The sequence below is a fragment of the Stylophora pistillata genome, chromosome 2 (assembly GCF_964205215.1).
Source record: "Stylophora pistillata chromosome 2, jaStyPist1.2, whole genome shotgun sequence".
Taxonomy (NCBI): Eukaryota; Metazoa; Cnidaria; class Anthozoa; order Scleractinia; family Pocilloporidae; genus Stylophora; species Stylophora pistillata.
The window spans coordinates 16,506,839-16,559,700 of NC_142520.1; the positions used below are offsets into that span (position 1 = coordinate 16,506,839).

Consider the following 52,862-nt stretch of genomic DNA (forward strand, 5'->3'; position numbering starts at 1 on the left):
TTGCGTAACCAATAGTGACTTAAGGCAACCAAAGCGCTTAAGGCGACTTTAGGCGACTTAGGGCGACTTAGGGCGACTTTAGGCGACTTAAGGCGACTTAAGGCGACTTAAGGCGACTTAAGGCGACTTAAGGCGACTTAAGGCAACCTAAGGTCCCAGAGTAGGCCTAATATATACAGTCGGTCAAATTTGCAGCAAAATGCATGCATGCTCCTCAAGCTGTAATTTTCTCCAAGTCAACTTAAAAGATATCTAACCCGTACCTAGCTATTACAGACCTTGATTTCCATCCAAGCAGTGTAATAACACAGTTACTAGCTAGCAGAATCTCTTTTATACCTTTTTCCAGAGATTCAAGGCACAGGAATGTAACTTTTTGTACTATGTTTTGCCGATTTTATTTCTTATCTTGTGGTGAACTACAATGGAAGACACAAAATGCACTTTGATTATTTAGGTTCAGTTTCTCGTTTTTCTGTACACAAGTGTTTCATTAGTTTTGACTTTGCATTTGAGAATAATCTTTCTCTCTCTCTTAATTTTTTTAATTTCAAATATAAAGTGGTGAACAGTTAGAAATACGTAAATGTTAAGAGATGGAATAGTTCATCAGCAGATACACAGATCGATGACGGTTGGATTTGTTTCAACGACAATATATCATACTCTGTTGATAATAAGTTGTGGGAAAATAGATCTGTGAGGCTCCTTCCTCCACATACTTGATGATCAGAATCCCAATGTCTTTATCAATTAATGAACCACAGTTTTCAGGTCAAGTCCAATTATCTAGAATATGTTATAACCCTCAGAAGATCAGTAATAATATGTAGAGTATATCGTGTAGGTAGTGGAAGTAATCGATAGTAAGTCATCTGCTGTAATCAAGTTTATTGTAAACTATACTTTGTTTGTGGTGTGTTCTCAGTAAACTATTGTAAGCAACGTACTGTAACTGAGTCCTGTAGTGTATTGTAAGTAGAGTAATGTTTTGTAAAATGCCAAAAAAATAAAGAAATTACAAAAAAAAGAAATAACATGAAGACGTGAATAATAACCTTAACAGTTCAGTGTTGTTCACCCAGATAATGGTGCTGCTTAATTATTCAAGAAAGTACCTAATTCTAGCATGTTTGAAGTGACTTTAATAGAATTATTGGCATGAAAAACCCATGTCAAACTTTCGACAGCAAAATACTAGGACAATAGAGCCAGCGGTGTAATTTGGATGAGGTCTGTAATGTTCTATTTTCATTTTAGAAGAATTCATAGATTTGAAATGGATATGGACGAATTTCAAGCTCCCCTCTAACCCCCAACAGATACCGCTTTGATTTAAAAAAATAATAATACTAATAAAAATTACAGAGGCTTCAAGTTTCCCACTGCAACTTAATTTACCGAAAACAAAAATAAAAACAATAACCTTTCAAGAGCTTGGGAATAAGGTAAGAGCTCTTGCTATCTCTTTCATCATTCTCAATCATCAGAATACGTATTCTGCTGTTCTATTTTTTCCTTTACTAAAATACCATTTAATTCAATATAATTTAGAATTTGATCGAAAAAAGGCTAGGAACGAGAGTGGGATAGAAATAAAAATGTGCAATTAAAACTAAAAAAAAACTGTTGGTACACAAAGAATGTGTGTAAAAAAACCAAAGGTAATGGTCATGGCTTTGAAATCAGCTCATCAATTCCAGAATTTGGACAACGCCATCATCATTCGAGTTGCCACCAGTCAAACTGGAGCATTCTTCGCCATTAAAGTAGGAGCCTCTCCCCTCCTCCGGCTTGTTTTTCATGGGTACCACTCCTTCCCCCCCCGAACATCCTCCACCTCCACTTGATGCGCCGTGATCTTCTGATACCTCTCCATCATCACCAAACCCTGCAGCTGCTCCTGGTGCGGAGTCGCCGTTATTACCGCTATTCATACTTCCGGTTTTGCCTCCGATCAAGCCTTCAGCAAGTGATCGTCCTCTTTCCCCGTGGGAGGAACCACGTCGGGGACTACCTTAACCAAACCAGCCCGCTCCTACTCCTCCGTGGTAGCTAGCGCCCTCAATGTTGCATTCACCTGGCTGCCCAACACTACCTCCATTTCGAGCTCGAGATGATACTTTCTCCGCACTACTGGTGCCGCCTAAACCTGCCTGACCATCCCATCCACTATATTCACCCGACGCACCCCCTCCTTCTCCAGCAGCCAGCAACAGCACATTATCTGTAGTATAAACAAAACTTCCTCCCCCTCCTTCAGAGCCAGCATGGTCCTCCACAGATTTTCCAAGCTGAGCTGCAGTCTGGCTAGTGCTTTGCCCGCCCTTAACCTCCACCGAATCTCCTCCTCTTTTTCCCATTACAATTCCCGCACTGTCCCTTTATTCGGTCTGAACTTGCCTTCTATAAACGCTCCCTTTCCACCATAATATGTTCCCGGCTTTCTCCATAGTTGTACGCATGTGTTCTTCCCCGAGCGCTGCGGGCTTTCATGAGATAGCGTGAGATCCGAGGAACAGTCAACGTCTGTATAGTGCCTAAGTGTTCACTTCCTCCACCGAGTGTAAAATTAACCTCTGCATAAAAACAGGTAAAAAGATTTAAAGTGTGTGGTCATTGCAATACCTGTCCATCAGAAGGGAATGCAAATCCATGAAAAATACAAATTGACATCAACTTGTGAAAAACAACAACTTAGTCAACAAAGTTATTCATCACCAAGAAATCTTGGTCTCACAAATTGGGAGGAAATCCATTGCATTTCCATGCCCGAATAATTCATTGAAAGTGGAGGCACTGCATAAAAACAAAGTGGTTATTTCTGCTTTCAGAATTTAGCAATAACTGATCAACACCTTTCACTCCATTTTGAATATATGTTAAGCTGTGTTAACACCCTGACCACCAATAGAAACAGAGAATACCCGCAAAGTAGTAGTCAGTTGCCTGAAACAGATCTTTTTTAACTCCGCTTATCGCAGATTTCAAGTTTCATACAGCTTAATAAGAGTGGTAGAACTTTGCGATGGAGTGCGAGTAAACCACGAGCCCTTGCACAAGGCGAAAAAGCTTATTTAAGGCGTCTTAAACGTGGATTAATTCCGTCTTAAATCTTAGTTTACTAAGTTTAAAGATAAAATAATTGAAAGAAAAATCTACCCTCAAAGCGTAAAAGAAGAGCTACGAAGATATACGATTGCCTAGGATGAAGAAAATATGGACTTCTCAGAAGTAGAATCCAAGTATATGCGTTTGGTTAAAACTGGAGATGCAGAACAATTCTACTCGAAGTACTATTCAAGAATAGGCCTCAATTCAACAAAGATTTTTGTGGGGTTGTAAAGTAATGCGGCAATGTTGATTAGTACCAAAGTGGCTGATTGTTTGATAGCTCACAATAAACAGAAAGATGAATCACCAAATCCCAATATCCCTACTAAACTGTGTGATAGAGAAATGGCAGGGTTACAATATATTGGAGGATATGTACTGCACAAGCTTTATAGCAAGGTGTACAATGTAAACAATACCCCAGCACATACTAAACAAACAACTTCAACACTGAAAGCTGGCAAAGCAAAAGATTTGCATGTTGCGGGGACTCAAAAACTAATTTCATCTTTAACCCAAGGTGGACTTTGGGTTATTTCTAAACAAGCTCAAACAATATTTAAGAGAATAGAACATAATTTTAGGATTCTGACCTCAGGAAGTCTCCAGCAGAAGATTGACAATGCTAAGATAGAATCCAAATCAGCTTGTGATGTTCAATTGGTCTCAGCATATAACACCAAGTTGTTGGGCTCAGACATAGTGGTAGATAACAGCATTGCAAAAGATGTATTGGACAGAATTATTCATTTATATCTTACTGTACCGTGTTTTTCACTGGCCAAATATGTTATACAGAAATACAAAATTCAATGTAAAGAAATGAAAAGAAAAGCACTGCGAAAGGAAATTTGTTGAGCCAGCAAAGAACAAGAAAGGCAGATATAGTTTCATTGATAACGCTTCTCAATTAGTAATTTATTACAAAAGATTAATTTGGTAGGTACAACCTGCAACATATTAAACATTGCTTATTAATGACTATTTTATAGACAAAAATGAGTATAAAGGCTATATGGTTAAAGTATCTAACATAGAGTAACTTATTTATTTTCATCCACTCTTCTCGCCACCTCTTGTATTCTGCGTTTCGCGGCGCCAATAGCTTCCAGATTCCAATTCCTTTAGTTCTCCGACACGTTCCACAACCAAATACTGACCAATTTTCACCTGGCATTATGTCCACTGACTTGATTACTGTTTTTAACTATATTTTAAAGGTAAGATGTCGCTCGATCACGGAGAAAATCCAAAAAATTAACCGCTACGTGACTGTCTAAACATGCCTACGGCGCCATTTTGGATTTATGTTTGAAGGGTCATTGTCACGTGACCTCGATAAAATCGAATAATAACCTATCCGACTGAGGTTTGCCGCGTTTCCTAACCAGTCCCCTCTACTAACTATGCTTCAAGTAAAGCGACGATGAAGAAAGCTCGATTTCATTAAATCAGACATGTACAAGTAGTGTACCTTACTGAAAACCATCCGCACATAGAAGTCAAAGAGAAGGTAAATGCAATCAAGCCGTTCCTGGATACTCCGTTTCAACGCAAAAAAAAAAAAAAAGAGTTAAAAGACAGACAGCATGGTAACTATCTATATGCGAGTACATTTTACACAAAACCTGGACTCGCTAAAGGCAGACCGCAAATCTTTCAGTAGGTTTAATGATGTATCGAAGGTTACTTAAAGTGGTCCTATTTCTTGTAGTGGATTTAAGGCGGCTTAAACTAGACTAAAATCTTTGAGCATATTTAATAATATATTCAAGGTCACTTAAACTTGACCAGAATCTTTGGGCATATTTAATAATATATTTAAGGTCACTTAAACTTGACCAAAATCTTTGAGCATGTTTAATCATATATTTAACGTCACTTAAACTTGACCAAAATCTTTGATTGGCTTTAATGCACATTTAATTGGAACTTAAACCTGGTTAAATAAACGTATCTTTTTTCAGTCAAGTTTAAGTTCCTTAAACCCGACTTAAATTTTCATTTGGATTTTATGCTCGTTTAATATTGCTGAAATATCGATTAAATTTGGCATTTCACCCAGTGTTGTCTGTTTCGACGAATTATTTCGCCGCTCTTTTTCGAAATTCTTCTGTTCTTACAGCCAGGCTTTCTTTCTTGGACTTTTGATTTCATCTTCACCCATTCACAGTATAGTCGGCCAAGGAGAGACGTAAATTAAATTTACCGCCATACCTAGTGGCTGTGTTAAGGATTTCATTGAAAGGCAATAAAAAATGTTATCATCATTTGCTTTAGATGTACATCACCAGACTTATAAATGTTTAAATCAATCTCATCGCATTCATATCTACCAAAACAGCAACGAAGCCCTAAGTTCTCTTACCTTTTTCAATATCGCAAGAAACAAGAATTGTTTTTTCCGTTCTATCAGAATAAGGCCAGTATTCGCCAATGGTCGCTTTTCTCATTTCACTCGCAAGTATCTCTTCACATGTTTCCACTCGGAGTTCAGGAATGGAACCAATAGGGACTGGCGACGGAAACTATTTTCATCAAAGAACAATTCTAGTTGTGCATTTTCCCTCTGACAGTAAAACTAAACCTATGTACCTACTCAAGTAAATGTAAGTTTTAAAGTTATGGCGTCATCGGGGAAACTGTCCGTTCGTCTGTCAAAACTAATCTGCTTCACCTGTTTTAGTGTGCAGGTAGAAAAGAATAGAAATCTCAATACGCGAGCATGGAAACTACAACGTTGCCTTCCGACCTTCGACGTCGGGTCGGAGAATGCTTTCTGGCTCCAATGTGAAAAGTACTTTGGCCTCGCAAGTATAAATTTAGAGCAAATTCCTATCATTCATTCTTGGTCTTACTTTCAACAATCTAAGAGCCATTATCGTTCAGATATGTTTCACTTTAATGCTGGCGCTTTTCCATGCTTAAAACTCACCTCTTTTCGTATTACTCTTGACATAATAGCTTTCAGAATTTGGCACAAATTAAAGTTCTTTGGTCGGGCCTCCTTAATCCGATTGTTTAGTTCACATAGATCCTCTGAAATGACGTAGTTGAAGCTGTGACATCGAAAATCATCATTATATGCCCGATTACATTCAGCTGCATTCGAAGATTTCATCGTTTTAAAAGTGTCTTCGAAGCATCATACCCAGAATGGCATGCTCATCCCTTTTGCATTCTTGAGCGAAAATTTCGCAAAAGTGGCACAGTGTAATTACAATACAAAAACGCATCGTCCTCACCACTGCCTCTTTCTTTCCTGTTAAATAAATTTCGACTTAAAATAAAAGACCAATATTATACAATAATGCTTAGAACTAAGAAATTTTTTCGATCTCGTCAAAAATGCGCGTGCAATAAGGAACAAAATAGGAAAAACAAAACCATTTAAAACAAGCTTTATTTGTTCGACTTAAATGCAGCTAAGATATATTTATGCCCGTATTTTGAATGCGGGAAACTCCAAAGCTCCTAAAAATGGCGCTGGCAATATAATATTGGTGAGAAGATTCAACTTTTGAACAGAGCAAGAACAAATATCACCAGTAAAAATTGTAGCGATTGTACTGGACTGTTTTTGAAGTAGCTTTTTTTCAAAATATCTGAGCGGGTGCTTTATTTAAATTTTGCATACCTTGTTTGCTGTCAAAGATGGATGAAAATGTCTCCTCTAGTGGAAACTGTTTGTAGTATTTTTACCATGAAATAAAGCGGAAAGCAATTGTTTATATAACATTTTGCCAGTCTGTTATTACCTTGGGGAAGATTTACTGTCTACTATAATAGCGTATTGCGGCAAGTAACAACATTAACCAAACGTTGATTGCGATTGAAAGTTTTGATTTTTCTCAAGGTATACATCTAACAGCATACGCAGTCAATAATAAAAGTGATCGGAGCCGAGTTGAGTTTCTTGTTATTGACTTTTATTTTTTTACGTTATATATTTATACTGACTGTAGTCAGAATTCCTTTTAATTGCGGAGGTAAAGGTAAAGGCGTAACATACGACGGGATACAGAAGGTCGGGCATATCTAAATCAAAATTAAACTTTCATTCTTTCTAAGAGTCTTTCGATGAGACCAATGTACTTACTCCTGCTTTAGTCAATGCATGTGTTGAGTTTGATTGATAGTTTTCCAAGATTCTCCCTTCTAGAGAAGACCATCTCACGTTGGGGTTTTTAGTAGGACGGTTAAGGGATGTACAAAACGCAAGAGCAGAGCGCTTGCTCTGCTCATTGAATCTTTCCATCTGTTGTTGTTTTTTTTCTGCTTCTTTCTCATTGCCTTTTAAATCGCGGATTCCTAAGAGAACTAGGGAACCTTAAGCCATCAGGGTGCCAATGTTGATGGAAATTAGTTTATACTCCTTATAAGAAATTTCGCGAGTAGGTTAATGCAAAAACCGTTCTCAGCGGCGTCAGACTACATCTCTAGGAAAATTATATGAGCAGTGTTGAATTTCAAACAGAACCGTAGATAACTCGTCGTTAAGCCCGGTTTCCATATAACTCGTCCCTGTCGCAACAGTCGTCTCTGTCGCTTGAAATACTTGGAAGCAACAGGGACGATCACATGGAAACGCTCTTGCGATCAGCCGGGACGATCCTTGCGACAGAAACGATCGGTCGTCCGAGATAGACTCGAGTTCCATCCTTGCGACTGAGACGACTGGAAATGACTCAGAAGCGATCGCATATTTTTAATGGAAACCGGTGAACACGACCCTTGCGACAGAAGCGACGCGACATATCCCATGATGCCCCTGATTAATTACAGCACGTAATTGAAAGTGGTTAAAAGCTCAAGCTTACTTGTAGTAATACTCGCGATCTTTGTCTTTCATCTCTTGAAGGAGAGTATGAAAAATTCCCAGACGTTCTGTCCTGGAATATGGTCCGAACCTAAAACCGATGCTTTCTTCGATGTTCTCTCTCGCTTCTTCTTCGCAAAACATTTCGGAGAAGCAAAAAACACGCCAAAAATCTTCTTCTTCGATCGACTGCCGCCATTTTTATTTTGGTTTTGGCGGTAAAAGTGACTAGTCCCAGTCTTTCTACTATTTGATCCGATACATACGATTTAATGGAAACCAGTTTTCGCAAGGATCGCTTCAGTCGCGTCTGTCGCTTCTGCCGCCCCGGTAAGCGGCCGAGACGACTGTTGCGACAGGGACGATTATATGGAGACCGGGATTTGGGGTTCCCTTTCTCGAAGCATTCACATTTTTGTTATTTCATGTTGTTGTTTTGAAGAGGGAAATTACATAGAATGTATTCAGAGCACTGAAAAACAAACGTAGCGAAGTAGCGCAACATAAAACGAAACAAAATCTGCATCATTTTACCAGATTTCTCAATTCATTTTATCCGACAGCCCATCTGTAACAATTCCATTGTCTAGGTTTGGCGAGAGGGGCGAAACACTCTGTTGCGCTCGCTCCGCTCCCCTGAAAAACGCCATAAAAGAACAGAATTTTTTAAACGGCCTTCAACTTTTACAAAAAATCACAAGTCCAGCTCTACTTGAGTCTCAGGGCCGTCCCTGTACCCCTTCCCAGACAGAGTCAATAACACTGCAGATAAAGCTTAAGCAAGACTCAATACTTTCCTGACAAAAGACTCAAGCGTAAGGTCTAAAAGGTGTTTTATTGAAGGCTATGGTTTATAGTAAAGATGACTCATTTATTGACAATTTTATAGCTTGGTACAATGTTCTAAACTCGGTGCCATATCCCTCTAAAAGCCACAATCATGTTCAGGTTTTTCTTACTGTAAAAGCCTTGTTTGACGATCGCATTTGGACCATGCTATCAAGCAGTTTGAATATCACGTGTTACAATGAGCTAGATTTCTCAAAATGAGTTAAAAAATCTACAAATGAACTACAAAACTAAACACAAATCACTACCAAATATCTAACTTAGTGATATTCTTAGACCTTTTTTTATTAATTTATTAATTTTTTTCATTTTATTTTCAAGAGAAATATGAATAATATAAGAGTAATATGCTTGGACGTCACTTAAAGTCCTAATGCCTATCATGCTTGCAAACAAGTTAAAAAATCTAAGAAATGAGCTAGGTTATTGATAAACTACGAAATCTCTCATACGCGATGTCAACCTGTGTAATTCTTTTTTTTTTCATGCGATCACTTGTTCTATTCATTTGTCTATTTATCGACAAGAGATACCCATGAAACTCAATGATTACATTCGCAGCTTGAGTGCAAGATACTCGCTAGTGAGTTTTGCAGAAAACTATTTATGTTGTTGTCCTACCAATTAACTCATAACTGACTTAAGTACCCAAACGTTTGTCCAAGTTGTATAATGGATCCTCTCGCTCAGTCGTGGAAAACGTCCTAACATTGCGAAAGTAGACTTCACTTTACTTTTAAATTACCATAATGCTTGAAAACGAGTCAAAAAGATTATAGAAATGAGCTACTTATATCACTTAATGCCTGAACACTAGTTGGTAATGTGCTATTCCGTAAATTGTTCTCCTTTTTTTGTGCCATTTTTATTCTTATTTACTTTCATTTAGAGATACTGATAAAGCAAACAAAACAAAACAAAACAAAAACAAACAAAAAAACAGAACAAAACAAACCAAACGAAACAGAACAAAACAAAGCAAAGCAAAGCAAAACAAGGCAAAACACAACAAAACAAAACAAAACAAATGAAAACGAAACAAGAACATAAAAGGAAACAAAAAATGCAACATTTTACTCTGATTACTACTAAGTATCTGCCATGTGAACGGTTCGGCTGTCTAAGTTGTAGAGCCACAATCTAAAAACTCTTTTTTAGTCTCAAAACGCGCATTAGGTGCAAAAATGCTCCTAAATTTGTTTTGAGTTAACAATGAGCCACAGAGCTTTGTTATACTAATAAATCTCTTGACATATTTGCCTCAGGATCATACTAATTTTTTTCTCTAAAATTAGCTGATTTTTTTCTTAAACTAGAGATACCTATGACACTTAACCGTCGATACGCAATCTAAGTGCTAAACATTTGCTTTTGTTAATATGATATATGTCATTTTATCAAAGTACGGTTTAAAAAAAAAATCTGAGGTAGAACCTACTCTAGAAAAAAGTTATTCAGGAAATTGAAATATTGAATCCCCCCTAGACTAGAGAAAAGCCCCGAAGAAGGCTAAAAAGTTATAATTAAAATCAGCTAATATTCATATTTAAGACCACTGAGGCATTTTCCTACTCACTTTAAGTTAATCTTGTGTACTATTAATGATAGGGAAATAACTTCATTAAAAAAAGAATCAGCATGCGGGCGTGATCTTCGGTGTTTAGCCGCTTTCCAGGTGAAGCCGTCAGGCAGCTTAAACTTCTTTCTCAAATCTATGATATCTTAGTATATGCTGGAAATAATAGACCTAAAATATCAGCTAGCTAGACATATATCGCAATTGAGCACAAAAAGAAAATGGAATCAGACCAAATGAACTCTGAAACACAAACAGAACTGTCACTACACGCCTATTCAGAGATAGCGCCCAATATCTTTGATACTAACTATACCATGCTACGAGTTATATAGCTAAGGAATCATTTAGGGAAATTAAAAAAAAACTGTCAGATTATGTTGACTAAGATATTGTCACAGACACTGTACTTGATCGTTGCTAGAATTACTTGTTTCTATTTCTTGAACTATTTGTTTCTTTTCTCCAGCCCTGACGGTCTCTTTGCTGATGAAAAGAGGAAAAGTACACAGATAAATGATTTCAAAACGTATCTAATTAGTTGATTACTTGACCTGCCTATCAAATAGTCGCTTTGGGCTGTCTGTTCCAGCCAGGCAGCTAAAAAATGGGATAAGCGATTGCCATGCCAACCATTTAAGCGTACAGTCAGGCTGACATTCCGGCAAAAAGTCAAGCAGAAAGTCGAGCTGATAGACACAGCAGCAGTTAGGCAGACAGCCTGCCTGACAATCAAGCAGTTAAATAGTTAGATCATCTGTCAGCCTTGGTCAGCCCAGCAGTCATTAGCTCAATGTAATCTGAATGCTTACTCGTCAGCTGGCCAATTGATCTGTCAGCCATACTGTTATATAAAAACTCGTTACGTTGGCTAACTTAGATTATCAAATTTAAATTGTTTTACTAGTCAATAAGCAGGGTAATAATTCGAGGAGGGCAGGTAGATGCGAGTTAACAAAGGATATGCAGCACAGGGCACTCATAGAGACCGCTAGCCACACAGGACTCGTTTTGATTTCACTTTTTTGAAGTCATACATCGCCAAAATCAGAACGCAGATCGACGCGTATGTAAAACCGTAACCAGGACATTACAATCATTAGTAGTTACAGTGCTATGTTCTTCGCCAGAGCCCGCTTCAGTTATATCAATTGCAGTCAGAATCTCGATTTTGAGCCTTGTTAGATGGACCATAAGCTTTGAATAACACATGGAAGTTTACTCTGTTTAACTGGGAAAGAAAGTCAGTGGGACTCATACATGTATTAAGAGGTTTAAGTAATCAGGAGGCAACCGTCCATGCATGTACACGGTAATACATCAAGACAAAAATAAGATATTTTTACCCTTCATTTTAAATGATATATGTAAGACTAATGTCGTACAGTGTAACTTTGATAAGATATCGATCAAAACGCGAGTTCTTTTCTGGGCTTTGTTTTCCACACCCCTTCAGTTAGTGGTATTCAGTATTAAAGCAAACATAATAAAGATTTACCTTGGCTCAAAAACAGAGAACTAAAGCCTGGTATCAAACACCTCTTCCTCCCCTGGATGAACTACGAAAAGACACGGAAATACAAAATATCGTAATATGAATATATTATTTATATGAGCACGATCCTTCGCAGTAAAGCACTATTTGAGCAATAGTGAAAATCAGACCTGAAAAAAATTTCAGGCCTGTACGGGATTCGAACCACTGACCTGAATCCCGTACAGGCCTGAAATTTTTTTCAGGTCTGATTTTCACTATTGCTCAAATAGTGCTTTACTGCGAAGGATCGTGCTCATATACGTCTCATAACCGCAGTTCACACATATGTTTCATATGTTTGTTGTTGTTTAATATATTATTTCTAACACAATGCTCGCTTGTCTGTGTTGAAGTGTTTATCAAAATCATTATTTATATTTTCTCTATTTAGTGTACATTTGAGCAAGTACCTGTCAAGTTATAGATGTTATAAAAAGGGAGTCACTCAACAAATTCAAATGTGACATACATCAAATTTCAGTACTTCAAGACAGATTTTGGCTCCTCACTAAGACGAAGTATAATAATACCCAGTGTTTTCATTTTTCTCTCGAATCAGTCACTTCTGATGTGAATCACCACGTTCCGACTTTCTTTAAGCGATAAGTTGGAGTGATTATGTGTCACTTTATGAACACTTTGACTCTATGTTGGCGGATTTAGAGGGTATTTTACCTTCCTTTCCGATCTCTAAGTCAGGCTCAAGCTCCTTCTCTTCCTCTTCCACTCTTTGAACATCTGAAGGAGATGATGTATTTGACAAACACTATATTAGTATTGAGTTGTTCAATCTTCTTTCTATTTAAGCATGTTAAAAAATCATTAATTTTTCCAGTGAATGTAAAGATGAAAGATATGCTTCAATAATTCAACCTCTTGCCCTAACCTCATGAGTGACCGATCAAATACCACCCTCTTCTTTACCTTTGTCACTGAGTAATAGAACCAATGTCGTCAAATGTATAAAGTGGTCTTCATAGTAAAGCTAACCCATGGCCCTTCCATTAAGCCAATTAATTGCTCCAAATAGCTCTTAAGTCCAAACAAAATATAGAAATGATAATGAAGAAGACTTGCACTGTATGTAGAAAAAACTGAACCTACAAAATGATGTCTATTTGAATACTTGTAGTCGACGAGGTGATCGAGATGTTGGGAGAATCACTAAGTAATCGAGAGAGTTGAAACGCTCAGAGTTAGAAATTGCGACCTCTAAAAGCCTTGGTGAGGGACCACCAGTTTAACCGATCTCCATTGTCTCTGTTCCCTCAAGTAGTGAATTAGTGCATATACAAGGCCTACCCGTCTATGCCCCTCAACCCAATCGAAGCAGAGAGTCTAAAATGACCGAGGCCAAGTTAGATGTAAGATGTGTGTACTCAAAGATGCAGTAGTCCTCATTCATTTAATCTTGTTCGTTTTAAAGGAATTCAAAAGATATTGTTTTAAAGTTTCTATTAAGTCGAATATATTTTTTTTATTAACTCATCTAGAGCCTTGTTATCTTGATCGACCAGTCAAAACCCCTCCTTTACCTTTGCAACTTGGCTCTGGAATCCCTTCGCTCTCCGCTTGCTCCTCAGATTTACCTGTTGTGTGATAACAAACGGTTATTGATTAGAACTAAGTAAAGTCGCTCAAAGCGACGAACAGAGTGCAATTAAGTAACCCTCATGGCCACTGAGTAGGTCAACACAATTATAGTCAAATTAATAAGGTGCGTCATATAAAAGAACCCGGCAAATGGCCCGCAAGTAAGCCAGGTACATGGCCTCGTTGGCTTTTAACTTCATACAACGAAAAACGAAAACAAACAAAAAACAAGAACTTGCACTGTATGCGGTATTAAAGAAACGTGCTATATGATGCACCGTTCCGAAAGAACTCATCGCTCTTACCTTCCTCAGTTGGCTCTTCGGTATCAGGATTTTTTTCTTCTTCTTGAGCTACAGAAATACGTCATAAAGAAAAGGTACTCATAGAATGATATTCCTATTTTTTTTCTTTTTTCATTTTGGGAAGATCATCATTATTCAAAACAACGACAACTTCAAAATTTAAAGGGTTAAGGAGAAAAATGACCCATTAGATTCACCCCAAGTAGCGGTATGTATAAACCTCCATGAATAAGAAATAAATATATCTTATTAGACATTTTGTTGTGTTACTGTTGTATCGCTGAGTATTTTTACGAGTTGTACTGTATTTTGACGAGCCCGTAGTGCGAGTCAAAAGAGAGATAACGAATAAAAATACTCAACGATACTGCACAACAAAACATCTAATAAGCTACTTATTATCCAACAGACCAAATTCTTATTTCAATGCAGGCGAATTTCGCGGATATTCATTTACGGGGAGTGCGTGACAGAAGTATACGAGGTGGAACGGAATTGGCGTGTTGTCGTGTTGCTGTTTCTACTTTCTTCAATAACTGAAGAAATTTTCTAGGCGTCTAGCTTTTTTTCTTTATTCGATTAATCTAATAGACTTGGATTTATATTTGCCAGCCATTCTGACTCTTCGTCGTCAGAAATATGACTCAAATTGTCCGCCATTTTTTTTCCAAACTTCAATCCAAATCTCTGCTTGCGCGATGCAAGAAAACCTGTCTAGCCGCTTCTCTAGAGTACAAATATCGCGTGATACTTGTACTCGTGGACGGCGTTACTTACACTCTACGGAGTGTAGTTGGATAATCAATAATCAACTAGGAGCCTGTAATGGCATTTTGTTTTTGCCAGCTCCTTTTACTGTCCTCAATCTCGACTAAGCAAACTCAGGGAAGCGCTTCCAATGTTGCTATGTGACGTCATATTGGCATTGATCATCTGACGGCGGCGTATACAAGAGAACAGTAGAGTGATAGAGATAATTGCACAAAATATAACCATAAACCCACACTTCATTTAGTAGGTCGAAGGTAAAGAACTGTACCTTGTGTACAATGAAGGCTGACAAAATGTACTTCATGGATGTGTCCCAAAGCAAGTGTCCTGCTTTTTTCAACAGGACATTGTGGCCGTAAGATAACATCGTGGGCAGCGGAAAGACTGCTGACCACATGAATGCTAGTTTTGTAGCAGTTTGCTGCGGCAAATAGAATAACATGGTCACCCCAAGCGCCATCTTGCTCCATGTACGTTAAGTAATCAGCCCATGATGGATGTCCATGGACGAAGTAAAGCAGATCTGTTCCATCCGGCTGAGAGAAGAGTAAAATAGAGAACGAAACTTAAAGTGTAATGGGAATGGTACACTGGACGAAGTTGAGGACGTTGGAAGGAATCATCGGTTTAGAAAATATCAAAAGGATACTAAACAGTAGTAAGAATGGACAATAACCGATCAAAGTTATGAACTCAATGTTCTAAACTGGATGTAGCAGTCTATTTGCCCTTTTGAAACATCAAATGTCTAGTGTCCACTTTATCCAGAGTCAAGGCTCCCCAGTCGGGACTGTCCCATCTGGTGGGAGATTCAAACGTAAAGTACTTTTAAGAAACCTCGGGTTGGCTGCCTTCTCCACAGGACAAAGCCCTTTTGACACGGAGGTCTGTATTCGGCATTCATCCGTGACCCGGACATGGTTTCTATTAAAACTCGAGAACTACAAAGCGAGTTCTACGGGTCATCCGACATATTAAACAATAATTCCCCAGAATAAAGGTGACTAGAGCTGGGTATTTATCGAGGCGAGGAGGCAAGGTAATTATCCATCACTTTCACAGACGCTGAGGTAGAAAATTATTTATGTATATAGCAGAAGGCGGTGAATGGTACTTATTAATCACTTACCATAGCCAATGAGCACGCGGTGTGGTTTATACTAAAAGCTGATGTCAGAGTATTTATGATCTTTATTAACCCCTACAGGAGGAGTAGTGATGTGTTGGCCAGTTGGCCCACATGGAGATCTAACGTTCATGGTGCTCCTAAAGTAATAGTAGTTACATAGAGTGTAAGACATCAACTTACTAGTTTAGGGGTTTTTTTGAGGTACTGGACCAATATTTGTCTTAATTCGTCGTGTTTGATTTTGATTCCCATAGTAATTTCCAGTTGATCTGACAAAGCAAAGAACATGCAGTTTCCTGATCCTTCATTGTCGACAATTCTGAAGCCTTTGTCTGAAGCAATTTTCTTCAACTCAAGTTTTAGGTCTGTCTTGTCAATGACTTTGCTTGCATCGAGTTGCATCTGTTGAAGCTGAGCAATTAACTGGACAGAACCTAAGTGGACAAACGGATGAATAGACAGAGGATAAGTACCACCATGCCCGTGATTAAAGGAGGACCAAAGAAAAAAAAAATATCTACAAAGTAAATATTTTTTTTAGGTTTCTGCAAGTTCTTAATATTAAGTTTTCTTGATATATGGAGGAGCGTTATAGAAAAGGAAGTAAAAAAAGAAATCTTAACGCCTCGGTTTTCAAATTTCATTAAATCGCACTAAGTCATTTCTCCAAAAACTTCCTAGGAGATTAAAAAGATCTACACTTCGCCCTCCAAAAGCCAGATATTTTAGTCCAATACTTTTTTTTAGTTCATAGTTAAATTAACGGGTTACTTTTGACCTAGTTAGATGAAGCTTGGATAAATACAATGAGATTATGTATACAAAACAATCAAAAAAAGCTCAAATTACTGTCAAAACTTATGTCGTTTTTCAAGATTTAGTACTTTTTATTGGTTCAAGTGTTTTCAATTCGTGGCGCTGCGCTCCGAGATTGGTCTGTAGTTTTTAGCTTCTGACGCGGCATTTTGATTTCAGTTACTATCGATTTTCTCGAAAAGAAATCAATATTCAGCCAAACGAAACATGTAGCGGTTGGTTTCATTGTAAAGCCCACATAGCTTGAGAATATGGGCCGAGTCAATTTTATGGCTGCTGCCACAATATTTCGAAAATTTTTCAACTTTGGCCACATTTGTTCTTGAGCGTTAGTTTATTGTTTTGTAGAGTGATTTATTTCCCCATTAAACAGACAAACCAAAAACCTGGATGTCAAAATCATCGTCATAATCTGTTTCAAAGAACAAGTAGGTTAAACCATGTCATGATGCTGATGGTTGGTGTTTTCTTTTGAAAGAAATTCCCCTCAAATGCAGTTTTTACATAAGTTAATATTCGTGTACATTCAATTATTCATTGATTCATGAAATAAGATTGTAAAGCCTAGTTTATACGTCGCGCTACAGCCGACTTTTCTTCAGACGAATTCAATTCAAGATCCCACAGGCAATTAAATTCGACGATAGCACGATGTCTAAAGCGAATTCAATTTGTCTGGTAAATTAAATTCCTTTTAGACGTTTTATCCGTCTTGGCAAGACGGATAAAATATCGATAAGGCGTCTTCAGTTTTAACGTCGCACTAGCGTGGCGTCGAATGAAATGCATACATTTTCTTAGTTTATTCTGGCGAGCCCGCAGTGATCCGTGGCGAGCCCGCAGTGACCCGTGGCGAGCTTTTCGAGTGACACCTCTGACCAGAGACACTGCATTTAGGAAGAGTATTAAATTCGACCGTATTGATCCCGACGCATGCAACCACACCACGATTTATGTCGATGGAACGACGAATTTAATGGAATTGAATTCGTCTGAATTAAATTCGACTGTAACGCGACGAATAGACTAGGCCTAAGTTATCCAGTAAAGGCATTTTAAAAAATATAAGTATAAAAAAAGAAAAAAACAGATTTCATTTTCGGTCAAGCTTACTGTTCGTTTTATTGTCAGCAAAGGACTCGCGTAACTTGTACCAAAGTTTAATAAAACACGATCGATCACTTAGTTGAGTTATCAAGTAAAAATATATACATATAGAGAGAAAATTTAAAAAGATAATAATAATAAGGCTAATACTGTTGCCAAGGAAATTTGATAGCACTCGTGTCTCTCTTTTATTCATTCCCATTACATCATTCCTTCCAAAGCATTGGCGATTATTAGAAATAGTTGTATAAAGCAGTTCAAGTGGGATGAATGGAATACTAATCTTGTGCGAATGAAGCGGTTATCTATGACTTGCTTTCATATTTCATTGATAAACTAAAATTTAAAATTAAAAAAAAAGCAAATAATAGGCAAGGAATTTTATTTCAATTAATAGGACTTTGTACCTGAAGGAGATATGGCGTCTTCCCCTCCACATGCTTGTTCCACTGCTATCGATGGAGTAAATGATTTTTTTTTTAAGTAGAGTTATTTATCAAGTAATAAATTAGAAAACTTGATACCCTGAATGGTTACTGTCAATACACATTACCAGATCTGTGTCATACGGACGACGCAGGTATAATTTTTAGACAATACGACGTATATGTTACTTATATAAACGGATGATCATGAGATTCTCACAAGCGAGGTTCAGAAAGTGCGTTAAGAAAATTGTCATCAGGATTTTTCGAGTTGATTTAGTTTCTATATGGATTCCTCTGGCAGTTATCAAACAAAATTGATAACACCAAATTTCTTCCCCCCATGTCATATGGAGAAACCATTGCTTAATCTTTACTTATTCTACATATGATGCACAATCCTCACAGTAGATAGCGCTACTTAAGCAATAGCGAAAATCAGACCTGAAAACAATCAGGCCTGTACAGGACTCGAACCACTGACCTCTGCGATACTAGTGCAGCGCTCTACCAATTGAGCTAACAAGCCAACTAGGAGCAGGCCGCTAAGCTGATTCGTAATAAACCCGTGAAAGTGATAAATGAGATACAATGAAATGTATGAAGTTCATATATTTTGCACTGCGGTATTAGATACATATGATGCACAATCCTCGAAGTAGATAGCGCTATTTAAGCAATAGCGAAAATCAAACCTGAAAAAAATCAAGCCTGTACGGGACTCGAACCACTGACCTCTGCGATACTAGTGCAGCGCTCTAGCAGCGCTATCTACTGCGAGGATTCTGCATCATACGTATCTAATACCGTAGTACAAAATATATGAACTTCATATATTTCATTGTATCTCCTTTACTTATTCTATAGTGCACAAACTTATGTGTCAGAGCATGGTAAGGAATGCTATGATTTCATTCTAGATATCTCAGTATTTTCAAGAGCTACCGTTTGGTAGACTAATCAGTTCTGATTAAAATGATTGAGTTCAGAGGTTTCCCATTTCATTGTCCACTTTACTAATTTTGAAATGACGTATCAATAAAAATAAGTGAACGGATAAAGCACAGACCTGGTTGCGGAGCAGGCAACTCAGGGGATTCCGCTTCTGGGATTTCTTTCTGTTTTATTTCTTGCATTTCAATTTGTTCTCCTATGGGAAAGAAATTGCAAAACAAATGGGATTACGAATGGGGCAGAATGAAACGAGAGACAGGTACTACACGCAGAGCCCCTACCGAAGAGGGGAGAAGACTTTTTATATATAATTACACTGAGAATACCCATATTTTACCGTTGTTAGCATCTCACCTTGAAATCTGATCTGTCCCTGCTGATCATTTTCTGCTTCTTCTGTTCAATAGAACAACAGCAATAAATCTGTACTGCTCTTCTCCAACCGGCGAATAAACTTATGTCAAACTTTTCGAAATATTGATTTTGAAAAATAGTTCTAAATGGCCGCTTTGTATCTTCACCTTGGAACTAGAAACGTCTCTTTATATCTTAAGAATAGTTTAGAAAATTCCGTTATTCTTCATAATTCAAGAAAATTTGCAAACTGAATTCAATTAGATCCTAAAAAATACCTTTAAAGACACCACCCAACATAAATTGGGATCAAATCATGATTTCAAATGGCGTCGTTGCCCCTTTTGAATTCGTTAATTTATTGCTTTGTCACCAATTCTACCTTTAAACTTAGAGTCACTCACATGACTGATTTCATCTTACCTACTTCTTCTCTAGCAATTCATGTTCTTGATAACAATCCTGTTTTCACATTTTGCTTCTTACACCTTTGTGGTTTCAATAATTAATTTATTCTATTGGAAATAATGTCTGTTTTTGCCATTTCAAAGTAATTTCACCCTTATCCTCTTTGAAAAACTGATAGTATAGGTAAATAGAACATCAAACTGAACCTTCTTGATTTTTTCCCCTGCTGAAAATAGATCGAACATTGGCCCACAGCTTCCTCAGTTTTACTTTCAACACGGCTTGCACCTAAACGTCAGAAATTCATGGGCTTGTTAGTGATCTGAATGGGTATTATCAACCGTGAAAAAGCAAGCAAGAAAAGAACTGTACAATCATTTATTGCATTTTGATCTATGCGACTTTTGTGTCTCTATTTCGGGTTATTTCGCAAAAAAAAAACTCCTCTCGAATGAAATGTGATGGTTTCAAAATATTTCTTGTCCGTCAGGGAAAAAAGAGACCGTCGTCGAAGTAAACTTATCGCCAACATCTCTGAGGAACATCTACCGGTGTTTGTTTCAAACAATTATCTTGCAGTGTGTCTGTTAACCTAAAAATGACAGTTTGTCCTATTCCGAAGAAAGATAAAAATGTTACCTGTGGAGTAGAAAGGGTATACAGCAGTGGGTTGATAGCTGAATTGATCGGCAGGGCGAACACTGCAATCCACACCGCCAGATCACCAGGTGGATCAAACGTTTTCTCGACGTGCGACTTGATGCCAATGGCAATGATTGGTATCCAACACAAGAAATCGGTCAGAATAATAAAGAAGACTCTCTTAGCAAGTGCCCTTTCTCTTTTGGCCTGTGCACTTTGTGCTCTTGCTCGTATTTCACGAACAGTTCCATGCGCACCGAGCCGTCTGCTTGAAGACCACGATTTCAACAAGATGGCAACATAAGCCACCATAATGAAGATGAAAAGAGAAAAATTTAGCACGATAAAGATAGAAGTGGAGTATTCCCAGCCTTCTTGTAATTGCGGGGAAAGTTGCACGGGCAGGCACACAACGTTCTTGCCATAATACCAGTCACCAAAGTAGTGCATTCCAGACAAGGGAAGGAATGCCATAATGCCTCCCACCAGCCAGATCACTGCGCACATTATACGAGTCTGCCTCGGTGTAATTTTTGCAAACGTGTAAGGAAACACAATGTTCTTGAGCCTGTCCCATGCAATCAGAGAGATCATCATAACTGACACCTCACTTGAAAGGACAGACATGGCGCCATTGAAATGGCAAAACCAACCGGTGCGCCACTTATAGTCGTGCATGTAGTATTCCCCTGACCATTGGAGGTCTTTTATACCAATAATGATAAGGTAAATACCCATGATGCCATCTGATATACCCAGATTCACCAACATGATAGACTGGACCATATTGCTATCAGGGAAAAAATACTGCCACCCAACTACAAACAGAGACCCAAACAACGACAGGAGGCCGACAACCCAAAGACTTCTCCGTGGAGCAAGGTTGCGGAACATGGATTGACAGCTTGCAAAGTTGTCATTGAAGGAATATTCGCAATCTGCATTCTCTTTGAAAAGATCAAGGTGACAGCACATCAGATTGGTGTCCAGAGTTCTGGAGTTCGAAAAAAGAAAAGGAAATTTTAAAAGGTGCATAGAACATTGAGAACGAAATTATATAGATATAAAAAAAAATCGGCAAAACAGTGATTTTTGGAAGCTAAGACAAAGATGATTGATAAGAAAGTAATTTCTTTCTTTTTCATTGATTGAATAATAATAAGAAAGCCTCACAAAGTATGTTTGAAGCACTTGCGTTTGAAATCTAACTATAGCATATCATTTCCAATATTGAAATTCGAAGTGTTGGGGAACGTTTTCATGAATCCAAAGTCACTGGTGATCTGAACTATAAAAGGCTGAGCTGAGACAAAATAATTGAAATGATTACAACATGCTGCATGTCAAAGTAAGAGACGTTAAAATTTAAAGTTGTTATTAGTCTACTGTAGTAAAGTTCTATGCAAGTTGCAGCGCCTCATGTCAAAATTTGACAATCCTTTTATTATTATTTTTTTAATCAACAATGCTTTCGATAAACATATACAGCCAAAAACTAACGATAAAAGCCCGACGTTTCGGCGACATCTTGGCGCCATTGTCAAGAAAAACTAAATTAGATATGCGATTTCAAGAGTAACTAAGAATCCAGAGTCACTTATTTGCATAGGTCAGCCAAAGACCTTGGCGCCAATTGAGTCTGATTGTGCGTTCAAACACAGTCGTAGTTGTTTAATGAGTAATATCTCATTAACGAGAGAATCAAACTTGTCAGGGCATTTTTTCAACACCTTAAAACAATTGTGAAAGTCAACCGGAATCCTGCCCGCCGAGTGGTGTTTGCAGTCGTAGATTCTAACGCAATGAAGACTGGTCAGCGATCCTTAAGTTTAGGAAGGTTTTAAAAGTGGAGTCCACAAGTTGCAAGGGAAACCTCAGTTTAGAGAACAAAGACTACAGTCGTTCGCACTCCTCAGTGAAGTAAGACCATGACGAGGACAGGCGATATGCGCGATCGAGGATAGTTGTCAAAAGGCCGCGCGTGGACCTATTATCAACATGACTATGGTAATGGAGGATCAGACCGCTGTTTGTTGGTTTCATGAACACTTTAGTTTCAATATGAGGCATTCGGTTTAGGAGTCGAATACCGAGAAAGGGGAGCATTCCATCATTTTCGACCTCCATAGTGAATTTGATGGCGGGGTGAGTGTGGTTGAGGGTGTTGAGAGAGTACCTTGCGGTAGAAAAATCAGGCATCACAGTCTTCATTGCGGTTAAAATCTACGACTGCAAACACCACTCGGCTTGCCAGACCCTCTATTAAAGACCAGGATTCAACTTATATAGTTAAGACACAGTTAAAAGATCTCAGTGTGAAACTCCAGACCATTGTCCAACCAGTGTTTACGAGCCGCAAGATTGCCCAGGAGTTCCCGACAAGCGAACCAAAGCCTCAGCTTATTGATCAATGATGCGTTGTGTATAACTGCAAATGTAACCAGTGCGACGCTGGTTATGTCGGATGCACCCGTAGCCATCTCTCCGTACGCGTTGATGGACATAGAGGCAAGACCTCGTCAGTGCGCAAACGCTATGATTATAGACACGTGGGCAGGATTCCGGATGACTTTCACAATTGTTTGAAGGTGTTGAAAAAATTTCCATAACAAGTTTGATTGTCTCTGTAATGAGATGTTACCCATTAAAAAACTATGACCGTGTTTGAACGTACAATCAGACTCAGTTCGCGCCAAGGTCTTTAGCTGACCTATGCAAATTAGTGACTCTGGATTCTTATTAGTTACTCTTGAAATCGCATATTTAATTTAGTTTTCCTTGACAATGACGCCAAGATGTCGCCGAAACGTCGGAATTTTATCGTTAGTTTTTGGCTGTATAGATATATATTTTTTTATTATTTTTTTCCAAGGCAATTCATACAACATTCGCCTCAAATATCCTTTTGAAACCATTGAGTAAAATGATTAGAATGGAATCTTACACTCTGATAATGTGCGGAAAATAATTGAAAAATCCTTTGGGCAGCTCAGCCATTAGGTTGTAATGCATGAACCTGCAATTTCGAGTAGAAAGTGAAAAGTACCTTAGATTATGATGTATAAACTGTTCAATTATCTTATGTTCCCAAGTAACTATTTACAACCCTTCCTTCTGACTGCAAAAAAACCGAAAGTGAATCCACTTCAATACTCTAATTAAAATTCACGCCGACATCTCATCCGATTGCAAAACATGCGACTTTATTTACCATGACAAAGATCAGTCATTTACAATGAACTTACAAAAATCGCAGTTCGTTGGCATGGTTAAAAGTCGTACTGCTCACGTCTTGTATCTTATTACCGAAGATGTTGCTGTTAAAATGAATAACAAAACTATTTAAAATCAGAACGTAAACAGGGTCTTGCATTGTTTGAATCCTTAAAAACTCACATGGAGTTGCCTTTAAAGGTAAAAGTACTATACTTTGTTAGCGTTTATGAAAATATTCACTTTTGCTCATTAAAAGCATGTTTCACCAAATAGGTGACTATATTTAGCTCAAAAAGTATAGTGGCAAATAGTTACATTGTCGAGCATTGCAATTTTTTTACCAAGCCTATTTTACTTCAGGTTAAAATTTTGAAATCAAAATTCCATATTCTAAATGTTTCTGTTACATACATTCCCTCTCCTTAAACAATTCTAGACATTTTTTGTATTTGATCGGCTGTACTCACAGGGACTTGAATTTCCTAAGGCCCTTGAAAATGTTTTCCGGTAACCCCTCAATTCTGTTCTCCGAGAGATATCTAAAACAGGTGAAAAGGAATTTTCTAAATGAATTTTCTAACTGAATATACAACTAACACATTGTAATGAGGGATGGAACATTTAAATTGAGCGTAACAATTGATGTCAAGTATTACCACACTCTACAAATTTCTATCCGATGACAAAGATTGTAATAGATTTATTGTACTAGCCGTCACTGATAGAAGATACCAACTATATTTACTTATAAGGTGTTTTCTGTTGTGGGTCCGGATATATGTTCTAAGTAATATCTGTGGACAGTTTCATTTCAATTTTTATTCGCTGATTTTTTTTTCTTTTTTTTTTTTTTTTAACGCAGTACCATGGGCTGGTTCTGAATTATTTTATGAATACAACAGATCACAATGGAAAATGAGCGTTTCAGCTCTGAATGTACTTACAAATCGAACAACTTCACCAAACCCTGGAACTGATCTTCATGAAGCCTCTCAATTTTGTTGTAGTCCAATTTCCTGAGAAAATAACCGTGCAAAGTTGAGACTGAAAGATGCACGTGTAACTGTGGATTGATATCCTCAACTCTCCTTTATGCTTGGAGCTGTCTTCTAAGTTTACCTCAGGGAAATATTTTCTTGCAAATTAGCTCCCAGTTTTAATATTTTAAAATTAAACCAAAAACATCTCCGAGTAAACAAACTCTAAGCTTCTCTAAAAAACGGTGATTATAAGCGGATAAAACACTCATAGCTGCGGAAAAAAAATTAGAAATGTAAGTTTTCATAAACTAGGAAGCTGACATATATTCATCAATGGTTCTTATTTGCAAGACAATCGTTAAAAATAGTCCTCAATTTCTTGAAGACAACGGGGAATCTCACTCACAATATCTCTATTGCTTTAAGTTTTTTGAAGATGTGGGGTGGCAGATGACCAAGATTATTATTTGACAAATCCCTGAATAAACAAACAAACAAACAAAAAAACAAAGTTAAAAACCTATAATTGTGAAATTATCATCATTGATTCGCAGAATGAAAATTTTTCACGGCTGTTGAAGAAAAACTGCATCCCAACTTCAATAGTCCTTTTTACAGTTGTGTGCCTGGTGACCAAGCCTTTGAACAGGAGTGAGGCTAAGGGTGACCCTGTTGTGATAGAGACCTGTATCTAGTTAGCATGATAACAAAGAAATTTGCATTTGAAAAGCAACAACATCTCTATCATAAGAAGGTCACCCTTAGACTCACTCCTGTTTAAAGGCTTCGCCACCAAGCCTACAACCGTAGAAAGGACTATTACCAAAGTTCACCTGTATGATATGGCGTTCTGAAATCAATCTAAAGAGTTTCACAATTATTTTCTTAAAAAATTCTCAAGACATCGGGGCAGTTATAAGTACATTCATTTCTTTTTTCTCAATTTTTGCTAGTCATTGTAAAGAAGAAAGATCCTCGGGTGAGGGATCTTTCCTTCTTTTATGTTCTCGTTATAGTTTTCTAGCTCTTCAATTGGCGAGTTTGGTTTTAATTTTTTTTTATTCATTTTCAGAAACAAAACCGTGGTGTTTTCATAAAAAGGACTGAATTAAAGTGTGGAAATCTCGATTTATACACACTTATCGGACCTATCAATTTTACCATGTCTCAGTTAACTGAATGTTGGGTACAGCGTTGAGGGACGTGGTCTTAGAAAGTTCCGATTACCTCTTTTCGAAACTTTTTCTCCTGTTCATTTTACTCACAGAAGTTTCAGCTCCGAAAGGCTGTCAAAAATTCCCTCTGTAAGACTTTTCAATTTGTTATTTGACAGATAGCTGATTGGAAAGACAAGAAAACAAATTGCGTCTTGCTTTACCCTGTTATTTGTAAATCATAGTTAAAAATACATGCAGACGCTGGTCACCAAATTAAATGTGATCAAATGCAAAGAGTTGAATGTAATCATGCATGTGCAAATAATAGGTGTATTCTAATTAAGAGGATGGAGCAGTTATTGCGATACATTCGTCTTAGTTAGGTTATGATTTTTAATAAAAAGAAACAAGCAACTAACAACTCAAAACAGTTCACAATACTCATAAGCTGCCTTGTGTTAGAAAAGAGGGGACGATAAAAGCTGAAAATCTTTCCCTTAGCTCAGCTACAAAGCTAATTTCCCGTAGAAAGCGTTTGTCAGTAACTTACAGTTCTTCCAAGCTTTTTAAGTCTTGAAATAATTTGGGAGGCAACTCAGTGAAATTGTTGTCTTGCAACCATCTGTGTTGAAGAAGAGAAATTGATGCAGTTTTATAGAGGAGCTTACAAATTGACCAGTCCTCTGGATGTCTGTATGTGATAAGATATTAATGGGAAGTTTCACTAGCAGCCTATATGGCTTATTTGTTGCTGGTAAAAGGAATTCCAGGTGGATGGGATTCCTCTCCTCTGATCGATGATCAGTGGATGAACTGGGAAAGTAAACTGTACGTGAGGATGGGCTGGTGTAAGTTGAAATAAAATCTTAAAATAGAATTTGTTGAGGTTAGTGATTATATTGAGGGAGCAACACAACACTCTCTAACTCAGTACAATTAAAAAAGAACTAAAACATAAACAAAAACAATCACAAAGAAATTAAGAGCGCCTTTTTTTCAAGACCGCGTGAGAAGTGGCACATCGACCGAAAAAATTGCTATCCTCATATCTCAATAAGAGATGCTTTATGGTGAACTTAGAAACGCGGTAAGGCTTTTTCCCCAGACTAGCTTCTTTATCCTAGAAACTTCCCGAAAACTGAAACGAGCGTCGGTAGCCGTAAAATAGTGGAAATCAGTGCCCTGAGTAGAGGCAAATGAACTTTGCTCATGAAAAGCGCAAAAGAAAGGAAGCGAGTATCAATTTTACAAATTTGTATAGGAGGGATTGAGGTATGGCCTAAGTCTAAAACGGGACCATTTCATTTAGTTTTGACATCACGGAACGCTTTTAAAAATCACTAGTATTTCAAAATCCTACTATCGTATTTTGTAGCAAATTTTCAATCATTATCATTTTACACCATGCGGTATAACTCAGAATCGCTTCAGATTAAGCTCATGATAAGTGAAAATAATGTTGTTTTCGAGGATATAAAAGTTAATTTGGAGGTTTTCATTCCCGCACGGAAAAACCAGGCTGAACTTTGTGAAAATTGCAACATCGTCATTTTCGTTACGACATAGTCATTGCTTTAAAACTTGTTAACTTCGCAGCGAGGGATCTCATGTAGAGTTGAATGTAATAGTGACATTACCTAGAGGAGCCAATAAGGGGAACACAAGACAAAAAATAGCTATATAAAAAAGATTAGGGAAAGGATCAAAGTCAGAGTAAAGGCGAAACACAGGCAAAGTACGAAATGATTGGAATAGGAGAAAAATACCAAGTATGGAGCTGGAAACAGAAGGAAATAGATAGGGCGAACTAGACCTGAGGATAAATGTGTGATAAACAATGTGCCCTTTGAAATCACTACTACAAACAAAGAATCTTAGTTGAGTTAAGAACGTTCTTCCTAAATTGAGAATTCTGGTTACAAAACTCACTTGAATTAATTGGGCTGGAAACTGTTCTCAAATCAAAACAACTAAGTGGAGAAAAAGGTAATTCTTTTGATTCCTGAAAATTCAGCTGATACTGTTTCAGCTAATATCGTGCCGTAAAGTCATTTCTGAACACTTAAAGACTGTCGGGAATACCGATATTGAGGAGGAAATAGATTTCATTTTAGATCAAGCACCAATTCTTAACACACCTTCCAGCAATCAGATTGGATGGAGCGAGCGCAGATAGTATAAGTAGTATAAAGCGAGCGCAGCGAGGCACGAACAAAAATACTGAGGGCCAATATTTCTCAATTCAACTCAAGCAAGCGATGTTATTTAAGAATTGTTTCATGCTTAGCATGCGTCTATCGAGTTATGGATGCACGCGGGAGTTTGGAGAGCACGAGAGAAGCGTAAGAGTTGCTCGACGCGCAGCCGAGAGCAACTATAGCTTCTTGAGTGCTCTCCAAACTTCCCAAGTGCATCCATAATTCAATATAGGCACAGCTAAAAGTATGAGACAATTCTTTTATAACATACGAAAACAATTTGGGCGCTGAATGACGTTTTTGTAATGTTTTTTTTTAAATGAAAGTTGCCCGAAAATGTTGGCGTCTCCGATTGTTTTGTTGATTTTGTAATTAAATGGTTTTCGGTAGAATTAACAAATGTAATTTAAAAAAAACGTCATCAGCAGAGACGTTTACCTTTAAAAGTCACCACAGACCAATTTGTAGTCTTCTTAGCTCTTGCTGAATGTTTTTCAGCTAAAAATTTTCTCCAGCTCCTGTTCCAATAAATTCGGGAAACGTGCCTGTTGTGTTTCGTTTTCGTAGTGCTTATTGGCTTGACTACTTGGGGGGAGGTCGAAAGCCAAAGAAAAGTTTGGTTGGTCTTCGAATTTCTTACATCGCTTTCCGGAACTCACACGACGGAAATTTTGCAGCTATTTTGAAACTGCACATGTCATTTTATTGAGCACGGCCATGCGTACATAAAGATTTTGCTCATGTTGACGCAATAGGAATTAGATAGCACTAACGCGCGCGCTATGTTATAATAAATATTTTATCATGGCGTTCGGGAGAACCTCTTTAATTTAAATTTCTCGGCTTTCGCGAACAAAAATGTACGGCTTATGACCGCTTCTGTGGAAATGGTTTGTATGGAAAAATCCAGACTAAGTAAGAAATGATCAGAATGCTCGGATTTACCTAAAGACTGTCCTGCCATATAGTAAGTTCTTAAAACCCTCAGGCTCGAGGTATTTCCATTAATAGTTTATTTTCTCCCTGAGCATTTTTGTTTTAAAATACATGTCCTTAGCTTGCAACTTTTTACCTCGTGCTTGCGTTTCTCTGCTAGTCGTTCATTGTAGAGAAAGTTCGTTTTATTTTTACAGGTGAGGTCGTTAACTCGATCGAATTAGTTTTGTTTAGCGTGCTAACTGACATTCCGTTTTTAGATTTTGACGTTCACAAAAATGTTGAATCAGTATCAGTGACGTTATAAACCGATGAATCGCAGCTTCAACATTCGGGGTAACCTACAGACTTTTGACTGCCGTCCTGTGAACCTTACCTGGGTGGGGTGGGGAATTTGAGTCGAAAGCGTCAATTCTTTCCAGTGGAATGCTGGTGGTTTACTTTTTACTATGGAGGTACTTCAAGCGGATGGTTCAGAATATGGGATCTGTAAGCAGTGGCGGATCCAGGGGGAGGGCCCGGGGGATCCGGACCCCCCCACCAGACCTGACGCTTATAACTTTGAGACTGAAATTGTAACATCCACAGGATCGTAGATCACTTTTTAACTGGCTGATTTTTTTTTTAATGAAACGCGCGTGGCATTTTTCCACTAAACTAAATTTCAGGGATATTAAAAATTGGAATTGTTTTTGGGTACCCTCTTATGATCTGTTCGCCTCTGCTCGCAGAGCAGTATTTCCCGCGCCAACGGCGACCGGCGATTACAGATTGAGAAACACGTGGTCGTCTCTGTTTCCTTAGCTGGTCGACAATTATGGCGACGACTCGGCCGATAACCACGTTCTTTCAACCAGTCAAATCCATTGAAATTGAAAATGAAACAGTTAACGGTGAAGAAGCTGAAGCTGAACCCATGGAATTTGAAAACGGTAAGTTGTTTTAAGCTTCTATTCCATTTCCTGAGGAATGTTAGTGACTATGGTTTATAAGTAAGCATTTATACGTTTGTCGTTTTAGTTGAGATTTCTGATAATGATGCCGAAGTCTTAGTGGAAGGTCCAGTTTCAAGTGGTGTTATGCAAGGTAAAAGCTGCATTGAGATTTTTTTTCGGCCAGGGTGCTTAGAATTAAATATTTAAACAAGCCTGAGGGAAACAAAACTGACGCAGCCAGTTATTTACAGACCCGGCGTCTGAGAAGAACTCAGTATTAAAATACATTTTAACTTATTACTGCATTTAGAAACAAATGACGCTGTTACTTAGGTACTTTTCGCTGCTTTATAGGTGACTCCCAGCATCATGTTTACCTTATTATTATTGTATCATTCTTTTGCGCTTTATCGAAAATGTTTTACATTTTCACTTCGGACTTAAAATCCAAACGCCGCATTTTGCAAGGCCGCTCAGGCTTGCGCTTGCTTTTCGAAATTTTGTCAAACGTGCATTTCATCGGTCTCTATACATGTAAAAACCGCGTCCAAAACGAAACAAAATAGAAAATAAATAGAAAAATGTACGGACAGCCTGCGTCTGCGGAAAAAGTTGAATGTAATTCAACTCCTATTTTCGCAAGCCATCACACGAAAAGCCAGTTAAATTCACGCCCATTGACGTGCGTAAAATTATGCGACAGTGGAAGTTCACTTTTAGTTTCTCAGGATTTCTGTTATTTTTGCTTTGGTCAAAGAACACGACGATATCAGTTAAATTTTGTTATCGATGCCAATCAATCTCGTAATTTTTTCAAAGCATTTCTTTTACTCTTCATACAGACAGCGTATCATGTAAAAGATTAGTTCTCAGTTTTCGACAAAGCGTTAGCTCCATAATTTGACAATTTTAATTTTCTCATCACAGCGTTACCAGATGAGCTTCTACGTGTCGTATTCAAGTATTTTAGTCTTAAAGAGATAATAAACAAGCTAAGGCTCGTATGCAGAAGATGGAGACGTATCTCTGAAAGTGACATGTTGTGGACCAATGTTTGCCTTGATGAATGGGGTATCACTCATTTAAAGTGCTACTGAAACGTAATTTTCATATCTGAGATGTTTGCAATATAATAGAGTTTGAACGTTATTTGCAAACGCTGTGTACCTTTTTTGGGCCAACGCATACCGGAAAGTACATTCTTAAGCATTCGAAGTTGACCGGCTGAGATCAAAATTGGCGGCCATCTTGGCGCGGCCAAAACAGCCCTGTGACGTCACTGGTTGTGTACTTCTGTGAAAGAAGGGTAAAAGCATGGAGTGTGGCTTGCATGTTGGGAGGCCGAAAAAGAGGATTTCGGGCAAAATGCCATCCTCGTCTTATTCATCGGCGGCCACATCGGCATCTTGGCTATCTGCGAGAGGTTCGCCTGGATAGGAAGCAAAATTCCCGACTGATACCGAGAACGAATCTCTACCAGTCTATTTAGTTAATCGGCAACTGACGAGATCCACAAGATTAGGATCGAAACCGCGGTCTTGCCTGACCATCTACAGAAAATTTCGAAAGACATTATAACGGCAGATGGGCTACCAAACGCCCTGGGCCAAAGCAATGCCATTCAGAGAATGAAGAAAACATGGAAGCCTCATACGACACCGCCACTGAAGATGATCTACTCGGCAAGTCTGAGGATAACGAACAAATCCCTCTGTACCAAATGCCTAGCAGAACATGCCCAGAATCCCTACAATATAGGGCGAGGGCCAAAATAAGAGCAGACGAGGATTTAAAAAATGAGATAACGCAAATCCTTAACAACGCGGAGCAAGAAACAGTAAAGGCGATCATGTGCTTCTATGAACATGAAATCGGTCGTTTTAATACCGAAATAAAGAAAAGAAAACGAGCCAAAACGGCTGGAACACTGAACACTAACAACTGTAGTACGATCGAATAAGCGCGCGTGGCGCAAGCTGAAAGCAATCCAGACAACTTAACGATCGAGACAGTAAAAAAAAAATAGCCGTACATCTACAAAGACGAACGATTCGAAAAAGACGCAATCCCTAATGTGCGTACTCAGTGCCACACATAAAGCAAATTCTCATGAAAAACTGGCATTTAATAGTAACACAACCACTACTGAGCGAACTATACAAAAATCCGCCGCTCATATCTTACAAAAGAGGGCGGTCGCTCAAAGACATACTCGTGAGGGCTAAACTTTGAATAGGCTACTCTAAACACACGCTTGGGAGTCGTGTAGGCCTGTCAACCCCATTTTACGCCACCATCTTCCTCTTCGCTACTGGAGACAACTTCGTTTCATTCAGAAGAAGATTCACTTGACAAAACTTCAATGTCTGCTATCTCCTTCGCCCCCGAATACAAACAAACAGTGAGTGAAATAAACCACGCTATCGGACTGAACACAACCAGTGACGTCATCAATCCATTTCTCTCGGTACCAGGGCCCGGACATGGTTTTGTGTGAAATTTTTGATTTGAACGGTTAAAAAAGATATCTTTCGCTTCTTTTTGGCCAAAGCAAATTATCTCATGATGATCAGCGTATTCAAAACTACAGGCTAGAGCAAATATTTCAGATACGAAAATTTCGTTTCAGTAGCATTTTAAGCGAGGATCAGTTAAAGACAACCATAAAGCACGCACAGGGTTTTCAAAATTTCTCATTACCCTATGTTGATGTCAAGAAACATCGATTCAAGGAGACCCAATCTACAGCTCATGCTATTTGTAACAGTCTATGTTTATCTCATGGACCTAACTATTTAAATTTGAGTGGCAAGTTGGTGTCTAATCTGACCTTCTTGCAAGGCACGCGCCAGTTGGAGTATTTGATCCTAAATGATTGCATTGCGTTGAAGGACATATCCCCGATTTCTTTTTGTATAAAATTAACTTTCCTTTCGCTAAACGGGGTAGTTATTCACAGGGGTAAGCTCTTGCAGTCTGTACTGCCGCTGTCAAATCTGTTTTTCTTCAGTGTAAAGGGAAGCGAGGTATCTTTAGAGTCACTTAAAGAAATGTGCAAAACACTTTGCAAGCTTTCCGTTCTCAACTTAGACCTCAATATAGTAAGACGATCAGAATTTTTATCCTTAGCGAGCGAATTTGATATCGCTGTCAACATTGCTTAATTAAAGGGAGCAGTAATTTGAGTCAGCGAAGAAACATTTATCAGATAAAGTAAACATTTGGCTTTTCAGTGTTCAGTTTTCATATCACAGTCTGTTAAAAATCAATTTGACGATTTATCAATAAACAACCTCCTTGATTTATTGGTGGTTCCCAATTTTCTTCCACTAATCAGCATATTGTATCCTACTTTGATGTCGGGGATATCCTAAGTGGCAAAGTTGTTCCAAGAACTCTTCAGTCCCACGAAAAAATTAAATACCTTAAGAACCATTTCACTCCGCCTCCTTCATACGCAGGCTCTTTCTCTAAGACCGTGGTTAAGGGTAAAGACAAACATATCAAGAAGCTTGTGTTCCAGCCCTCATGGTTGGAAAAGTACACGTGGGTTGTAGATAGTCCTTCACAAACGGGAGGTTTTTGCAAATATGGTGTGATGCATAATAATCCATCAGATCCTCGAGCACAGAGAGGCCTCTAGTAACAGCTCCATTCCAAAAGCTAGAAAAAGCCACTGTGAAATATGGAGTACTTGAGCTTCATCAGAAAATGCAATGTCACCAGTTGGCACTTGAAGCAGGCATTGCCATAATCCGAAGTGTTCAAAAACCAAAGGAAACCTTGCCACTCAGGATTTCCACTCAAAACCAAGAGATGTTTGAAAAAAAAACATGAACGCACTCAGAGCAATCGTAAGCACCATTATATTGTGTGGCATAACATCCCTCTTAGAGGCCATCGAGATGACAGCACAAGCACGGCATCCAACAAAGGCAACTTTCATGCCATTCTTATGCTACTGGGCAACTCTAATAAAAATCTTCAAGAACACTTACTTACTGGTGGGAGAAATGCTACAAGCACCTCAAAAACTCTACAAGTTACACAGCCGATTCAGAAGGAAGACGCCTTTTTTCTCAATCATTGGTGATGAGGTAACAGATAAATACGGAAACCAAGAAATATAAAGTGTTTGCCTTAGGTTTTTAGATCTAAACAATGACGTTTTACCTAAAATCAAAGAAGTGTTTTTTTATACTTTGTCAACCTTGACAAAATAACTGGTGAAAGCATAGCAAACGCTATCTTGTCAAGTTTGGCCGAGGACAACATCGAGGTGACGTTTGCAAGAGGACAGGGCTATGATGGTCCCAGTCCCATGTCCTCAGAAGGATGTGGTGTGCAAGGAAGAATAAGGAGAATACCACCGATGGCACTGTACACCCATTGCAACAGTCACGTTTTGAATCTCAGTGTTGCAGTCGTATGCAGGTTAACTTCAGTAAGAAACATGATTGGAACCTTAAATGAAACTTTCCTTTTCTTTCATTTTTTCACCTAGAAGACAGCGATTTCTAGAACAAGTTTTAGAGAAGTGTGGTTCTACTTCCAGAAAAGAGAAGTTAAAAGGCTTACGCAGAACGCGATGGGTGGAAAGGCATGAATGTTACGAGACTTTCTACAAAATTTACGAGTACGTCTGCATAAGCTTGGAAGCGATAGTTGATCATGAGTTGCATCCTCATGTTTATTCATCGTTATCGTTCACGTGGGATAGGGAGACTAAAACTAAGGCACAAGGTCTTCTGGCAAATTTGAGGACATTGGGATTCATTCTCACCTTTTTTATCACAACGAATAGCCTTGGAACACTCAAACCTATTGCTGCTAAGCTTCAGAAGAAAGACCAAGATGTCTTCCAAGCGTATTCTATGATTGACGACAGTATTAAAGCAGTTTTCAGGGTGAGCTCAAACATAGAAAAGGAATGTCATGAGTGGTTTGAAGACGCATCTAGACAGGCTGACAAGATTGGTGCTACATTCTCAGTGCCAAGAATCATTGGGAGGCAGGAACATAGGAACAATGCACCTAGCCTAAACCCGGAATCACATTATCGTGTTAACGTTGCCATACCTTTTATAGATCATTTATTGGAAGAAATGAGCTCAAGATTCCGCGAAGACAACAGGGCTGGGGCCGAAATTTTTTCCTTGGTTTCATCTGCCGAGGTGAGCATGACAGTCTTCTTAATTTAGCAGAAAAGCTGCAATTTTGGCAACAGGGCTTACCCACACCGTCCTCTCTTCTTTCTGAGGTAAAGGAATGGCAATACTTTTGGAAACAGTGCACACCCACTTTGCAGCTACCGGTAAATCTTATCGAGTGTGTAAAATATGCTGATGAAGATATGTACCCCAACATACGAGTTTTGCTTATTATTGGTTGTACCTTTCCCGTTAGCTCTGCCTAAGCTCAGCGTTCATTCTCTGGCTTGCGACGAGTGAAGTCCTATCTCAGAAACAGGATGTCTGATGAGCGGTTATCAGGAGTTGCATTCATGTACCTACATCGTGACCTTGGCATTGATGTTGAGGAAATCTGTACAATCTTTGTAACCAAACACAGGAGGAGGATTTTCCGAGAGTACATCCCTTACGAGTAGAATCCAAGTAAACGGTAAGCGACTATGGAATTATAACGTGCAACCGCGACTGGTGGGAGGGGGTGTGGTGGGTGTGGGGGAGAAGTAATTTGCCTCAAGAGTCCAATAGTCCTTTCTGAACTAAAGTTTTGACCCCCCCAATCAAAAATTCCTGGATTTGCCCCTCATAAGGCCTCGGTTTTGGAGCTTGAATAGTCAAATCAATTACTGATCGTGCCTTTTATAACAGATGTGACACTGTAATGAGGATCTCAATGGAAATGCTATTATTTTTTTCGAATACATTATTTTTAGGACTCATGATTAACATTTGTCAATTTTTACGCCTAACAGTTATTTTTTTCCGTTTTACGGCTAATAGTTAACCCCATTGAGAACCACAAAGACCTAACACCTGGGCATGGCATTTGAATAGGAGGGCTGAAAAAAATCTTCAAAAGTCAGAATTTCTGAGGGGAGGCGATGTCGAAGCTTTGAATTGATCGACGCATCATTTTTTTCTCCCAGCATAATACTTTCGGTATCTCTAAACCTAACGATGTCATCTGTTTGATGATAATCACCGAGAAAAAACGTGCCACAGTGTATTATTTCGCTCACGACTGAGTCTAGTGATTTTACGTTAAAAATAGGTAACCTGATAAGTTCTCAACGAGGTGGGGTCGAGTCTCGTACAGTTGTATCTCATTGAAACACTCTTCCTAGGTAACATATTCAATATTTATCTGATGAAAAAGTCTTTTAAAGGTGTTATTCTCGTGGCCAAAAAAACCGCAAGAAAGGAAACAATCCCATGTGTAGGAGGCGAAGGAGACGAGGGCGAAGGACACGACGTTTCTTTCAGAGGATGCGACTAATGTCTCGACAAATGGAGAGGGTGCGATGGATTGTAAATATTTCGACCTTGCGTGACGAACGCTTAAGTATGTTGAATTCATAATAATTTCGAATTGCTTCCCGTAATCAACATATTCGGCAAAGAACATTTCACCTGCCGTTATAAATGATTAAATTGTCCTCTTTGAAGTCATAATGAAGCTCAAGTTTACCCCAGAACTTTCTCAAGACTTATAGGTGTTCGAGTACGCAGAGAAAAACAGACGCCCTCCGCCAGCTTAAGGAATGTGTTATTGTAAACAGTTCCGCCATGGGAAATGGAGGAGAATTTGAAACAAAAGCAGAAATAAAAACCAATCTTCCGTTGTTAGCAAGTCAGGGCTAGCTTACTGGCTGTGTTTTCACTAGGCCGATTAACTAGCTGAACATTCTTTCTAGGTGTTTGTTTACAAACCGACATTTACTAGTTAAACTAGACATCCGTTCTCACTGTGAAATTTAAGCCGTTTACTCAGAATATTCAAATTACTAAAACGCGCACCACTTTGAAAAAATGGCGGGTGACGAAACATTTTTAATGACTTCTCTTGTGCTGATTCTCGCCATATTTCTTCGAAGGAGACGACGTTTCTTTCAGAGGATGCGACTAATGTCTCGACAAATGGAGAGGATGCGATGGATTGTGTTCATTCGGACAATCCAGCAGTAAAACACCCGCTATCGCTCAAAAGCGGGTACTGCTGGTTCTGCATACGCCCCCATGAAGTAGGTAAGGATCTAATGAGGCCGGGGGAATTTTAAACTGGAAAGGGAAGGTATTACGAGTGAATTCGTCCCCCATTTCAAAACCAAAGTGAACCACGAGGTAAGCGCGAACGACTGGAAAATATTTGGCAGCTAACGATTTGGCAGACATCTGTCACTAACGGCAATGTGATTGGCTGCGGCTTTTACTGGGACAAGTTATACCATCTTGTTAAGAACTTTAGCCAGAAGGCTCATTTTTTGATTGATTATTGATTAGCTCACTAATTTCAGAATGATCTTAGATAGCCACATAGTTACAATGCTTATCTGTTTTTCTGTATTTATTATTGGTTTTGTAATCGGACCTTTCAGCGTCCCCACGCGCATACAAAAGGCAGTTTAGCGTCCCTTTAATCAGTTCTTCGTAAGTTTTGAAGAGCCTTGGTAAACTTTCGCCCTTTCGTTTTCTCAACCTCTGGCACAAGCGGGACCGATATATAAGTACCTTTGTAACTTTGCTTTTTCCTTTCCAGTCTTTTCAGTGTTGGGCCACAGTATACAAACAAATATTGCAATGATCTGTATAGATTTAAGATTTAAAGGCCAAATTCGTGCCAATTTGCGAGTCAGCGAACGCTCATCATTTAGATAGAGCAATGGGCTGTCTATCAGTCATCAAAACTCTTTTAATTTGTTTCCAAACTTTTTTTCTGTCTTACTTGTATTGTTAATCTCGTTATAGACTTTAGAGCCCAGTATTTGACACGCGATTCTTTGATCATGTATTCCGCGGCTTTACCTTAGATTGATAGAACTTCGTTCTATTCTTGTTTCAGTTTACGATCGATCGTAAGATAGATTGATTGACTGTGCAAATAATGGTTATTTTCGTCATTGATTGTGGTTCGTGGTTGATTGCCCGTCAAGAATAAAGACTCGTGCAAACAGTCAACTTTGGTTTGTCATTTCGATCAGTAAAATAGTTCCAAACACCTCGTTAACCGCGTTTTGGAGCGACACGCCCTTGAACTTGAGAGTTTAGATTTTGGTCGCCGTAAACGCTACACATCTCGCGAGGGAGAATAACTCTGAAGGAATTTCTGCTCATAAAATCCCTTGTTTTTTCAAGTGAAAACAGCTTGCATTTTTAACTCGCTGGTTTCACTGAACTTCCGGACTTTCCGACTTTAACTAGTCAAACTTGTCATCGTGAAAACACAACCACTGTATTGATTTCCTGATCAACCACAGTGCTAATTATCTCTATAATGTGCTTGGAATTCCGAATTTAACCATGGGGTGCCTAGTTAGATTACGTTGTAACATGAATGACGATTTTGCGATTTTCCCAAAGTTCAGCCTGGTTTTTCCGTGCGGGAATAAAAAGCCCCAAATTAACTTTTCTATCCTCGAAAACAATTTTCTACTATTTTTATTTATTTTTTTATTTTTTTTAATCTTTAATTAAACACGATCTATTCATCAGCCTATAAAAATACATATCACATACGCTAAGATATTTAAAATTAAAATTACATACTACATGCTGCGAAGTTAGTGTTACACACTCAAATCAACCAGATTAATGAAACACAAGGTTATATTTATTTCCAAAACTTCGAGCACATGCGTTTTCTCTGTTTTACCCGACACCCTTTTGGGTTCATGAACTCGACAAAACATGTCACGCACTCTACACACTCCCCCGCCGAAAATGAAAGTGTTCTTCTAAATATTACAAAACTATTTATCAGGGTTCTCTGCAGCTACTGTAACTGTTGTTTGATATTGTCTCCTTCAGCACCTTGTGTGCTTTTGATTTTCTTTTTTTTTAATGTTTGAGTCTTATAAGAGGCTCCTCTCAAGCCCTCGAGTAGTAGACAGGTTGGAAACAGCATGGCCACACCCAGAAATACAGGGGTGTTCCCGGAGGAATAGCTGTGATAGCTGGAGCTTGAATGGCGTTAACTCGTGAACTGCTGAATCCTGGCTCAGCCGACTGGTACTGTGGGTTTCCCAGGGAGTTGTAAGTTAAGATCTGCGGCGGTCTCCTTTGGCGCTGCGGCCGAGTCCACATGTCCTGCTCAGCAATATCCTCTCCCTCTGATCCGTCATTGTCAGCACTTCCTTCATTTGCAAGTTGTATTTCGCTGGATGGCCCATTGGTGCCCTCAGTAGTCGCAGAATCCTCAATTGACTCTGAAGGCAAATCGCGTCCTGGAGACACTGAGTTTGAAGTTCTTACTTCAGTAGGTATTTCCTCTACAAGGTCCACACTACCGAAATCATCATCATCTTTCCCCGAATTCTGTAGGTCATTTCCCGAAACAGACAAAAGTCGTTTCTCTACTGCTGATTTTGGGGGTCGTGTACCAAATCCCAGATTTGGGGCATCTGCTTCCAAAGCGTCACAAGGCAGTAGTAAATTCCGGTGAAGTACTCTTGCGCGGCCACCTCCACTCTCGGGCTTCACTTTGTAGACTGGGCTTTGAGCCCCCATTCGTTTAACCACAACGTGGATAGCGCACTCCCAATGGGATGGTAATTTTCCGGGGCCACCGCGCTCTGTTAAATTTCTAACTAGCACCCGATCGCCTGGCTGAAGAACGCCACCTGAGACTCTCTTGTTGTAATATTGCTTGCCGCGCTCGGCAGTCTTCTTTGCATTCTGTTGAGCTATCCGGTATGCCTCCTTCATATCATGCTGCCAGTTTTGGACGTAAGTGTTATAATCTCCCTCTGCACTCTCTTGATTCAAATTGAAAATCAGGTCGATGGGCAGGCGGGGTGTTCTTCCAAACAACAAGTAATACGGAGGGTATCCTGTCGCCTCATGCTTCGTGCAATTGTACGCGTGGATCATCTTGTTGAGTGATTCATCCCACTTTCGTTTCTTCAAATCTGGGAGTGTTCGCAGCATAGACAATAGCGTGCGGTTCATCCTCTCCACTTGCCCATTCCCTTGAGGGTGGTAGGGGCTGGTGCGAGACTTGGAAACGCCAGACAACTTATGTAGTTGATGGAAGAGATTGTTCTCAAATTCTCCTCCTTGATCACTGTGTATACGGGCTGGGAATCCGAATCGTGGTACAAAGTCATTGTAAATCTTTTCAGCCACCGTTCGTGCTGTCTTGTTTCGGGTTGGGTAGGCCTGTGCAAACCTTGTGAAGTGATCTACTATCAGCAAAATGTATTCAAATCCCCGTTGGCTTTTCTCCAAATGAAGAAAGTCTATAGACACCATCTCAAAAGGGGCAGTTGTCGTAATGCTCTCCATTGGTGCTCTAGGGGAGGTTTGGGGCTTCTTTTGCTGGCTGCAGTGACACTTGTTGGCGATGAAATACTCGATTTCCTCTTGCATGTAAGGCCAATAGAACCTAGATCTCGCTAAGTCCACCACTCGATCTGCACCCAGATGACCCATTTCAATGTGAAGCTCTTGGTAAACCAACTGTTTAAACTTTGTGGGTAATACTAGCTGCAATCGACTCTTAGTTTGGCGCCACAGAATCCCGTCCGCTGATATATGGAGTTTATTCCATGCTCTCAAGTAGCAAGATGTTGTACGAGTCTCATTTTTCCGCTCTCCTCCTGGTGGGGGATATCCCCGTTTCTTGTAGGCCAGGATTCGTGAGATGTCGGGGTCTTCCCGTTGAGCCCTTACTATTTCTTCTAAAGTAAGTTGGCGAAAAACCAAATCTGTGACGCCCGGTTCTGCGTGAGCAATGCCAACTCTTGCTGAAACTGCTGCCACCCAGGGTGTGGCGTCTGTTTCCTGATGTATCACTGCTTGACTTGTTGCACAAATTGCGTCCTTTTCCATTTCTGCAATACAGGTTTCCATGTATGCACTGAAATCTAGCGGTAGGCGGGATAGTACATCCGCATCAATGTTAGATTTGCCAGGCCGATACTTGATGTTAAAATTAAAATCTGCCAGTTCTGCCACCCACCGGTGCCCTACTGCAGACAACTTAGCTGACGACAGAATGTAAGTTAGTGGATTGTTGTCGGTGTAAACAGTGAAGAAGGTGGAGTAGTACAAGTAATCACGGAACTTCTCAGTTACTGCCCATTTGAGGGCAAGGAACTCCAGTTTTCCCGCGTGCATGTGGTAATTTTTCTCTGCTGGAGTTAGTGTCCTAGAGGCATAACCTAGAACTCTGAGCTCCCCGTCCTGTTCTTGATACAATACAGCTCCAAGTCCCTCTTGTGAGGCGTCTGTGTGAAGTACAAATGGCTTCGTAAAGTCGGGAAATGCCATCACTGGAGGAGAAGTTAGTCGGTCGACCAGCATGTCAAGCCGCTTCTGATGTTCCTCTGTCCATGTTACCTTATGATTATTAGCCAATAGATCAGGGCCAGCCATTAGATCGTACAGGGGCTTAGCTATGCGTGAGAAATCCTGGATGTATTGCCTGTAGTAACTCAGGAACCCCAGCAGTTTACGCACATCACCCACTGTTGCTGGTTTTTGTTTCGCCAAGTTGTGTACGGCGGCCGTGTCCTCTGGGTCTAGAGAGTAGCCATCGCCAGAAACAACCCGCCCCAAATATCTAACTTGTCGTTGGAAGAGCTTGCACTTTGATGGCTTTAACTTTATCCCATGTTCCTGCAGTCGACGCAGGACTTGTTGGACATCCTGAACGTGTTGCTCAAAGGTTGTACTATACACCAAGACATCATCCAGGTAGGGGATACAGATGTTGTCACGTAAGCCATCTAGACATTCATTCATGCACCTTTGGAATGCCGCCGGTGCATTCATTAGCCCGAACGGTATTCTATTCCATTGATACAATCCCCAGGGGGTCACGAATGCAGTCAGGGGGCGGCTTTCTTCTGTCATAAAGCCTTGGTGGTAGGCCTTCCCTTGGTCCAGAACTGTAAACCATCTGTTGCCGCCTAGGCCATTTAAGATATCCTGTATACGGGGAATCGGCTGTCGTTCTGGATATGTTTTCTTGTTCAATTCTCGATAATCAATACAAAGTCGCAGACTTCCATCCTTTTTGCGAACACAGACCATGGGTGAGGAGTAAGCCGAACGGGACTTGCAGATCCAATTTCGATTAATCAAGTCTTCTAAGTACTCTTTCACTTCCCCATAGAGTGGCTTGGGGATGGAGATATAGTTCTTCTGTACTGGCTCATTGTCCTTTAACTGGATATCCAGCACCAAGTTCTCCACGCAGCCAACATCATCGTCGTTTCTTGCAAAGGCTCCAGCTTCTTGCCGTAGCATTTCGTGGACGATCAATTGTTCATTGTCTTCTAGCTGACTCAAGTCAACTGGTGGCTCCCATCCATCTTGTTCCTGACCAGGATGCGAGGTAGCTTCAGGGTAAGAATCCTCGTCTCCTCGAGAGTACGAGTCGGGAGTGTTTGGAATTGGTAGAACTGACTTTACCAGGTGTATCCGGCCCAATTCTGTTCTGCGCTTTAACAAGATGTTTCTGTCTGTATTGTTTTGGACCACGACGGCCACGTGACTAGAGGTTCCCGGGGTTATTTTAGTAAGTTCCTCGCCCAATTCCAGTCCGTCTGGGAGCTCGCTGTCTTCCTTGGGCTCAGATATTACTGGCATCCCCTCTGGAACTGGTCCGAGGTGAGTTTGACACTTAACTGTCGTTGCCTCTCCTTTTGGCAGCATAACATCTCTCTTTCCGACTTTAACAGCTGCAGTACCGGTATCCTGTGTTCTTGACTGGATCAGATTGATCAGGGTACCTATGCGAGTATGATGAATTGAAGGGAATGACTGCTGAATGATGTTACTTGCCGCTTGGTGGTTTCCACCATATTGAGCGAGGATTTCTTCTATAACATTGAAGCCAATGATTGGGTACTCTTGTTCCTTTTGTCCCACCAGTACTGGAACTGTCAGCTCATGAGCAGTTGTATCGTCCCCAGCCAACTTAAACCCGATCTCAATCCAACCGTCAAATGGAATGTTTGTCCCATTCATCGCTTCCAAATTCAGCTCTTCTCCTGCTCCCAACAACTCTTCAACATTTCTTAACACCTCCTGCGGTAAGTGAGTTTGTTGCCACTTCCTTGACACAACACAAACCTGGGAACCTGTATCCCATAATGCCTCCACTTCCTTTCCCTGCATTAGGCATTTTACCACGCACCTCCGTCCCACGATTTTTGTCAGTCCGAGCTGCTGCCTTGGCGTCAGGTGGCAGGGAAACGTCGTGTTCAAATCATGGCCATCATCTCCGGCTGCTTTCTGTTTCTCAAGTTCCTGTATAGCCATGCAAACTGGTTTATGCACAGCTCTGTATTTTACTTGACATTCTTTTGAATAATATCTATTGGTCTTACAGGCTCCGCCGCGGTTAAGTGGTACATGGTCTGTGCTTTGTTTTCCACACTGCACGTAACGGGACTGGTTTTCTTGCCTGGTCACACCCTGTCCCATGGACGTGACCTCTGGCCGTTTCCCTGGAATTCTGCTGGAGAGCGTCGGCTGAATTGGGCATTACACTCGCGTACATAATGGCCACTCGCCCCACACCTGAAGCAATGGTTGCACGGCCATCCATTCCCACTTTGTTGGCAGGTCCTACACAGTGGGGGTTGTCTCATAGGCTGTTGTGTGAGGGGGGTTTGAACCCGGAGTGGGGCCCGAACTCTCTCTTTGACTGCGGCCACCTCTGCCTTGAGCTCCCTTAGTTCTTTCATGAGACCTTCCTCCACCCCATTATTCTTTGTCTCCTGCTTGTCCCCTCCCTTTTGAACAGTATTTACCTTGGGGGTTAGCTGTGAACCGAATTTCTGTGATCGCTCCAGTTCGTCACTGAAACACACATTTAATTTCTCGAATAGTTCTTCATCGCTTATAAATTTCTTTTCCAAGTAGGGCTTCATTTCGATCTTGATATTCTCATTTTGCAGGCCAAGGGAAAAACTATGGACAAACATGCCATGTACTAAGGTAGGATCATATTTCAGGTCCGAGTCAGTTTCTTGAGATGCAAACAAGATCTTCTGTTTCAAATCGAGAAGGCGGATCAAGAATTCTTGAGGTTTTTCCTTTGGCTGTTGGACAGTTGAGCTCAACTGATGATATAGTTCGGTTGCTGTTCTCTCCTGATAATGAGAACGCATAATTCTCCTCAATTTGGCCAGTGTTAAATCTACCTTACCCTCCAAATAACTTCTTAGGCTTAACGCCGGATTTATCGCTTTTATCACAGCCTCTTTGATTTCATCCTCTGTATAGTCGTTCTTTAACCCATTCTCAATTTGATGTACTAGCGAGGAAAAACTCAAACGATCCTTCTGCGACGCGTCGCCAATCTGGCCCGAAATCTTGAAGTCGCGTTTGAATTTTGAAATTGACACCGCGGGATTTTGCTCTATTTTGACGGTCGCCTTACTACTTTCAGAAGCTTTCGGCGGTTCCGTTTTCTGTTCCGGTACAAATTTTCCCTGCATACTTAGAGATGACGACAACACTTTGAGCTTCTCATTATCTAATTCTTCCGTTTCGAGGTATTTATTTAGAGCTCGGATAAAAACCAACCTTCCCTTGCTCTCAGGCGGTGCAGTAATGTTCAGCCCACTACAAACTTCTTTAAGCCTTTCCTCGCTCAAGGAACACAACGCGGCCTGAATTTCGATCTGCAGACTCTCGGTGTCCATCATACTTCCAAGAAATAATCTTTCGTACTCACCAATAGTGCAATCAGCCGTTCACAAAAGAAATGCGACACTTTACGTCAAGATCAGTCCGCCGTCGACAGCAATCGACCACAACCAACTCGCGCTCGACGAATCAATCAAGCGTGCCAATTACTTTGTCCTTCACAACCCAAGGCAGTTCTTCGTCGATGATAAGCCTCTTCGGTCCAGTCCTGGCAGGGTCGCCAATGTTACACACTCAAATCAACCAGATTAATGAAACACAAGGTTATATTTATTTCCAAAACTTCGAGCACATGCGTTTTCTCTGTTTTACCCGACACCCTTTTGGGTTCATGAACTCGACAAAACATGTCACGCACTCTACATTAGGAAGTTTCACAGCAATGACTATGTCATAACGTAAATGACGATGTTGCAGTTTTCACAAAGTTCAGCCTGGTTTTTCCGTGCGGGAGTGAAAAGCCCCAAGTTAAACATTATATCCTCGAAAACAACACTATTTCCAGTTATCATGAGCTTAATCTGAAGCGATTCTGAGTTATACCGCATGGTGAAAATGATAATTGAAAATTTGCTACAAATTGCGGTAGTGGGATTTTGAAATACTAGTGATTTTTCAAAGCGTTCCGTGATGTCAAACTTAAATGAAACCGTCCCGTTTTAGACTTAATCCATAGCTCAATCCTTCCTATACAAATTTGTCAAATTGATACGAGCTTGTTTTCTTTGGCGCTTTTCATGAGCAAAGTTTATTTGCCTCTACTCAGGGTACTGATTTCCGCCATTTTACAGCTACCGACGCTCGTTTCAGTTTTCGTGAATTTTCTAGGATAAAGAAGCAAGTCTGGGGAAAAAACCCTCACCGTGTTTCTAAGTTTACTGTAAGGTATATCTGCGCAAAAAATGGGGGTTTTCAATTTTTTCGATTATTTGCCACATTTTTCGATTTTCACTCGGTCAATTTAAACATTCACTCTTGAAGGAAAATATGTGTCCTTTAACTGTGGAGACCCAGAGGCGAAAATGGAAAAGAATGGAATAAAATAGAAACAAAAATTAAAGAGGAACAGAACGAAGGAGGGAGAGGGAGTGGAACTACTGCGATGTGGATCATGTTTCAAACCATACGTTACAAAACAATATAATTCGATTCCATGCAATGCAAAGCGAGCAATGAAATCCTATGTACTTATTCACTGAGAGGGAGCTCGAGATCACGGCGTAAGGACCGAGTGATGAAACAAAATTTTAGCCATTCAGTTTCAACAAACCGATAATGCAACCTGATGCAATGTAAAGATTTCTTATTAAGCCCAGCTCTAATATGTGAAGCATTTATTTGCTCCTGAAAATGTCGTGATCAAGTCTCTCGAGATGAATAATTTGAGGAAATAGTCATTTTAGTCTAGTCGAAATTTAAAACCTGCGATAACTTTTATAATTTGAATAATTTGAAAATGTTATCAGTTCTGTTTTTTATCTGTCTCCGTATTATTTCATTTGAACAGTCACAAAACATGCCTTAATACTTTGCGATTCAGCTGTACGAAATGATAAACTGTTACCATGCATAATTTTGATTTTGGGAAAAAGAATGCCTTTAAGAAAAAGTATTTATGTCTTTCACTCGATCATATTACAAAAAGAACCTGAGGTACTACATTGGCTGAGCTCTGTTTACTAGGTAATGTAAGATAGATACCATATGGATAAAAATGGCTATGGGAACAGCCCATAGCCACTGGTAATAAACAGAATCACATAATCACTATATACAAAACAACTTTATAAAAAAATACTTTCACCACACTGGCTACCTAAAAATATTCATCCCAGTAAAGGTGAAGGCGAAAAAAGGCCCAATAAAAGAACATGAGGATAAGGCGAGGGAAGTGGGTGGGTAAAAGTTTCCACATCCTTTCATACTGAAGAATAGCACATAATTCCATTCCAAACGTGATCGGCAGCGCGTTCTATAAAAAGGTACAAAGAATCTCCCCTGACCACTCTCCCTGTTCTGAATTGATTATTACTCATGCATGGGCAAAGGTCATATCAACTAATTGATTAACAATCCTTCTCGGGTAAGGACATAAAAATTATATTCGTAAACAAATATTTCATTTATAAATGTACTTACAGCTCCTTTAGCACGGTCAGGTTTTCGAAGGCACTTTCATTTAATCCTTCCATGTCGTTGTCATTCAGGCGTCTGCGTTATTTATCATATAAACTGATTAATATAAATGAGATACAACTTAGGTGTATCTCTCCAGGTGGGGGATCACTTTCCAGGGCTTTTGTCACTGACAGTTCCTGATGTTTTGACAATCAAGCAAAAGTCAATAAGATTTGCTTGCAAAAACTTCATTCTGTGCATTCATCAAACCACAACACAATTTGAGTACATTATAGAAATAAAGCGTTTCGTTTTTAGTTGAATTATGTTGATAATTAACAAAGACTGATTTGATGGAAATCATTTCATAAAGACACCAGATGATGACTGCCATACAGAGCGTGAATCTAATGAACGACCACTTCTGGACCATTATCGCACGGCTGTTTCGCGGTGGAAATTTAGTTCGCGCACGCGCTCTACAAGAAACATCGAGTTAATTATTACTTCTCTGGTTAATACCTAATTATGCATTTGCATAGATCTGGCGTCCATAGCAACCCGTCAGGCTAAGGTCTAGTTTAGCCCATGAAATCTTGCTGTATTTGTAGTGTATGCGAGTGAAATTTAGCATGACGGAGGCAAGCACATGGACGAGGCACTTGCTGTCGAAAATTTGGGTAAAATCGGTTAAATCTTGCCTGTGTTCGACGAAAACGCGTTGCTATAGTGAAGCCCAACAAGCACACCCTATGAAATGGACTAAAAAGTTTGATTTTGATTTGGGAAAGGCCCGAATTTTTTCCAGCAAAGCGAGAGTCAAAAGAGAAGATGTGAAACCTTACTAAACAACTGACGGAAGGTAAGTGTTTTAATCCGAAATGTTTTAAAGTCCATTCAAGGCGCTTTTAATATGTCAAGATCGGCCCTTATGCGACTCCATTTTGAATCTCGGAGGTACTGAATTTTGAGCCGAATGTCTAGTTTTGGTTCCAAAGAATGCGGTCACACTTTTATTCGTCCAATAGAGAACTTAGCAAATAAGTTACACTAGATTTACATATATAGTACACGTTCTTAGTCAACGAACCAATACATTGCCACTGTAAAGGGAAGCGTTTTACTCATTCGCTCTTCGTTTTAAATTTCTCTCTTTAGGTTTGGGAGCTTTCCCTGCTAATTCTGGATTTGACGTAATCTCGTGTCCTTTGTCTTCACATCGTCAAAATGCTGACACTGGGTTTTGAATTCGGAGTGTATTTCTTCAATCCCTTGTTAACAATAGAATCCAAGACCCATGTGACATTGTCGAAGGAAAGGGCACACATGTTCTTGTAGCATATATATAGCTTTGGTGTGATCATCATGTTTGGGAATTTTTTGCTAATGAACTGAAGAAATTTGTGATGTCTTCCTCTGCAACAAGAACACAAGAAAAGGGGGAACAGTGAGACATAATTGTAAGGATGCTGTGATGTCATAGGCCCTTCGGGCATGCGCAGTAGAATGAAAGGTATCCCGGATGTCGTCGTTGTTGTATTACGCCTAGTAATGGCGGGCTTTTATGAGACTTATTAAATACCGTTGTGTTGCCATCGTTCTTGTACCCGTTTGGACTACGCTACAATGATCCTATTATTGTATTCATGTTTTCCACGAAAGGCAGTTATTCTTTCACTTACCTAGCTTATCAATCTCGTCATCAATGAGCTATTTTAGGGTAGAAGTTGTTTTACCTTGCAACAAGCGTGTACATGGTTACAAATGAATGACTTTCGATGTTAAGCTTGTCTATCCGCATTCACTTTCTGAAGAACCTCATCCAAATGAATTGGTAGTGGTCATTGGCTTTCTCAAAGGCAGCCGATTACATTTGTTCATCTGCAGCCTTTTCCTATAATGTTGAGATAGTACTATTGAAATATGAACAACTTTACGTACTGTTCAGTAGCTATAATTTGATGGGTTGTTAAATTGATTTTTGCTTGTGTAATATTATAAATCAATAAACTATAACACAAAGCATAGCTTCTTTCACTAAAAAATTAAGATAGGTTTGAGCCATGTGTGATGGAATTGGAGGATTGTACCGCTATGATACTGGAAAACAAAAATTGAGAAAAAGTTATCTCTTCCTTTGTATTTCTTAGCAGTTTGCCTATTTCTTCCTGTTTTAGTGTAAAGTAGGCTGGCATAATATTTACACTAGAATGCAGACTTTGTAAATTCAGCAACTCCTGTGAATAGTAAATAAATTCTTTTACCTTTGTCCAGTTCAATGTCCAGCATCTTCTCATGAATCACTTTGTGATAAAACTTTTGTTGACTTGTAACAGAGCCATCTGCTACAAACATGTCATAATCCTCTCGAATGTTTTTAAGGGTTGGGAGTTCAGTATGCCCATGTTTATGGCAAGAGACTTCCATCATTTTGGGATTTATTTTGCACCAGTGACATAAATACTTGCCTGCAAATACATGTAAAATGGTGAAAACCTGTTTCACGGAAATAGTAATGCACAGTACAGTCTACATTTAAGTTCTTTTAGTTGATTGCTCAGTCATAGTTATTAGTATGCATGAATTATTGTCTAGATCATACCTGAGGCACCAGATGTTCCAAATAACTTACATAGGAATTCAGTCACCAAACAGGAAAACCACTTTCTTTTCACCTTAGAAGTAGGCGAAATGAAAAGAACAATTTAGTCAAAATTATGCTATTTCTAGTCTCTATCATCTAGACCAATTACAAGTGTAATACATTTTTTGTTACTGACCCCCAGTTTGTTTCTTTCAAGGTGTTTCCTTCTTCTTTATATTTCATTAAGGCTGTCTTTATATTGGCCCACTATCTTTTGCATGGAACATAGCAAAGACAATGCCATTGTCTGGACCGATTGATCACCTACCTCTTTGCAAATGGGCACATATACTCATGCTTGATGTTTTCAACAAACTGTTTTGGGTAAAGAGGTTTTGTTCCTCAATTACTTGGTAAATTTTTACCTCCTTAGTAAATTAGAATGTGGCTGGGTGGTTGAAAGCTTAAAGTACTAGACATCCCTTCCACGATTTCTACTTGTTCCTTGGGTCCAGCAGAGTCCTCTTTGAGTTTAACTCCAGGTTTACTCGTCTTCTTCCAACCAGGTTTCTGATGATCTTTTAAGGAACTACAGATCTTACAGTTTCAAGTTCGTTTGTGTGGAGGCCACACATTGATTGCAAGGCACGTGCCTCTTAGAGCAAGTTGTAGTACCTGTGGCAGAACTTGGGCGGGCACATGTCAAGGTCATGTTTACAAACTTTGACACCAAAGGCTTTAAAAATTATCTCTATCTTATCAGCGCAGAGAAAACTGTTCTCGTATATTTTACCTTCTACAATCGCTTTCCACAAATTCGGCAAATTTTGTGCAATATTTTTCGATGTTCAAAGAGACTAAAGGTAGCCATGTACATGTATAATCGAACCGAGTCCTAAATGAAACTTGGATGTGAGCAACGCAATACTAGATTGACTCAAGAGATGTTTCGAAATTCCTTTTTGCGACCTTCTTGCTTTAGAGGGGTGCACCCTTTGGATTTTTTCCTTGTTTCAGGAAGGTGTGTCTATTTATCTCTCTCGATCGGTTCTTCAGGGGAGCGGGAATATTTGAAATCTTGTGTTATTGCTAGTAGTGCGTACCACTTGAAGAAGAAGGGAATACTCACAGTAAACCACGAGAATCATGCCAAGAAGAACGATTTATCCACCAGATCAAAGAAAAATAGTTACATATAATTCAAAGGTTTGTCCCTGCTCGTGATCGAAATTTCCACCGAAAGAAACGTCTTGTCCGTGCTTTCGCTATTTCTGTAGCTTCCCGTGACAGATCGATGACGTACAGGTTTTGGGAAGGAGATCACACGCATGTAGCGCTACTTTCTTGCACGAAGTAGATGGCCGTGGATATTTTAGCAGTTTTTCATACATCTTGTATTCTTCACTTAGCCCATGGGTGAGCATGATTGTATAAAAAAGATAGTTGGCGTAGTTTAGGGGAATTTGTTCGAGGTCAAAGAGGAAATGGACGCCATATTTAGTATTTCGGTGGTGTAAAGTAATCGTGGATTACACTGCTCAAAACAATTTGGATTAAAACGTCTTGGTACAGAAACTTGCTGCAAAGGAGAGATATAAAGCCAGAGTTGTTTCTTTATTGACTAAAAAATTCGAATCAATCAGAATCTTGCTTGAAAATAAGAAGACCTCTAAGAGGTGATAAATCATTTCGCGTCAGAACAAGGTGCCTTTCAGCCGTCTCATAGTTGACTATCTCGCACACGCATCATTTCCCAGGCGAATATTAACCAGAGAAGCAAAAAACGATGCATGCGCATAAGTTAGCTATTTCCTTGGACTAAGCGCATATACTTTTTGTGACTTAGTTATCAGTGGTCTCTTTCTTGTTGAGCCGTTCAGCATTCATTTTCAGCGGTTTCAAATTGAAAATGTAGATCTGACATGCGCGAACTAAATTTCCACTGGCGGGCGTTTTGAAACAGCCGCGTATCGGATTGTAGAACTTCATGTCAGCAATGTGACAGTCGATGTCAGAGTGCGTTTTTGATATAAGGTCTTAGTTGATGAAATGGAACGAGGAATCTGATATACCTGTCACGACTCCTTTAATACCTGCACTTGTATCAATTTCAGACAAGAACATCAAGAGGCTATTAGAGCTTTTGTGCAACAAAAGAGACACATCTTGGCTGCTCTTCCAGAAAGATATGACAGTATATTATCTACCACTGAATCAGTAGAATTCTTTGTTTGTCTCGACGTGAGATTAGCGGGTGTCAGAGGTAGCTGCATCACCAGAAATCGGGAACATTTCGAGCCCGTTACGAAATGTCAGTGGTATGACGTATTTCAGACAATTGAATATGGTGGCAGTGGAAGTGAAGTGAACACGTAACTTTCTATTTTCGTAAAACCCCGCCAGAGAAAGGCCTGGTACTTTAATATCCCAGGAAACCAAAGGAGACGTGAAAACAAGGAAAATGGAAGCCAGATTGTGCAATTACAGGGACTTGTATCTTTCGTGTTCTTCCTTCCTAAAATTTGGAGTATTTAAAAAGGGCGTATTGGGTTTTTGAGCATTGGGAAAATACGAAGAGTCCTTTGGCTCAAGGAAAATTTATGGGCCAACATATCCGACCGTTTACGAGCGATTTAGTTGAGCAAACCTCTGCAGAATGCACATTGAACCACACAGTTGCCAATCTTCACAAGGTTGTTCCCAAGACAAAAGAATAGTAACACCTAGTCGAAGCAGACTTTAAGAGTTTGTATGGGAAAATGGAGTCAGAATTATGAGTTTACTCGTAGACCTTGAGAAAAAGTAGGCTTGAATCTCAGTATTTTTTGATTTGGTTTTTAGAGCACAGTCTGAAATCAAATAAGCAAGGCCTTTTTTATTAATCTTTGAAAATGGATTCCAAGGTATCTTTACGTACCTAAATAAAGCATATGTCCCACTCCTCGGTAATCCTGAGTTAAAAAATGGTAAATGCCAACAAATCTTACTTACAAAATCTTCAACCATGTGTTCTTGTCAAGGATTCCCTGGGGCAGGCTATGCAGTTGCATTTCAGACAGGTAACTATTAATAATTCAGACAGGTACCAATTAATAATTCAGACAGTTACCTATTAATATAGCCCACAGAAGGTTGCATAGCATACAAAACAGCTGCAATACACTTCCAAATCACTTATTTCTAATTTTGAGGTGTAACGTTAAGGATTTAACTACTGACTCAATTGCGTTTTTAATTCAATTTTTTTTTCAATTATTACTTAATAAGCTGTAATACATCCTTTTCATGTATCCAATTACAGTGAATAACACTTGTCAAGTTGGTCGCGTAGTTGTTCTTTTTAGGTAAGATAATTGAATTGTTTGTAAAGCTATGGCCGTCACTCAGTGCAAATTACAACTAAAAGTTACATTTTGAAGCATAGTAATTCTCACGCTTTTCCAAGCCAAAACAACTTGCAAAGAAGCATGAGTCTTCCAGCGGAGGACAT

At 39.4% G+C, this 52,862-nt stretch overlaps 1 protein-coding gene and 1 long non-coding RNA gene across 2 annotated transcripts; both read right to left on the reverse strand.

The window, feature by feature from the left end:
* Window positions 1-9,835: 9,835 nt before the first annotated feature.
* On the reverse strand, window positions 9,836-12,635 carry LOC148737393 (uncharacterized). The gene is made up of 3 exons (XR_015996107.1): window positions 12,571-12,635; window positions 11,857-11,917; window positions 9,836-10,844 (listed from the first exon to the last, which is right to left on the reverse strand). It is a non-coding gene; the product is annotated as an uncharacterized LOC148737393 (long non-coding RNA).
* Window positions 12,636-25,856: 13,221 nt separating this feature from the next.
* On the reverse strand, window positions 25,857-52,422 carry LOC148737394 (uncharacterized). The gene is made up of 4 exons (XM_088748654.1): window positions 52,364-52,422; window positions 46,810-46,881; window positions 26,303-26,374; window positions 25,857-25,932 (listed from the first exon to the last, which is right to left on the reverse strand). Exons 1-4 carry the CDS (start codon window positions 52,420-52,422, stop codon window positions 25,857-25,859), a joined length of 279 nt encoding a protein of 92 aa, XP_088604780.1.
* Window positions 52,423-52,862: the final 440 nt, after the last annotated feature.

What these genes read in the sequence shown, in the direction of transcription:
- LOC148737394 (XM_088748654.1), bottom strand. Translation starts at nt 52,422, where the DNA reads ATGCAACTGCATAGCCTGCCCCAGGGAATCCTTGACAAGAACACATGG. An exon ending in CTGACCGTGCTAAAGGAGCT is followed by an intron (nt 26,375 to 46,809) that starts GTAAGTACATTT and finishes TCTTCAACACAG; the next exon opens with ATGGTTGCAAGACAACAATT. An exon ending in TTAAAAAGCTTGGAAGAACT is followed by an intron (nt 25,933 to 26,302) that starts GTAAGTTACTGA and finishes CTTTCCAATCAG; the next exon opens with CTATCTGTCAAATAACAAAT.